The sequence below is a fragment of the Sorghum bicolor genome, chromosome 2 (genome assembly GCF_000003195.3).
Source record: "Sorghum bicolor cultivar BTx623 chromosome 2, Sorghum_bicolor_NCBIv3, whole genome shotgun sequence".
Taxonomy (NCBI): Eukaryota; Viridiplantae; Streptophyta; class Magnoliopsida; order Poales; family Poaceae; genus Sorghum; species Sorghum bicolor.
In genome coordinates, this window is record NC_012871.2 from 53620009 (window position 1) to 53692097 (window position 72089).

Here is a 72089-nt window from a genome sequence, read left to right on the forward strand (position 1 = left end):
AGCCCGTCAACTAGCTTTCGGTCAGCTGCCGATTGCACTTTGTTATGCCGATGTGATAAAACCCAGGGAAACCATCACTAGTCTTCTCGAGTGGACCAGAATAGCTCAACTGCCACCAAATGTCAATATAGATGCCGATCTACAAATTGGATCCCGACCCTCTTCATTACTCAGGCATACAAATAATGGTGGGAAGAATGGAAAGAGCATTTATTCTGCAAATCGGCTCTCACGTACCGCGGCATGATCAACCCCCAGTACAAAGTGCCCGATAATACTGTAAGTATTTCTAAACCGATGTTTTAATCCTTTCATTCTTACTTCCATCGGTAACTCACTTTATGTGTTGTATTACAGGTTGATGACATACCCCCATTGGTCAGCAGGAGTGGTAAGCCGATTGAGCTCCTTCCATCGGGTCCGGTTTCTTTGATCGGCAACAACTCTCCATCCCTGGCCACTATAATGCATCGGGGTGTACGTCTCAAGAAGGTCACCACCAAACGAACGAGAACATCCCCATCGGTGGCTGCTACTGCCCTGGCACAAGCCTTCAAGGTACATTCTCTAATTCTTTTATTCATACCGATCTCATTCTTATACCTATCACACTTGTACTTATAAACTTCTTATTGCTGTATCAGCACACCAGTACATCGGCAAAGACCAGAAGTACAACTGTCGATGCCCCCAGTCTAGTCAACCAAAAAGAAAGGGTTCCAAGAGTACCAGATTACAAGCAAAGCGTCAGAGAACAGCAACGCCTTCTCCTCCCCCAGTGTCTCCAATCCCAGTAGAATCATCTCCCTCTTCTCCAGAAATCCAAACCTAGCAGATTCCATCTCCTCCTCAGTCACAAGAAGAACCCCAAGTGGAAGAGCTCCAGCTAGAGGTACCTTAGCCAGAAGAAATATCGGCTGATGTACACGAGCAGACCACAGATCCAGCAAGCCTAATCATAGCATCGGTAGTCTCCTCGATCCAGACAAGCACTGCATCTCCTCAAGGTAATATACTTTCTATTTACTGCCGATGAACCTATTTTTCCACTTTATTAATCATTTCTATCAATCTTTCAGCTAACATAGTTTCATCGGCAATCCCAGCTGATCAGCCCGTGGTTCCATCGGCGTCATCCAGTCAGAGGTGAGAGATGGCCCTGAAATAAGTAAGTTACCCAATCTCTGTCTGTATTGTTTATCAGTACTTGATCATAGAATAACTTATTTTATTTTCCTTTTCAGGAACAGGACTCTCCTGATAGCTTGTTCTCCTTTGCCATCGACATCTCTGAGGATGAAGGCGAGGAGGCAAGTTCTTCTCGAGCTATTGGAATCTCATCGGCAGAAATCAGAGCAAAGTTAGAAGAAGTGTCGGCCTCCTTCATCAAGACACGGCCCAATTGGTCGACGACTCCGATTCAGCCAAGGCCTTGTTCAAGACTCTCAGAGGCCAAATTCCTGCCGATGCCGAGGAGATCCTCTTCAAGGCTGCTCACTTAGAAAGTTGGCAGCTTAAGGCCGCTCAACGCCTTGCCGATAGGGCTAATCATGCCCAACTCTCACAAGAGATGATAAAAGTGAAGCTCCTTGCTGATGAAAAGCACAAGAACATCGGCATCTTAAAATCCCCGGGAGATGTATTGAAGCACAAGATTTCTGACCTATCGGCAAAGAGAGAGGCCCTGTTGACAGAACTCAAGCAGGTAGAAGAAGCTTTGTCCCAAGCTCAACAAGAAGAAAGTCAGCTGCCTGAGGCGATCAAGATTCTTGAACAAGAGCGAAATGTTCAAGCCCGCAAAGCACTGCAGATGAAGAAGAAACTGAAGCCAGTGGAGGGCTCTACCGATGATGATATGAAGGAGATAGAAGAAGCCAACCAGATCCGTCTGCGCGCCATATCGACGATCCAGGCTTTGCTAAACATGTGAATTCTTCATCGGCGGCATACTTTGCTCTTTTCTTTTGGATACTCCTGATTATTTTGGTCTAGCCAATAGGACTGTTATCGGCACCTTTTTTTAAAAAAAACAAAGTCCGGCCCCAGACACAGTTTAATCCAGCCGATAGGAATGTTATCGGCACTTAAACTTTTATGCATCGACCCATATGCTCGGGTAATATTTCTTTAGATATTTGCCATTTAATGCCCTAGGAAATTCAACTCCCTCGAGAGTTTCTAAGATATAGGCATTGCCAGGAGCAGATCGATTTATCCGATAGGGACCCTCCCAATTGGGAGACCACTTCCCAAATTTTGAACTTTTAGTCCCGATCGGTAAAACTAGCTTCCATACTAAGTCTCCATCGGCAAACTCCTTAACCTTTACCTTCTTATCATACCATCTGGCGACTCTCTTCTTATTCTCTTCTATACTTATCAAAGCCCTTAGCCGATGCCCTGCTAGATCATCCAACTCGTCTGTCATCAAAGTAGTATAATCATCGGCAGCCAATTGATCTTGAAAAGATAGTCGCCTAGACCCAGTCTTAATTTCCCAAGGTAATACTGCATCATGTCCATACACCAACTGATAAGGTGAAACTTTGGTCGATCCATGACAAGCCATCCGATATGACCATAAAGCTTCATTCAACAATGTATGCCACCTCCTAGGATTTCTTCAATCTTTCGTTTAATAAGCTTGATAATTCCTTTGTTAGATGCCTCGGCCTGCCCATTAGCTTGAGCATAATAAGGAGAAGAATTTAATACTTTAATTCCCATACCGATTGCAAACTCATCAAACTCCCCTGATGTAAACATAGTACCCTGATCGGTAGTAATTGTTTGAGGAATTCCAAATCGGTAGATAATATGCTCTTTCACAAAATCAATCATATTGGCCGATGTAACTTTCTTCAAAGGAATAGCTTCAACCCATTTGGTGAAATAATCGGTGGCAACCAAGATAAACTTATGTCCTTTGCTGGATGGCGGATAAATCTGGCCGATCAAGTCAATAGCCCATCCTCGGAACGGCCAAGGTTTGATAATAGGATTCATGGCCGATGCGGGTGCTCTTTGAACATTGCCAAAATTCTGACATCCTTGACACCCTTTGAAATATTTAAAGCAATCTTCAAGTATGGTTGGCCAATAAGACCCATTCCTCCTAATCATCCACATGGATTTCTCCCATTAAACTTTTAGTCTCATCATCATCTAAGCACCTGAGAAGAATTCCATCAATGGTTGGATAATATAATTCATCTTCAAGGAGCACATACTTGGTGGCTTGAAACCGAACACGTCTCTCAACTTTCTTGGATGGATCCTTTAAATAATCAATGATCTCTTTTCTCCAATCATCGGCACTGATTGCCGATATTGCGTTTAACATGGGCTGATATCCCGAGGCATGCTGAGCCAACCGATTGGCCTCTTCATTATGCAGCCGAGGAACATGCTTTAATCGGAAATCCTTGAATTCCTTGAATAGTTGCATACTTTTTTCATAGTAAGTTATCAAGACCTCGCTCCGGCATTCATAGCTTCCAGCCAATTGATTTATAACCAGCATAGAATCTCTGAAGACTTCAACAGCGTCAACATGGACTTCTCTTAGCAATTCCAACCCCCTTATCAAAGCTTGATACTCGGCTTGATTATTCGTTGACGTGGCAACAATCGGCAAGGAGAACTCATACTTCCTTCCCCGAGGGGAAATTAACACTATACCGATCCCTGCCCCCGGTCACACGTGGATCCATCAAAGAAGAGCGTCCAAGGTATAATTTCCAAAGTCTCCACTGTACCGCAATGTTGAGTTACAAAATCGGCCATAATCTGTCCTTTAACCGCCTTAGCCGATTCGTAACGCAAATCGAATTCCGACAGTGCTAAAATCCATTTACCGATTCTGCCACTCATGATCGGCATAGATAGCATATACCGGACCACGTCATCTTTGCATATAACAGTGCATTCGGCCGATAGTAAATAGTGCCTCAATTTAATACATGAGAAATATAGGCATAAACATAACTTTTCAATGGCCGAATACCTGGTCTCAGCATCAATCAATCTCCTGCTTAAATAATAAATCACACGTTCCTTCCCTTCAAATTCTTGAATTAAAGCCGAACCGATGACCATACCATCGGTAGATAAATATAATCTGATGGGCCTTCCTTGCTGAGGTGGAATCAGAACTGGAGGATTTACCAAATAACTCTTGATTTCATCTAAAGCCAACTGTTGCTCTTTCCCCCATACAAATTCTTGATCGGCTTTCAACTTAAGTAAAGGACTGAAAGCACGAATTTTACTAGACAAGTTAGATATAAACCTCCTGATAAAATTTACCTTGCCGATCAAGGACTGGAGCTCAGTTTTGTTGGTAGGAGCAACTATTTTATTGATAGCATCAATGGATCTCCTACTAATTTCAACCCCCCTTTGATGCACCATGAAACCAAGGAATTGCCCTGCCGATACACCAAATGCACACTTATTGGGATTCATCTTTAAACCATGCTTCCTTGTGCATTCCAACACCTTTCGTAAATCGGCAAGATGCTTTGTGAAGTCTCCAGACTTGACCACCACATCATCAACATAAATTTCCACCAACTTGCCAATGAACTCATGAAAAATAAAATTCATAGCCCTTTGATAAGTAGCACCAGCATTCTTCAAGCCAAAGGTCATGACTATCCATTCAAACAACCCAACATGACCAGGACATCTAAATGCAGTCTTTGAAATATCCTCTTCAGCCATGAATATCTGATTATACCCTGCATTGCCATCCATAAAACTGATGATCCGATGCCCAGCCGCAGCATCAACTAGTAGATCGGCAACTGGCATTGGGTAGCCATCCATCGGTGTAGCTTTGTTAAGATTCCTGAAATCAATACAAACCCGAAGCTTCCCATTTTTCTTGTAAACTGGAACAACATTGGAAATCCACTCGGCATACTGACACTGCCAAATAAATTTGGCCTCGATAAGTTTAGTTATTTCGGCCTTGATATTAGGAAGAATATTAGGATTACATCGGCGAGCTGGCTGTTGATGTGGCCAAAATCCAGATTTGATAGGCAACCGATGTTCAACAATCGATCGGTCCAAACCAGGCATCTCAGTATAATCCCAAGCAAAGCAATCTTTATATTCCTTCAACAAATCTGTTAACTGCTACTTACACTCAGAATTTAACTTAGCACTAATAAAAGTATGTCTAGGTTTATCACCACTACCTATATCTACCTCTACTAAATCATCGGCCGATGTGAATCCCTGGCCTAATTTTCCATCATCGGCGAACCTATCCATTAAAACTCCTCATCAGAACCGACTGCTTGGATTGGTGGAATTTCATAATCGGCAACTTGGAGGAAATCCTTCTCCCAAATCTCTCCCGAGATACATCTAGTTCTCTCATAGGTATCTGCCTCTGCCGATGCGATGACATAAGAAGAATCTCCCGGGACAATCTCAATCTTATCACCTACCCACTGAACCAAGCATTGTGCATTGTAGACGGGATGCAACAATTGACATGAATCTAATATCTCCCTAGCAGTAAATTATAGGCACCTTTCCCACTAATCACAAAGAAAGTTGTCGGCAAGGTTTTACTGCCGATGGTCAACTTGACGCAGATTGCCCCCTTAACCGGAGACACATTTCCTTCAAAGTCTTTCAGCATCATATCAGTCTTGGTCAAATCTTGATCCCCTTTTCCAAGCTTCCGATAGACTGCATATGGCATGATGTTAATACCAGCTCCACCATCAATGAATATCTTGGTCATCGGCTGACTATCGACTCTTCCTTTAACAAACAGGGCTTTAAGATGCTGCCTTTCATTGTCGGCAGGCTTTTCAAAGATAGCTGTCATCGGATCTAGAGCCAACTAAGCTATTTGGTCGGAAAACTCCAACTCTTCATCATCACCAGACGGCGCAAGGAATTCCATCGGCAACACAAATACCATGTTGACATTTGTCGATGGCCCTTTCCCTTTAGGATCTGGTCGTTGCTGATCCCCAGACTGGCCAGAGTTCTCGCCCTTGCTTAGCTCCTCTCGTCTTTCGCGTTGCAGTCTCCTTTTTTGTGTCTTAGTCAACCCCTCTGGACACCACGGGGGAAGTGGTGACTGCCTTGCCGATGGACGACGATGTTTCTTTGACTCCATCCGATGAGTATTAGCATCCCTGCAAAATATGAACTCATCGGGAACTCGTGCATTAGCCATCTCTTCAAGCTCTTCCTGGTTCCTGGGAAAATATTCAACACTATCACCAAGCCTATCATGTACACTGAGCCTGCCCCCCAGGCGATCATGAACTGACACTCTCCCCCTAATCGGCCCATTAAATTGCCGATCATCGTCGTGATAGCGCCGATCGGATTTGTCATACCGATCATAACCATTGCACTCAGGGCAATCTCTAACAGTGGGCAACCTGATGTTCTGCTCCCAGCAATGGATAAAGAATGGGTAGTTCCAGTGATCTCTGTGCCGATTCCACTCCTGTCGGCGTCTTTCTTCTTCCCGATGATAATCATCTTGCTGACGCCAATACCGATCCTCACGTTGCTGCCAAGTCTCCCGAGGCCTTCTATGAGTTATCACAATACCAGATCGGGGAGGCCTTCCTGAGTTAGTTCCCTCTTGGATCAAGCCTTTTCCTTTTGCATCAGCAGTAGTGATCTGATGCTGAGGATCCACCGATGCACTTCTTTCAGCTGCCTCTGATGTCAAGACCTTGGCTTTCCCCTTCGCATCCACCATATTTGTTGGGAAAGGATGTTGATCAATCTTCATCGGCTTTTGAGTTTTGGAATTGTCAAACTTGATTCTCCCAGACTCTATAGCCGATTGCAACTGTTGCCTGAAAACTTTGCACTCATTGGTACTGTGAGAAGTTGCATTGTGCCACTTGCAATATTTCATCTTCTTTAACTCTTCAGCCGACGGAATCACATGATTGGGCGACAACTTGATCTGGCCTTCTTGAAGTAGAAAGTCAAATATCCTATCGGCCTTGGTAATATCAACTGCAAACTTCTCTGGCTCCTTATGCCTGAAAGGGCAAGACATCGACTTCTTATTCTTTACCCATTCTGCCAAGCCAATGACTGGTTCTTCATCAGAATCTGAGCTTGCTGCCTCATCAACAAATGACACCTTTTTATTCCAAGCTCTCTTAGGTTCAAAGGGCTTAATATCCTGGTCGGAAATCCTCTGGACCAAGTGACTCAGGCTCTCGAACTCTTGGGAAGCATATTTGTCCCTAATATGTGGCAACAAACCCTGGAAAGCCAAATCGGCCAGCTGCCGATCGTCCAAAACCAGACTATAGCATTTATTCTTGACTTCCCGCAGCCTCTGCACAAAGCTTTCAACCGATTCATCATTGCGTTGTTTCAATCTGACCAAATCGGTAATCTTCTTGTCATGGACTCCAGAAAAGAAGTATTTGTGGAACTGCTTCTCTAGATCGGCCCAAGTGATGACTGAGTTAGGAGGTAACGAAATAAACCAGGTGAAAGCCGATCCAGACAAGGATGACGAGAACAAGCGAACCCTCAATTCATCTCTATTAGCAGCCTCGCCACATTGGATGATGAACCTGTTGACATGCTCTATAGTTGATGTATCATCCTGTCCAGAAAACTTAGTAAAATCGGGTACCTTGTACCGATTTGGAAGTGGGATTAAATCATATGCAGGAGGATACGGTGTCCGATAAGAGTAAGTGTTGACTTTGGGTTTTATCCCAAATTGGTCCCTCATTACTTCAACTATATTATCGGCCCAATAAGCATCGGCGTCTGGCCGATGGGGTAGTTGTGGATCTGGCGCCTGCTGATAAACCTCCACGTGTCGCTGAGGCACACGATCTGTATGGAGCATAGGGTTGATCATCTGACCACCAAACTGTTGACCAAGATTCATCGGCTGGTTGACCATCCCTTGATTATGGAATCCAGGTTGGATCTGGCCTTGTTGAAACCCTGTAGCCTGATGATTCTGTTGGGGCATTTGTGGAAAGACTTGCTGCCCAGGCCATCCACTATTAGCATTCATCGGCATAGGTCCTGTCGATGACTGGTAATTGGATATCATCATTGAATTGACATACCCTGGCTGAGTCATAAACCTCTGTTGCGCCGGCATTGAATCTGCCGATGCATTAGGCATCTGGAACGTCGGAGCTTGAGAATTCCCAGTGTAAGGTCTCGCAGTAGTAGTTGTAGTATACTGGGGACTCTGATTCATCGGCATATTTGGAGGTGCCGATGCCATAGGAGCCTTGCCTCTCATATCAGCCGTTTGAGATGTACTAGGTGTCTTCAACATGAACTCTGGGGGCATACCAAAACCCCACCAGTTAGGAGGAACAGATCCCGACATTGCCGATGCCCATAGGTCTGTAGTGAGCTTGATCGACTCATCTGATGTTGATGGATTGGTCGGCACTGGAGTGGATTGCGCGTTAGTGACTCCTAACGTACTTGGAGGAACACCTGTTTCTGCACCCGCAGCGGCTGTAGCAGCCGATGGAGCTGTGACAACTGGTGACCCCGGCTGATGATAAGAAGGACCAACATAATTTGGTGGCAATTGTCCTTTGAAAGTTCTAGCCACGGCATTGAAAACTGTATTGAACAGCACACCAGCTTGATTGATCAAGGCACGGTTAACAACACTATCAACTATGTCTTGAAGTTTACCAGGATTGGCTTCAAAAGTAACCTGCCGAGGCATCGGCAGTGCTTCCTTCTGGATCACCTCGCCACTCCTGTTTATGCTGAAGGATTTCAAACATTGCTGCTTGTAATCCTCCATGGCTTTTGCAATAGCTTGCTTCTGCTCATCCTTGAGATTGGCTTCCGTCAGAGGGATGACGTTCTCCTGATCGAAATCGCTAGTCGCTATGTCGATCTTGATCTTGAATCTTGTCCCACTGGGTGTGCCAAAAGATGTGTTGGTGCAAAAGCGGATCTGCAAACACAAAGGGCTAATACCCGATTCGAACGTTAAGGCGTGCCAGCCGATTTGACCTTACTATCGGCAAAGGTGATAACTCAAATACTTTGGTCCCGACAACAGCGATGCGCCCGGATGTCACGGCCAAGAGGTATTCACACGGAACTCGAGAACACGCCGAGCTTAAGTCGACGAATTCCTAAGAACTCGTAGAAAAAAGGAAAATATGACGAAGTCGTCGAAAAAAAATAGATGCTAGAATGTGAGTAAAAACTTGTGTTTGATTGATTGATAGATATCTCATTACAAGGCCCCAGGGTCTACATTTATACCCTGCTCAAAGAGCTACAATCACACACGACTAGGGCTCGAATTCCAAATTAAACGAATTCCGTATACAAAACGAACTTAAATATCTATGGAAAACATAAAACTATCTTCCCGTGACAAACCGGAACACCACCATAGATCAATCGGCAACCTTCACGTTCTCCTTCCGAGTCATCGGCAGACTTCTCATCATAGCCATCGGCAAAGACTAACGCTGACCATCGGCACGAACGCGTCACCACTTCTGGACTTAGTCACATTCAGTTGTCTCTTCATCGGCAACCACCCTCATCGGCAACTCCCTTGCAGACCATTTACTGTTGCCCCATCTTGTCGATCTATACTTTACCGATCCCTGGGTACGTGTCCAAAAACGGTGTCAACAGTTACCAACTCTATTGTCTCCATTAAGCCTGGGCATTCGGGTTACCCAATTTTTTCTGGTCAGGTAATTCAAATTTCGGGTAATGAAAGTTGTTACCCGATATTAGTCTCGAAAAAACACTGCCCACAATTTTAGGTACCCGATAATTCGGGTTCAAGTTCGGATATTCCTGATTTATCTGAATTTTCAGAAAACAACACACTACACAAAATTTCAATAGCAATTTATATATAATTTAAGCAGTAATTTATATAGAATTTCAATAGCATTTTGTAGAGAATAATATATTACGGTCACTTGTTCAAACAAAGATATTCTAATAAATTGATAAGTTCTAATGTTTAACTAAGAACACATGATAAATACAAAGACATAGACAAATATTTGGGTAATTCGGATAGTTCAGGTACCGGGGGATATTACCCGAATTACCCAAACTAATTTTGGGTAATCAAAATCGCTATCCGAATTTAGGATTGAGTTCCTCTTGGGTAATTCGGGTCTGGGTCTGGGTCTGGGTAATTTAGGTACGGATAATGGGTATCGAGTAATTTGCTCAGGCTTAGTCTCCATCCAATCATAGGTTGAGGGGGAGACCTCCAAGTGCTCAGACAAGGTTACTAGATATGTCTGCCTAGACAAGTCTTGAACCACTTACATCATTCAAAGAATCAATTGAAGAAGCTCAACCTGAAGTTAAGAATGCCCCTAAAGTGGAAACTCAACCTGAAGTTGAGTAAGTCCCTAAAGGACACCATCCCTGAAGATGGAAATTCCAATGCGTCGTGCACGCACCATCGCATTGGAAGATCAGAATTCCCCAACTCAATCACTATGGGAAATCATGATAAGTAGAAAGACGATCATGAGGAAATCTCCAATAATTATGTGGAATCAGGAGAGTCATATCACAGAAAGACCATTATTGTCGACATATATTTCGCCTTAAAAATTGCTGACTCAATGGATCCGGATCCAAAGTCAAAGTCCATGATAGAGTGCCGGAAGCGTTCAGACCGGGACAAATGGAAAGCAATAATTAAGGCAAAGTTGCGCCTACTTTACCAAAGAGAGGTTTTTGGGCCTAAAGTCTCAACATCTCCAAAGGTCATCCCTATATAATGCAAATGGGTCTTCCTCTTAGAGAGAAAAAATATGGCACAAGCAAGGCTAGTGGCACGAGAGTTCATGTAGAGACCCGACATCGATTATGATAAAATTTACTCTCCTGTTATGAGTGATATAACATTTTGATATCTTATATCTATGGAAGCTAACTTAAATTTAAAAATGCAGTTGATGGATGTTGTGACCGCATATTTGTATACTCCCTCCATCTCGTATTATCTGTCGTCGGGGCGACAATAGCATGTCCCAAAATATTTATCGTTGCCTATTAAGCCACTAGGTTGTAGTTGTGCCTCTGCACCACACCAGGCAGACGACGAAGGTAGCCGGTAAACTTTATCGTCCATCACATCGAATGTTTAGACACATGCATGAAGTACTAAATATAGACTATTTACGAAACTAAAAACACAGCTAGAGGGTAATTTACGAGACAAATCTTTTAAGCCTAATTAGTCTATAATTAAACAATAATTTTCAAATAAGATAAAAATTCTACAATACCTATTAAATTTTACCAACCCCAACCAAACACCCCCTCATCCCTTCCCTTCCCTTCCCTTCCTCACCACACAAAATTGTGGCCTTAAAAAAAATATAAAAAACCCCACCCTTATCCCCATCTAGGGATGAAAACGATACGGATATTTTCCGACCGTATTCGAGACCGAATTCGTTTAGAGGGGTTTAGAGCTTTCCGTATTCGAGTCCGAATATTCAACATCCGATACCGTATCCGTATCCGAATACTTAAATCGTATATTTGTGATGTCGACATCCAATCATATCTTATCCGACATGGTTGATATTATCCGTATTCGAATCCGAATCCGACCAAAAATATGAAAACAAATATGATATCAGTGATATCCGTCCGTATCCGATCCGTTTTCATCCCTATCCCCATCGGTGGCCTCAGCCCTCATCCCATGATCCATCTTCTTCCACCGCCCGTCAGCTCCATTGACCACCCCCTACCCCATCTTCTACTGCATCTCCCTCTTCCCCTTCTCCATCCATGAAGGAACCTTCTCCATCCAGGAAGGGACAGGCCTCGCTCGCGAAGGCTGGTTCGCGACGCCACCTTTTCTGCACCCGTGGGAGCTAGGTCCAGCAGGTTAGGCGCTCCACACATGCAGGGGTGAAGCTAGCCAGCAGCAGCAGTGACGGGAGCCCCAAGCACCCAGTTAGGGTGGTGGTCATCGATGGCAAACCGGATCACGGCGGTGATGGGTGGCCCTTGTGCTGTTGTGCATCCCTGTGTTTAGGGGTGGTGGCGCATTCCCCAGATCCATGGAGAAGATTGGGGAAGGTGTCGGGAGCTCCGTTTCTGTCCCCATGCCGTGCGACAGGATTGGGGAAGGCGGTGCGACCTCTGTGCCTATCCCCAAGATGTGTGCTGGTGGTGTAAGACAGAAGGAAGCCATGAAGGTAGGGGTCAGCGGTGGTGACGGGAGCCTAGAGCACGTCATCAACATTGGCCGCAGCCGCCTGCGCGTTGACCACCGCAGCCAATTGTATGTCCTTGACTTGGAAGATGAAGGTATCGGCATGGAGGTGGGGCTTTACGTTCCTAATTCAGAGGAAGATGGAGGCAGTCATGGCTATAGGCGTCGACAGCTCTGTCGATGTGCCTGGCTAGCTGTAGCTGATGTTGGGGGCTACAAGCGTGCACATGCGGTGGTGGCATGAACAGACAGGAAGATGGGCGAGAAGATGACCATGGTCCCGAATCCGATAATGGAGGTGGCCACAGTCGTGGATCCAGCTCTAGAGGTTGTGGACATCCCTGTGGAGGCTGCCACCGCCCCTTATGAACTACATCCAGAGGTGAAGGTACAGCTTGCGTGGATGGAACCCATCTTCCATGACACCTTTCTTAGCATCCTTCAAATTTATTTGCCTGCATGCTTCCAACCATAGTGATATATGCATGTTTCTGATGATAACGTGCTGCTTTGGGGTTGATCTGTTAGTCATGTTCATATCTATGATGATGAAGTGTTGCTTTGTGGTACTACATATAGTGTGACGATGAAATGGTATGTAGGTATGCTGACGTGTATGGTTTGGTTGGAACTTGCTGGAAGAATGTTGGCTTTTGAGTAGTAATTATGCTAGTGATCTTAATATTGGCTTTGGTATGTGGTGACCAACCTTGTCGATTTATTTGTAATTATGATGGGGTTGTTTCATGCGAACTATGCTACTAAATTAGTCCTAACTAGTAACTATCTTAATCTTGACTTTAGTGTGTGTTCAACAACCTTGTTGAATTAGTTGTATTTATGATGAGTTGTATAGCGGAAGTCAGTCGACTATGGAAATTGTTATTTTCGATGTGCAGCTTTCTCATGGGAGCCAAAACCTTTGCTACGAAAGGAAGTCACGCAACCGTGGAAATTGTTTTCTTGGATGTGTAGCTTTGTCTATGAAGATGTTGTTCAAACACTTGTGAACTTGTGTGCTCCCTTTTGAAATTAGTCTTAAGGTCTTACGGTGCTGAATTTTTTTAGCGTTTGCTCACATGTTCTAATTAAGCACATAGGAGCAGTGAAGGAGTAGTATATATATACATGTTCAAGCAGAAGTTCAACAGTACATTAAAATACACTTATAAAAGTAGGGCTCCTTGATATTTTTTTACAAAAGTAGGTTTCCCTGATATTTTTAAACAGGAACACATATGTACATTTTGAAGCACTGATGGTACTAACAAAACCAACTTCAACCTTGTTTATATATACAACAGCAGTACTTGCTGAGTTGCTGAACAACACAAAAGCATCATTAGCGACATTTACATGAACATAACCATTAATTGTTCAACAACTCAAAAGCCCTTTGAACTAGCCGGCTATCACAACTTAGAGCTTCAGGGAGCATGCCTAGTGCCTCTAGCCTTTCTTTATTCATGTGAGGGATCTTGTACCTATTGCCTCCACTATCTTTCATAACTTCAATCATGCATCCTTGTAGTGTGAGGAATACCCTATTCAGAAGAACAGGATTGTAGTTTTCGTATTCATTGATCACATTCGCAATGAGATCATCCATGTTTCTAGTTGTCGTTCTATCAGTTATGGACTGAAGAGAAGCAAAAAAACCAATGTCAAGGCAGTTCATATCTGGCAAATTAGCAGGCTGGTTAGTTAGGCGTATATCGAGGCCCATTTGAGCTACTGCTAGAGCAAAATCTGCATCATCTGCTTGTACATGAGAAGGAGGATTGTCCTGTTGTATCCATATTGTCTCATGCCTTGATTCTCTAGGCCAACAAGCTTGTATAGCTGGTATTAGTTTTGTGATCATATAAGATCTGATTGTTTGTCTATCAACCTTCATGGTCTTTATGATAGGTGTGCCCCTTGGTCTGTTGCCACTTCAATTTTTTTACGACCACAATTCTTAGGTCTCAAAGAATTGACATCTACTGGTATGCCTTGTGCCAAACAATTTTTTGCTCTCTGCCATACTCGTTGTATTGTACGCACATGGACATTGTATTTTGCAGCAATAAGTGTTGTGCTGTTTCGTTGTAATGTGCCATTAGTGCTTAACTGAAGCAAATCTTGATATATGTCTTGCCTTTGCCTTTGTGTCAAATTCTTGAGCATATTTGTTGCTTCTTCTCAGGGGTTGTTGATAGTCTTCGTCATCTGAGTCGGACAACTCTTCATCAAATAGGATGTCAACAGCATGTGTGTACATGCCAAAATCGTGTATGACATCGTCCAAGGTATCTTGTTCTTCTTGCAATGCAATGTTATCATCTCCTACAAAAAAATGTAGATGGTGTTCTTCAATAAATAGATTATGAAACTTCTTGCAATGGATAATTATTGTTGCAAACATGACTGGAAATTGAGGGAAATAGTCACCTATATGCAGGTTATCTTGTTCTTCCTGTGGGTCATTTAAATCAAATGCATGGCCGGCATTGTCACCTGGTACAAAAGCAAGCTGATCATTATAAGAATGCATTGTCACCCACACATGTGAGTTATTCTCTTCCTCTCAGTACCTCATACTAGTTTAGAACAGAGAGAATAAACACTAAAATTTCCTAGATGTTGCTGGACATTTTAGTAGGGAGGAAGTAAACCAGAACATAATAATTGAGGAGATAGAGTGATGCTAGAGAGAACTGCTTCACAAAAGATTATGAATTTTTTTGACATTGACAATTATTGTTGCAAACATGACTTGAACATGAGACAAATAATCACCTGCATGCAGAATTTGTTGTTCTTCTTCTTCTTCTTCTTCCTGTGGATCATTTAAATCAAATGGATGGCCAGCATTATCACCTGGTCCAGAAGCAAGCTGATGATTACAAAATTGCATTGTGACCCACACATGTGAGTTATTGTCCCCTCTCATTTCAATTTAATTTTGAACTTGAAGCAAATATGAGCTGCATGTCTTACACAAAAAGTTAACTAATGTTGCTTCTGATTTTATGAGACAGAGACCACCAGTTGATACTAACTTCAAAACAAATAGAGGATACAAAGGAGTCCTGCTGCAAAAGAGTTTTAGGTGACAGGTATACACTAAAAAATCCCAGATGTTCCTAGTAATTTTAGCAGAGAGGAACTAAAGCGGCATTTACTAATTTAGCAGAGAGGGAGACTATAGAGAACACTTGGTACACAAGAGTTTCTGGTTAGAAAATAGTAGTAATAACTAAGTAACATGATGTTGCTTCTGATTTTAGGACTGAGAAATAAACGAGCATTCTAATTTTAGGGAGATGAACTAGTTCACTCAGTTTTGGATTCAAACAGATATGCTTACCTTGGCGAATTTCTGGTTGTTCATCATTTTGTTCAGGATGGAGACCAAAGTAGTCAGCTTCCCCAACTTCATCTGCAGCCACTACATCTTGATCCTCTTCATGTTCGACATGAATCTTGTTGAGATCAGGCCCATCCTCTCCTCCCTTTGGTAGTGTGTTTAAGTCTATTAGCATGGAAGATGGATGAGGTGAAGGTTCAAATGAAGGCAACAAGGGGGTTACCAGGCTTTTATTTCCTACATGGTCGAGAAATGGCGCTGGGGGCAATATTTTGAAGTTTCAGGTTGCTTTGGCTGTATAAAACTGTCGCTAAGTGGTGTTTGCGGTAATAGTTTGAAGTTTCAGTTTGCTTTGGCTTTGTAAAATTGGCGCTAAGTGTTTTTTGCCGCCAAGGGAATTTGGTGTCCTCTTTGATTTTTTTAAGAGAAAAATACTGTACTGCATGTTTAACTGTAAAAAGGTGATGTGAGTGCTGATTTGTTTATTGTAAGAAAAAATGATACGGTGAGTAGCACTGATGGCATGTCCATCAAATTTAGGGGTGTCAGGGTCTTTTGCTATTCTCATTGATAACTGGCTTAGATAATAAGGGACGGAGGGAGTAGGTCACTTGATTAAGAAATCTACATGAGTCCCTGAAGAGCTCAAGATCCCTGGATCGAATCAAATTCAGCGTTCGTCTGTAGTGGTTGTTGTAATTCGGGAGAATGTGGTTCAACCGATTGAGTAAGAGAGGTTTAATCAATAATGATGATTGTTTCTATATTTTTATAAAGAAATCAAAGGATGGATTTTGCATCATCTCCATCTATGTTGATGAATTAAACATCATCGAGACTACAAGGGAATTGAGAAAGCGATGGTTTACCTCAAGGTAGATGAGATGAAAGATTAGGGTAAGACCAAGTTTTGTTTCAGTCTGTAGCTCAAACACCTCCTTGAAGGAGTGTTTGTACACCAGTTCACCTATACTAAGAGGGTACTTAAAAAGTTCAATATGAGCAAGTGCCACCCTCTTAAGACTCCCATAGAAGCGGATAAGGACTCATTTAGACCCAAGGGTGATGATGAGGAAGTATTGGGACCCAAAGTATGGAACTGCACAAGACCCGATATTGTGTTTACAATAAATTTATTAGCAAGATACGGTATTGCCCCGACCAAGAGGCATTGGGTTGGCATTAAAACTATCCTAAGGTACCTGCAAGGTACCCAAGACCTTGGTTTATGGTTCTTGAAGAACCAAGCACCGACCATGGTGAGATATATAGGTTCTGGATGTATGTCTGATCCACATAATACTAGATCACCGACTGGTTTTGTCTTTCTCTGTGATGGTGCAACCATCTCTTGGTGGTCTGTGAAGTAGACTTTGGTTGCCATATTCACCAATCACTCAAAGATTAGTAAAAAGCTATCCGGTTGCCATATAGTACAAGGCTTAACACTATCCCTATTCCTCTTCTGCCCGGTATAATCGTTTAGCCCGAAGATTGTCCGTTCCCCGCTTGTCCGCTAGTCGTCCCCCGCGGAATCCGGTTGTTCGGTTGCCACGCCTGCTCACACTTCCAGCCCCCCTTCTCCGGAGGTTGAAGGCAATCCAGCCATGGCCACTGTTAGCGCTGATATAGATCGACTCCAAAGGAGGCTTGCCTCCGACGGCCAACGAATCAAGCTTCCCTCCAGCATACGGACGGATCTATCGCGCATGACAAGAGCTCTCTACAGGTTGCAAGGCATCCTGACTAATGTGGAGAAGCAACCATTTGACGGGAGCAGAGAACCCTGCTTGAGCAAGATCAAACAGAATATTTACGATGTGGAAGATATACTAGACGAGCTTGAAAATGGAAGCTTCAGGGCCCAACGGAGCAGCAGGGGTTGGAAGCTAGCCGAGGCTTCAGATCTCTGGTCACAGGTGCGTAGTATGGGGATTTTAGGCACATATATATTTTGTAGCCTTAATTTTGATCCCAAGAAATATCCATGATTATCAGAGCTCTTTTCCCGCTCTCAAGTGACTGTCTACATGTTATTTTGTCTGGAAATATTAAATCTAAAGTACTATTTTGCCAACTCAATCGTGTGTATTCAATAATTAGGCCACCTTTACCTCTGTGGTTATTGATTTGTTGGATAGATTTTTTTTACTTTCTTATCTATTTATATATAAGAAAATAAATCAACAAATATACCATTTTTATTAGAATACGTATTAAGACAAATCTGTTCTTGCGGTCTTAGTTTCTTCAAACTGAATATTTTAGAACTTACTGGTAGTCAAAGCTCTAAAAGTTTGACCTGAACCTTTTTTCCAAAATGAACTATAGAACTGAAGGGAGTAACTTGTTTGTTATCATAAAACTGTTAGCTTGAATTGCAATTTCGAGTGTTAATGTTTTTGATAAAGCATTAGCAGTTACCACAATACCTAAGGAGATTTTGAAACCACGAGCTACTTAATGATCATTTGATGGCCAAATTTCAGGTAGCATTTTCCTTCTCATCTAACCACTCAGTTCTGCATTGTCGTATGATGAATAAAATGAAGAAGATCAGAAAAAGTTTGGATCATGCATCAGAAGACTCCTTCATATTCACCTTACTGCACCACAGAGCAGATGCAGATCAATCAGATCACAATGTGTTTGATGAAAATGCAATCATTGGAAGAAATAAGGATAAGGAAAATGTAAGAGTCTTGCTCTTGAGTAACAGTGAACAAAAAATTTCTATTATTCCTATAGTTGGTCTTGGGGGATTGGGGAAAACAGCTCTTGCACAACTCATTTTCAGTGACCAAGATGAACGATATAATTTTGACCTTCGTGTATGGATCAATCTGAACATGAGTTATGATTTTAACAGTATTGCTAGTGCTATAATCTCAGAAGTTAACATAACAGAGGAAGGTACCTCACAAGTTAATGGGGGTGAATATAATCCTCAGATACTAATGAATTGTCTTCTAGAAGTACTTAATGATAAAAGATGTCTGATTGTGTTGGATGGCCTATGGAGCATAGATGAAGGGCAATTACTTCATCTCAAGAGAATGCTACAGAGCACACAGAATACCAAGATTATAGTGACTACTTGTAGTGAAAATGTTGCAAATCTGATGCATACTGTTCGTCCCTACAAATTGGATCCTTTATCTGAAGAAAATTGTTGGACAATATTTTCTCAAAGGGTATTTGGTGGTGGAGATAACTCAGACCTCACACGAATTGGGAAGCAGATCGTGAACAAGTGTGAAGGTATACCGGGAGTTATTCATTCTCTTGGTGCATTCATGCACGATAACGGAACGAGCACTTGGAATTGGAATGACAAAAATGAAGAGCTGTGGAAATTGGAGAAACAGTTTCCATTGCAGATCAACTTGTTCTCATCAGTCAAACAGATATATTACAAGATGCCATTGGCATTGAAATCGTGCCTCAGCTATTTATCGATGTTTCCTAAAGGATCCAATATTCGTATGGAAAATGTTATTACACAGTGGGCTGCACTTGGCATCCTTGGATCAACACATGGATCATTGCCTGTTTATGCCCAGGGGAGGAAGTATATCCAGGAACTGCTTTCTGTGTTCTTCCTTGAAGCACATGATAAATCCACAGTAAGTGAATAATTCGTTGCTAGCATTTGTTTAGCTCTACGATTCAATATGTAAAGAAGATCTTTTCTTATCCTCAGTATTTGACTAGCATCAGCCCCTAAGTGTATCCACTAGTTTCAGTCTAATGGGTTGGATTAGTTAGGGTTTAGCTGATAATCAAACAAGATAAACTATTATCTTGCACAGGTTATTTGTAGGGATAATACTGCACATACTGTGGCTGGTATCATGCTGTTCTTGAACAAATTTGGACGAGCTGTTCATATCAATAAAGTACACATGACTTCTGTGCGGTACTTCTATTGAACTTTGGATGGACAAATTTTGCATGATGGGTATCACCATTTTCTTTCCACAAGTAATGACATAACCAAAATCGTTGATCACTATGGGGTATTTGTTTGAGAAACCACCCCATCTATCATTAGTTATCCCATGAAATTTGGTGGAATGACTCCATTGTTTTTTTTTCTTGAACTATGCAGGGGAGAACACGTGTCATTTCATTAAGGTAGATAAAAAAGTACACGAGTCTGGCAAGAACCTTCCCAAGTACACCCCCCCCCCCCCACACACACACAACTAGATAACAGCCGCGCCAACCGCCAAGGACTAAAAAACAGACGACCAGGGCCTCTTTGGAGTTTAAACTCCAGAAGTCAGCAACCTAGCCAGGAGATCACTGAGCTTAGAAGCACCCGCCATGCACCACAAACCACATTCCGTGTTAACAGCCCTAATTACCTCCTGCACATTTTTTTTTTCTCGAACGCGCAGGAGAGGTGCGCATCAATATATTAAGAAGATAAAAAAGGGTAAAGAGCCCCAAAATGTTACAGAGTAAAGGCCCTGTAACCCACCCATATATACAAAACAAAAGATCTAACTAGCTAAAAAAGATTTGCTAAGACTTGACCAGGAAACAACAGACCCTTAATTAAGAGGCTGCTGGTGCTTGGGCAAGGAGAAAAGAAACCCCTTGAGCCCCAGCAAGCGACCACTGTAGTAACTCCTCCCTAAAGGCTGAGATGGAGGTTGGTAAGCTTGGGTTAGCTCCATCAAAAACACAGCGATTCCGATGATTCCACAAGGTCCAAGCGCCTAAGATGACCATGGAGTTCAAACCCTTCTTCCCTTGACCTGACACTCTTCTGCTTATCTTTTCCCACCAGTCTTCAAAGCTCGTCTCTTGTGCTTGTGGTGCAAGGTCGTGTAAGCCGAGTCCGTGCAAGATGGCAAACCAGAATTGTCGAGAAAAAACACAAGAAACCAATAAATGGTCAAGTGTCTCATCTAATTGGTCACACAGTGGACAAACTTCTGGATGCGGCTAACCTCCTGCACATTTGGCCTCATATTCTCAAATACACATACATTACGGTGTTTCCAGATCTCCCAAGCCACCAGGATTATCAGGGAATTGAGACCCTTCCGCAAGCCTTTTAGGGCTCATTCGTTTTGCCCTCATTCCTTCTGGATTCGTTCCAGGAGATCAAATATAGTACAAATTATCACAAGATTCCAGGTTGGAATTAATCCCAGCGTCCATTTCCCATGAAATGAACAGGCCCTTAGTTTTGTCGAGATTGCTTTCTTCCACCAACAAGAGAAACGGGACTCCGCGCCTCCAGGAGTGAAAACACATCCGACCAGCAAATGGTGAATCGACTCCTTGGCCTGATCACAGAAAGGACAAGCCTCCGGCTGGGTCAGGCCATGCTTCGCTAGGCGATCAGCCATCCAGCACCGATTGTGAAACACCAGCCACATGTAAAACTTAAAGTGTGGAGGTGCCCAGCTTTTCCAAATCCTCGCCAGGAGCCAAACTTAATGGCCCCAAGAAAGAATGCAGCATAGGATGATTTACTGCTATATAAGCCAGACTGTGTAAACTTCCATCTAAATTGATCTGGCATATCCTGCTGCAGTGTCAAACCATCCACTAAATCCTAGATCTGCAGATATTCAACAAGAACCTACACAGTAAGGGCCCCTTTGATATCCTCCAACCATTTTCGATTCAGGAGTGTTTGAGCCACTGTCGTCCTCTAGTCCTCTTAGCAGTTTGCTTATGGACTGATTTCACTAAATAAGGGGCTATCTCAGCTATGGTGTGACCATCCAACCAACGATCTTTCCAAAACAGAATTTTCTCATTTTTTCCCACAATGGCATCTACTACAACATTAAACAGAGGTTGGGCATTTTGAGGGACTTGAATTGGGAGTCTGTTGGACACAAATCACAGGATTTGGGGCTAGTTTTTCATTTCATTAGCCTTACCACAACTGTGACAGGTTGGGAATACATATATAGCTTGCTTGGTCCTTAAGAAAGGATTACAACATATTCTAGAGATGCTAAAGTAGATGCTATAAAGATAAGGTGCTGACACAGCAGCCACCAACTACTCTAGATAAATATCCTAGATAGATAAGCACTGGAACTTATGCTTTCATTCTCCCCGTAAGTCTTGTGCGGCGCCTTTTGGGGAATTTGAACCATCCCAATCCTGGCGCGAAGCTCCTGGAACATGACCCACCCAAGTGACTTGGTGAGAAGGTTGGCAAGCTGATCTTGGGTGTTGATGTAGCCGGCCTTGATGCTCCCCTCATACAAACAACTTTTGATAAAGTGATACTTGATACGGATATGTTTGCTGCGCTTATGGAAGACGGGGTTCTTCGCCAAGGCTAAGGCGGACTTGCCGTCCACCCTGAGCTCCACTGCTTCAGCGTCTCTGCCCAGGAGATCACCCAGCAGCCGAGCCAACCAAAGAGCTTGAGTTGAAGCAGTTGTGGCAGCGATGTACTCCGCTTCGCAACTGGACAGAGCCACCACTTGCTGCTTGAGTGACTGCCAGCTGATCAAACACTTGCCAAAGAAGAACAGCGTGCCGCTGGTGCTCTTGCTCGTGTCGATGTCGCTGGCCAGGTCGCTGTCGCTGTACCTGATGAAGTGTTCTACACCGGGACACCTTGGGTAGTGCAAGCCGTAGTCGGTGGTGCTCTTGACGTAGCGGAGGATCCTCTTGACAGCCTGCTGGTCGTCGGTCGCTGCATGAACTGGCTGACGTAACCAACAGCGAACGCCAAGTCCGGCCGCGTGTGGACGAGGTAGCGAAGGCTACCCACAATGCGCCGGTACTGTGTGGCATCGACCTCCTTGGCCGTGCTGTCGCAGCTCAGCTTCAGCCTCTCCTCCATAGGAGTGTAGGCTAGGTTGCAGCCGGTGAGCCGCCCAACTCGATGATGTGTTGGCATAGACGGTCTGGCAAAGGGAGATGCCGGAGCTGTCTTGGTGGACCTTGATCCCCAGATAGAAGGAGAGAAGGCCTAAGTCACTCATCTGGAAGGTCGCCTTCATCTCCTCCTTGAACGCTTGCACCTCAACCTCCTTAGTGTCGGTGATCACCAAGTCGTCGACATAGACGCCTACCAACAGGGCATTGCCGTTCTTGCCCCGCCGGTAGACAGCAGCCTCGTGAGGACTTTGCTGGAACCCCATTTGCTTGAGGATGGAGTCCAGCTTGGCGTTTCAAGCTCGGGGCGCCTGCCGCAAGCTGTAGAGGGCCTTGCGCAGGTGAAGAACCTTGTTCTCCTTGCCGAGGATGATGAATCCTGACGACTGGTGGACGTAGACCTCCTCCAGGTCACCATTGAGGAAGGCGGACTTGACGTCCATGTGATGCACATGCCAACCCTCTTGGGCCGCCAGCGCGAGGAGGAGACGAACGGACTCCATCAGTGTGACGGGCGCGAAGGCGTCGTCGAAGTCGACTCCCTCCTGCTGAACGAACCCACGCGCCACCAGACGTGCCTTGTGCTTGGTCACCGCCCTGGCCTCATCCTTCTTGAGCTTGTAGACTGACTTAAGGGTGATGGCACGGTGACCGGCAGGAAGATCCGCCAGCTCCCACGTTCGGTTCCGCTCAACCGCGTCCATCTCCTACTGCATCGCGGCGCGCCATGCTTCGTCTCCCTCTGCCTCAGCGAAGGAGTGGGGCTCGCCGTCCTCGTGTGCCAGGTGTAGCTCCGCCTCGAAGTCATGAATCACTAGTCCAGGGATGGGCTAATCACCAAAGATGTTGTCCAAGGTGCAGTAGCGCAGAGGCTCGTCGTTGTGGTACGCATCGACGTGATCCTCGTCGTCGGATCACAGACCGAAGCTGCCGGTGCCGATCTCGAAGGTGTGGGAGTGTGAGGAGCTGGTGTAGGGGAATGGGGCGTCGCCGGTGTAGGAGAGTGGGGCGTAGCCGGTGGTGGACTCGCTAGTGGTGAGGTAGTGGAGGACTCGCCAAAGCTGATGGCGAGCCGGGTGCCGTGGTGGACGAGCTCGGTGAGGATGAGCTGCTAGCTCCCTCGGCCCCCCTCAAAGTGGACGTAGTCGACGACGAAGTCGCTGAGAGTCAAAGTCAAGCCATCGTCCACCACCTTGTCCCAAGCCTAGCCTCGCCCATTGTCGAACACGACGTCTCGGGAGATGTGGACGCACTGTGTTGCTGGGTTGAGGATGCGGTAGGCCTTGACGCCCTCCGCGTAGCCGATGAAGACTCCCGGCATGCTCCTATCGTTGAGCTTGCCGATGTGGTTGAGCTCCTTGGCGAAAGTGAGGTAGCCGAACACGCGGAGGTGGCTCACCACCTGCTTATGCCCATGCCAAGCCTCATACGGCGTCTTGCCGTCAAGGGCCTTAGTGGGCGAGTGGTTGAAGAGATGGATGGCAGTCATCACCGCCTCTCTGTAGTAGATGGCCGGCATCCCTCTCTGCTTGAGGAGGGCACAGGCGGTGGCCACCACAGTCTGGTTGCGGCGCTCCACAACGCCGTTCTGCTGTGGGGTGTACGACGTGGAGAAGTGGCACTGGATCCCCTCATCGGCGCAGTACGCCTCGAACTCAGCCGCCGTGAACTCGCCACCATTGTTGTTGCGTAGCACCCGAAGCTTGCAGCCGCACTCCTCCACAACAGCTTGATGGCGTTCACAGCCGCTGCCTTGGTGTCGAGTAGGACCGCCCACATGTAGCGGGACACGTCATCTACAAGCAGCAGTAAGAAGCGCCGTCCTCCAGGTGTAGTCGGTGTCACGGGGCCACATAGTTCACCATGCACGAGCTCCAGCTTCTCCTTGGTGCGGAAGCTCGCCTAGCGGGGGAAGGGGAGCCGTCGCTGCTTGGTGAGGACGCAGGTGTCGCAGAACTGCTCCACGTGCTCGACTCGCGGCATGCCCTGCACCATCTCCTTGTTGCCGAGCTGCTTCAGGGCCTCGAAGTTGAGGTGCTCAAAGCGCTTGTGCCACCGCCACTCGTCGTCATCGCAGCGGGCTACAAGGCATGCAGGCAGTGGTGGAGCGTCGTGGAGGCGATACGGGGCCTCAGCCCCCCCTTGGTCTGAAAAGTTTTTGAACACCTGTTTGCCCGCTGCTGATCGCTGAGGAGTGCTAGGCACCTAGTTCAAAGTAGTTGTACGTACTAGTATAGTGCATCATAGCTAGAGAATACTGAGATGTAACTACTCTCATATATAGGCCTTGGTTAGTTCGTCCAAAAATCAAAAAAAATCCCATCATATCAAATCTTACGACACATGTATAGAGCATTAAATATTGACGAAAACAAAAATTAATTACATAGTTTGTCTGTAATTTGCGAGATGAATCTTTTGAGCCTAGTTAATCCATGGTTGAACAATAGTTGTCAAATAAAAACGAAATTGCTACAGTGTCAAAATCCAAAAGCTTTTTAGATCTAAAAGGCCATATTTTGAAAAATTTCTAAATCGAGTAAACTTTGCTAGATAGTTTTATTTTAAGGTGAGAACTCAACCATAATCACTACTAAGATACTACTAGCTGACACCACCGAGCCACTACGGCGAGGAGTTTCTCATCACATATTGGCTTCTTCGCTAGAGCTTTTGTGATTCGGCCCCCCCTTGATTTTGGTTCACGCTCCGCCACTGCATGCAAGCTGCGCCACCTGTACGTGGAGGATGTAGAGGCGGTTGGCGCCTCTGTTCACCTTGTGAGAAGGCGACGATGGCGATCCTAGATTCGCAGAATACCGTCCTCGATCTCCATGCGCGAGCCATTCTCATCCAGCTATCCCAAGCTGATGATGGAGTTCCTCAGCGCGGGGATGTAGTAGACACCAGTGAGCAGCCAGTGCTCATTGGTCTTGGCAGTGAAGACGACAGAGCCGACGCCCTTGAACTCCACGGCAGAGGCATCCCCAAACTTGATGGAGCCTCAAACGCCGGAGTCAAGCTTGGAGAGGAACTCCCATCGCTCGGTCATGTGGTGAGTGGCGCCGGTGTCGAGGCACCACCCGTCGATCTTGTCGCCGGACCCATTGCCTAGGAAGACGTGGGCCCGCGGCTCGTCGAGGTGGAGCGCAGCGGCGGTCAGCGCGGGACAGGAGTGCGACTCATTGCTCCCGTGTATGAAGAACAGAGCCATCTCGTCATCCTCATGCGCTTGCGCAACGTGTGCCTGATCGCCGCGCTTCGCCTGCCGGCAGTCCTTGGCCTAGTGTCCGGTCCTCCCGCAGTTGTTGCAGGTGTTGTTGTGGGTAGCCTTGTGCTCGCCGCCAGCACCGCCAGGAACGCCACCACACGCCTTATCCTGCTTGCACGGCCGACGCTTACGGCTGCTCGACTTCCCCGAAGTCGAAGAACCCAAGGCCTCCCTCTTCTTTCGCTTGCACTGGCAGGCAAGCCACTGCTCCTTGGTGAAGAGAAGCTTGCCATCAATGGTGACCGGCTCTGAGGGAGGCTCGCGACTATCGACGACCTTGAGGCAACCCGCCACCTCCTCGATCGTGAGCTCGGTGAAGTCCAATAGCGTCTTGATCGACTGAGCCACAGCTCTCTCCTCGTCGATGTTGGTGTCGCCGAACCGCGCCAACTGCTACTGCAGGGAGTTGAGGCGGAGAATGTAATCGTCGATGTCCTCACCTGGCTTGAAAGCTAGGTTCTCCCACTCCTGACTCAGGTTCTAAAGCGTGGACCTGCGGGCGCGGTTGCTGCCGATGCGTGCGGCGCGGTTGCTGCCGATGCGTGCGGAGGCGATGGCGTCCTAGGCATCCTTGGCGGTCTGCTTGTTAGTGAGGGAGGACTGCATCTCCGTCGAAACAACGGCAAGAAGAGCCGATCCTCCCCGAAGTTGACGTCGTCGTACCAGACCGCGTCCCACATGTGCCGCGCCTGCATCTTGACCTTCATCACCATGGACCACTCGGCCGTAGTTGGTCTTGGTGAGCATGGGCCATCCGCCATCGGTGTCCTTAACGATGGTCTGCACGATAGGAGGGGAGTCGGGCCGACCACGGCGACCACAGCGCCGGTCCAGGGAAGGGGAGGCGTGTCACCTGTGAGGGCTGCGCACACCAGCGTCCCGTCCGCTGTACTCTTGGTCGAAGTCCTGCTATGCCTCTAGCACCGCTGCTTGCTCCCGGAGTCGCTGGGCCTCCTGGGCGCGGTCGATCCGAGGATCACGCCATGGATCACGCTCTAGCCAGGCTTTGGCGTCGTGCCGGTCCCGTGCAGCCTGCGCACCTGCAGCTCGTGCGTCCAGGTCGTCGTAGTCGTCGTGGTTTCCTGCCTTCGTCCACTGGATCCGCCGAAGCCACGCAAGCCCGCGTCTGCGTTGAAGCCGCGTCGGTCCCCTGTGCCCCTAGGGCCGCATCCCCATTGCGGTTGCGTCCACCTCCGCCACGGTCAAGGACGCCGCGTCCACGCATGTTGAAGTCACGCCCTTCCGCGAGCCGGTCCACGTCCGCATCCGCCTACTCGCCCCGCACGCCTACGTGGACCCGCTCCCCACGCGCGTTGATGTCGCGTCCGGCGTGGTCCGAGTCCACCCGCTCTAGGTCGACCCGCTCTGCCGCCTCCTCTGCTTGCAGCAGCCGTGGCCTGCCTGGCTGCCTCAGCGGCGCGCGCGGCTTTGGCCTCTGCCGCGCGAGACGCGCCGCCCCTGTGGCTGCCTGCAGCTGCGCCTCCGCCTCCTCGCATACCGCGCGCGCTTCCCGCGCGGCCGCTCGCACCTCCCGCGCGATCTGCGCAGCAGCAGTCGCGTCGCCGTCACCCTCAGCGCTAGTCGCCGACCGCCTGCTGTTCCGTCCGCTAGAGGTGGTGGAGCCATGGGAGGAGAGTGAAGGGGAACGATTGGAACGGTTGGATATGGCTACGGATTGAGGATTGGTAAAGGGGAAAATCCCCAGGTAATGGACTAGGCTCTAGATACCAATTGTTGGACACAAATCACAGGATTTGGGGCTAGTTTCATTTCATTAGCCTTACCACAACTATGACAGGTTGGGAATACATATAGGGTAACTTGCGTGGTCCTTAAGAAAGGATTACAGCATATTCTAGAGATGTTAAAGTAGATGCTATAAGGATAAGGTGCTGACACAGCAGCCACCAAGTACTCTAGATAAATATCCTAGATAGATAAGCACTGGACTTATGCTTTCAGAGTCCTGCCCAAGGCCTATAGGGTCTATTTTATTGGCCCCTATCTGATCCTTAAAGCCCAGCCAAGGAGTTCGAGGTTATGGGTCCCAAGGCCCCCATAATCTAAAGGACGTTGCGCCTTTAGCCAAGCTACCAGGCAGTTGCCCCCAGTTGCCTCTTCATGTCCTTTCCAAAGGAAACCCCACCTTCTTTTATGAATTGCTTTGAAGAACCATTTAGGAAAGGTCCATGGCGATCAGGAGGTAAATTGGTGTAGCTCAGGGACCACTCTAACCAAAACCAGCCTCCCAGCCTTGTTCAACAGGGAAGCCTTCTATACTGGGAGATAGTCTGCCACCTTATCAAGCAAAGGCAGTAATACCTCTTTGGAGGGTTTACCAATGGTGAGCGGTATTCCAAGGTAAGTACATGGTACATGGAAAGTTTTTGATTCAACAAGATAGCAGATTCACTGTGACTGCCAATTCATGTCCGAGCAATGGATAGGAGAGACTGAACTCTTGGACAAATTGGTACAAAGTCCAGAAGCATGCCCAAACCGGTCCAGAATAAATCTTATTACATGCAGATCCAAACTAGAAGGCCTCAAGCAGATCACAGCATTATCAGCATAAAAGGAGACCCGATGACGTGCTTGTTGAATGCTCAAAGGCCATCTGTTCTCTAGTTGCATATTCAAACATTGAATTCAAAACATCCATAACAAAAGAAAAGAAGTATCCATGACAATTTTATGTACGTCCAGAACACGGTCCGTACATTTCAAAAACTAAAAGTGCCCGCCCTGTTCCTGAAGTTGGACATCCACAAGGCGTTCGACACAGTCAATTGGTCCTATCTCCTTGAAATCATGCAAGCGCTAGGTTTTGGACCAAGATGGACAGAATGGATCTCCATCCTGTTCCGCACGTCCACTTCGACGCCGCTTCTCAACGGGCAAAGATGCCCGGACTTTGGGCACCAAAGAGGAGTACGCCAGGGAGACCCCCTATCCCCCATGCTCTTCATACTTGCAATGGATCCCCTACAACGGCTCCTGGAACTGGCCACAGCACAAGGTATCCTTTCGGCGCTACCGGCGTCTACTGCTAAATGGAGAATTTCTATGTACGCGGACGACGCTGCAATCTTCACAAACCCCATCAAGAGTGACCTCGACGCCATCAAGATGATCCTTCATATTTTTGGAAGCGCGTCCGGTCTGCACATAAACATTCACAAAAGCTCGATTCACCCGATAAGATGTCAGGCTGATTTCCAAGGAGCAAGGGGCACTTTTCCATGCCGCTACCTAGGCCTACAACTCCACATCAGGAAACTGCAGAAGGTCCATATACAGCCACTCATCGAGCGCATAGGCCAAAGGTTACCGAGTTGGAAAGGAAAGTGGCTAAACCGAGCAGGCCGGCTTACTCTGATCACTTCCGTGCTCTCCGCAATGCCACCTACCATCTCACTGTCTTCCCTTTGGCGGCATGGACAAGGAAAAAAATTGACAGAATTCGAAGATCTTTCCTTTGGAAGGGGGAGGAAAACGCCAATGGGGGCCACTGTCTTGTAAATTGGCCAACCGTAGCAAGACCAAAAGAATTGGGAGGCCTGGGAGTACCAGATTTAGACAAATTCGGTAGAGCCTTGCGGCTAAGATGGCTTTGGCTGGAATGGACAGACAGCTCCAGACCATGGTCAGGCACCGACGTCCCCTGCAACAGGGAGAACCGACTGCTGTTCCAAGCATCCACGCTGATCACAATTGGAGATGGAAACAAGGCCCGTTTTTGGACCGACGCCTGGCTAGATGGAGAAGCCCCCATGAACCTCGCCCCCAACCTTTTTCTTATGGTGGCAAGAAAAGGAAGATCAGTGAGGCAGGAGCTGCAGAGTAACAACTGGGTGAACAGACTCAGGAACCGGATCAACACAGCCGAACAGGTGGAAGAATTCATCTCCCTATGGCTTAGAATCCAGACAGTTCAGCTACAAGAGGGCGTCAATGACTCTATCACTTGGAGATGGACGGCAAATGGATCCTACACTACCAGATCAGCGTACAGAATACAATTCAAGGGTGCCTACAGCGCTTTCAGCTCAAATCTGATCTGGAAAGCGGACACGGAAAATAAATGCAAAGTCTTCATGTGGATTTTGATCAAAGAAAAGATCCTGACGGCAGACAATTTGCAAAAAAGACGATGGCCCTGCCACGAACATTGCGTGCTTTGCAATGGCCCTTTGGAAACAGCTGTACATCTTTGCTTCAACTGTGGCTTCGCCAAAGCTGTTTGGAACCAAGTTTTCACTTGGGAAGGTATCAACACAGACCTACTGCAAATGTAGGATGAACCCAGTCACTTCCGCACTTGGTGGGAACAGGTTGCTCCACAAATAAACAAAGACCAAAGGAGGAAATTCAATGGCATGGTCATCTATACCTGCTGGAATTTGTGGAAGGAACGCAACCGACGTATCTTCAACAATGTGTTTCAATCACCAAGTGAAGTAGCGGCAAGAATCAAAGAGGACATCGATCAAAGGAGGAGGGCACTAAGAACTTTTGGATAGAGCGCTGTTTGGTGTCTGTGTTCATATTGCTACACCTGTAACCTTTTTCCTCCTCAGGAGGATTCTTTGTACATAACTTCCTTTTCTACCTTAATTGAAAGGCAGAGCTCCTGCCATTTTCTTTCAAAAAAAAGGATGAATAACATAGGGGAGAGTGGATCTCCCTGTCTAAGACCGTGACGATGAAGAATAGTCTCCCCTGGCTCTCCATTCACCAAAACTTGAGAACTTGAGTATAAGAAGTTGACACGATTTGGTTGAAAAAAACTCAGCCAAATCGTCCATGGGCAGAATTTCCCATTCATGTGCATCAATGTGTAAGAACTTTCTTCTCAATGGTGGTCATTTCTGTAGTCAGTGATGGAGCTCGTACACTTTTTTGGACGGATAGATGGCTTCATGGACGATGTGTTGCTGATCTCATTCCTAAGAGATAAGCTAATAGACGCACTGTCTTGGAAGGTCTCACAAACCAGACATGGATCTCGGATTTGCAGGGTGCAATTTCAGTGAATGCCATTGTGGAATTCCTTCAGCTCTGGGACACGTCTAATGTGGAACTACAGCCTGGTGTGGAGGATTCTCATATTTGGAAACTCAGCTCAAGTGGACAGTATACAACAAAATCAGCATATAGGAGTTTATTCTAGGGATCAGTGAGACTATTCTCTTGGGACAGTATCTGGAAGACTTGAGCACCAGCCAAATGTCACTTCTTCATGTGGCTTGTCGGACACAATAGATGCTGGACAGCAGATAGGCTGGCGGAGTCTTGACCATCCCTCTCGTTGCCTTCTTTGTGACCAGGACGCTGAGACTATAAATCACCTTCTGGTAGATTGTGTTTTTGCACAAGATTTTTGGTTTGGCCTGTTGCAGAAGGTTGGCATGCAAAGGATCTCACCCCAGACAGGTCAAACATCCTTTGAGGCTGGAACTCTATTGTCATTTTAGGAGCTTGGACACTCTGGAATCACAGAAATCGCTCTGCGTTCGATGGAGTTTCACCAAATCTAAATAGAGTTTTAACTCTTGCTTCTGATGAGTTGAGGTTGTGGGGGACTGCAGGTGCCAAAGGGTATATCTTACCTGACTGGCCTGCTGATTGTTTTTGTAGGTCAGGGGTCGTTGTAAACTGTTCTCTAGGCTGCTGGCTGCTATGCAACCATGCTCAGCAACGATGACTCATGGTAGTTTTGTACTCTACCACGTCACGTGGGTGGGTTAGCCTTTCGGGTGTCCTGTGTTGGCATCACGTTTGGCTACCCTTTCTTGTACATAAATGTTCATTTCGTCTTAATTGAAAAGCAGAGCTCCTGCCATTGTTTAAAAAAGAGCTTTCTCCAGGCGATTAGTTTTCTCTTAGAGTCCAAGGTGTGAGTGTGTGGTTTCTTTCCCCCTTTTATTCTTCTTAATATAATGATATGCAGTTCTCCTGTGTGTTCAATTATTTAGAAGTAGACAGGATCAGACATATTAGGTCTTGCCACCCCTGTCCAAAACCCACATCATGAAGCACCTCTAGTAAAAAGGGCCAAGACACTGAATCAAAGGCCTTAGAAATATCTAGCTTTAGAAGGATATGAGCCTCCTTTTTCCTGTACAGTGATCTCACCATTTGCTGGACAAAAATAAAGTTGCCATGAATATTTCTTCCCCTAACAAATGCATTCTTATTTGTGGAGACGAGGGAAGCAGGGGGGCCAGCCAGTTAGCCAAGACTTTTATCACCAACTTAGCAAAGCTGTGAATTAAACTTATAGGCCTGAAATCCTTCACCTCAACAGCATCCCTCTTCTTTGGCAAAAGAGTAATGAAAGCTGAGTTGAGGAGCCTAAACTTGAACACATGGCAAAAGGAATACTTTGGGTTTGTTGTCTGGGGTTTCATGCCTAGGTTTTTTCGCCGGTTTTCCTCCTAATAAATTGTGCAGCTGTAAGGTTTTTTTTGACCTAGGTTCCCTTATAAAACAAGGTCAATTCTTTCTTTGTTAAGTGAATCGCTGGAGCTCCCTGCCCTCTTTTAAGGGTTTTCTTCGGAAAACAAACTGCACACCACCTAACAGTCTTTGAACTGTCAATGATGCTATGACAGTGATAATCTAGGATTCAAACCAATAGTATTGATAGTGCATGGAGTGTTTTTGGGGAGAAGAGCTTGAGTGCTTGATCCCTGCCTTTCTTTGCCTCACTCGATGCATATTTAGAGGTTATGGAGTTATGAGCGATGGGTATCAAGAGACTCGAGAGTCGAGACATCTTTGGAGTTAGGAGTCAAACAGAGCCACAGGTGCCAAGCCAAAGGGACTTTTAGAATTATAAGTAGCTTGTCCTAAAGCCACCATCTGGCAGTAACTGGAGCACAGATGAGCAAACTCTTTATAGGCAGTTAGCATCAGCAGTAGCCTCAACTGGCTGGTTGATGGTGGTGTTGGCTTTGCCTGCAAATGGCAGTCAGAAGCTGGAGCAGGATGTGAGGTTGGTCTGCAAAAGTGCAAATGGATCACCAGGTCACACAGTGACACAGATGGATTGGCATCTCTCACCTCGTTAGTAGCTCTTGATGCATTCGGCGGTCTGGATGATGGTGCAGCTAGCTGATGCTCTCCTTTGCAGGCGGCCTTCTTTCCTCAGTACAGTTCCTTCATTTTCTTTTGAATGATTTGGGATTTTAAGACTTATGTAATCTGACTTATTACCAATTATTTGAGCTTGCTTGTGTTGCAATTTCGATTTTGATATTACTTGTGTTGGATTTTCCATATATAAGGAAATATGAATATACAATATCGACTATTATACAAAGACAATGGACTTATTTGTAATTTGTGCCTTGTAGTTTGCACCCCCACTTGACATTTTAGATCTGCCACTAGCCTTGAATAGAATGGTTGCTTTTTACTCGTAGTCAACTATTCCATATATATGATTTAAGTTTTAACTTTGTACAGGATTTTGGAATTAATCATGCTAGTGCCTCAAAAGTCTTTAAAATGCACAGTTTAGTTCATGAGTTTGCCAGATATGTTACCAGTCATGATTTATTTATTCTGGATGGTGAAAGGATGCGTAACGATAACCCAGGGAATCGTACTTCTGGATATGCACTACTGACTAGGTGCAGTGATAAATCCAAAGTTAGCAGAGGTTTCCTGAAAAGTGTAAGGGCAATATGTCTGAAGGACTGCAGGGGAACAAAGCTTATTGAGAAAATATTCTCTGCTTTAAAGCATCTACGTGTGTTGGACCTTAGTAGATGCTCATTTCTGGAGTTACCTAGTTCTATTTGCCAGTTAACCCATCTAAGGTACATTGATATTTCTTGTTCGGCTATTCAATCACTACCTGATCAAATGAGTTCTGTACAACACCTTGAAGCACTGGATCTCTCGGGGACATGTATTCAAGTCCTACCTGATTTTGTTAGAACATTTAAGAAGCTAACATATCTTAACCTACAAGAATGCTGGGAACTCCGTCACTTGCCCTCAAAGCTTGATGATATTAAGAGTTTGCAGCATCTTAACCTGTCATGCTGTCCTGCAGCTCACCAGCTAGTTGAATCAATCAGTGGATTTCAAGAACTTCGGTTTTTGGATATATCAAGTTGCACAGAACTTCAAACATTGCCAGAATCCTTCGTCAGACTAACAAATTTAGAGGACCTAATCCTGTCCAAATGCACCAGGCTCAAGAAGCTACCAGAATCATTTGGTGATAAACTCTGTTTTCTTCGGTTCTTGAACATATCATATTGCTGTGAGCTAGAAGAAGTGCCTGCATCTCTCGGAAGGCTTGCTAGTTTGGAGGTTCTTATACTTTCAGGGTGCAACAGAATTCAGAATCTCCCTCAATCATTCAGTGACATTGCATTCTTACGGATGCTAGACCTTTCAGGGTGTGCAGATCTTCACATGGACCTTGGAATGCTACCAAATAATAATTTGGAGAATCTTAATGTGGATGGATGTTGTAAGGTCTATGCTATGCCTGGGTGGACTGTGAACTTCCCTAAACTACTTCCTGAATGTCTACAAACTTGTGACCAACATGTTCGACGCTTAATTGAACACAAGCAAGCATGTCCCAATCATAGTGAATTAGAGATCAGCAATGAACTAAATGTGCTTGACGAAACTGGGGAAGCAATGGCAAGTCAATCATTTCAACATGCTGGTGACTCTGAATGTACCACCAAGGTAATTGTACGTAAGCATGCATCTATTTTTTGAAATTTTGAAATATAACCAACACAATTTCTGTCTTCTATTGATATCCTTGAAATAAAAATAAAATATGTATACTTCTACTTTTTTCAGAAAGTCATTGAGGACTCATCTGCGCATACAAGTCCTAAAATTCCTCTGCATGGCACTACCCCTACTGGTACGAAAATGTATTTTATTTATACACACTTTCTGACACCCATGCTTTCCTCAATGGGGATGATCATCAAAGAAACCTATGTTCCTTGAGGGCGAAGACAATTTGAACCATCACATTTTTTATTTTCAAATGTTCTTCAGATTCAATCAATCATGATACTGTTCCAAAGGAGCTAGAAATAATGCAAGATCTTAAAATCAGCAAACAAGTTGGAGTCAGGGGTGTTGATGATGTAAATCCTGGTGATGTTTGCAACATTAAAGAAACAGTAGTGGTTTGTGTCAAGGATCAGAGATAGTGGTATCGTCCCAGGCATGTGAGAGAGTATATAAATAAAAGAAAATAATAATGGAAAACTTTGCCAACCCTATTACAAAAGCATGCATGTTAGTAGTGATTAAGGGTTACTTTGGATTTTAGTAGTGAGAGAGTATATAAATAAAATAATAACGTCTAAGAATTTGGAACAGAGGGAGTACATAGTAGTGATTAAAGGCTACATTGAATTTTGGGATTTTCTAAAGAATTTTAGAGGATTCTAATCCTTGCCAACTTTTCCTATATTAGTCATTTGGAACAAAGGAATGGACTTGCCAAAGTCCTATGAAATTCCTATGGAGTGGTTTGTTTGATAAGAAATTTGAAATTCTAACATGAAAACAATCCACACAGAAAACATTTGCACCTCTCATTTGAGGTAAACACCTCAGCCATTAGGGGGACCTTTAATTTAATTACATAGCTATGTACAACTTGAGGTATAAGGATAGAATAAGCTTTTTGTATGGTGACTTAAGTCCTACTTGTAATAGGACTCAGTAGAGATGTTCTATTAGGACTTCTAATTCTATTATGACTTAGAGTGTATAATCCTACTAGAAATAGAACTCCTAGTTGCATGTATGGAGGCCTTGGAGAGGACTACATAGACAAGAGGTAAAGGTCATAGACATCAACCAAGCCAATACAAAAGTCGCATCCAAGTCTTGTAAGGAACAATTAGGGGTGTTCAAGAGGATTAGGCTAGAAGTTCTTATTGCACTAGATCCCTGTAGAGGGAAAGGATCAGTGGGTCCTGAAGGGTCAAGTAGTAGGGTTGTGAGAGAGCAAAAATCACTTGTACTCTTTTGGAGTTGTGCTAATAGAATTTGCACTTGGCTTTGTCAAATCCTAATCTCTTGTTATGGTTGTTTTAGCGCCCATCATCTAGTGTTTTCTACGCGATCTAACTATATTGTTCTTGATATGGTGCAAGCTTATTTCATACTCGTAGTATTCGTTCAAAGAAGTGAAGGTTGTTGTGAATAACTAAGGATATCATATTCTAACAAGTGGTATCAAAGCCAAGGTCGGATCAATTTGATTTTGTGATAAGGTTGACTGGGCTAGGAACCACAAAATTAAGACGATGTCAGGGATCTGGAGTCAATTATAGAAAATTGAGGGCAAAGGGATTTCAGTGTGTGGCAATATGTGGTAACATATGTGCTTGTGCAACAAGGATTGATTGATGTTTGAGGACACTAAGCCGGACAAGACAAATGATGAGGAATGGAAGGTGATGGAGGGAAGGGTCGGTACCATTTGATTATGTCTCTCCGATTAGGTAAAGTACTAGGTAAAAGGAGAATTCACCGACGAAATCATGGAAGAGCTTAGAAGAGTTGTATATAGCAAAGTCGATGAAATTATGAAAGAACTTAGAAGAGTTGTATATAGCAAAGTCATTGACAAATTGGTGGGTACTGAAACACTAACTATTTAGGTTACGCATGGAGGAAAGCACACAATTCGTCGACCAGGGTGCCGGACGCCGGCGCCGCCAATCCTCCAACTGGTGCCGTCGCTGCTACTCGCCTTCTCATGGCAGCGGCGGGCACGACTCCTACAGATGACGTCCAGGCCGCCGAGAATGCCGATGCCGACGCCATGGCAGCTGCTGCCTTTCCCCACCACCTCCGCCAAACTCCGCCCTCGCCACTGCCCTCGCCGCTGCCGGTGCTGCTGCTGCCGAACGCCATGCGCGCATGCGGGTGGCCGCCCTCGCTTGAGAGCGTGAGCGCGATGCGGCCGATGCCCTGGCTCGCAAGATCGACGAGGCAGAGCAACTGCTCATCCTCCTTGCCTCGCACGACGTCGGGGCGACCTCCTCCGCCATGCCTGCTGCAGTGGCTGCCGGACTGGGCATGCCACGGGCTGACGCAGCCGGACTGGGCCTGCCGCGTGCTGACACAGCCGCGGTGGTCTTCACTGCACCGCCTCCACCCAACTCCACCCTCGCCGCCGCCCTCGTCGCTGACCGGGTCGTTGCGACGGTGAGCCGGGCCTCGTCTCCTCTTGCTCCTCCCTCCGAGCCGAGCGGGGGTTGGGGGGGCCGTGGCAGCCACCGTCGCCGCCACGGTGGAGGCGGTGGGAGTCACTCAGCGCCTTTGTGGCCTCCACCTCCGGGTGCCTCGCCCGGGCCTGTCGGTTGGGACCCGGCGGCCTGGGCAACTTTCCGCCACCCGTGGTCGACCATGTGGGGCAACGGCAGGCCGGCCCCCTTCACCGCGATGTCATCGGCACCTCTATCGTCGGACACAGCGACTCTACGTGAGCGGGCCATGGCCACCGCCGCTCCGCGCATGCGTCCCCTGGCCGTCGTGCCTAGAGGAGCTGCGTCTCCTCCCCCACCGGCTTACTCATTCGTCACCACCGCCAAACCTCCGCCCGTGGCTCCTCCTGCTGCAGTGCTGCGACCAGTCAGTCCTGACTGGATCGTTGACTCGGGCGCCACCTTCCACACCACACCCGATGCGAGTCTACTCTCTTCTATCAGTACTGCCCACCCTTATTGTCCCTCTTCCATCATGGTCGCCAATGGCACCTGCATTCCTGTCTCCTCCGTAGGCACTGCCAATTCCCATGGCTCCTCTCATATCCCCGATGTTCTTGTGGCTCCCGATATGGTTCACAACCTCCTCTCTATTCGCCGCTTCACGACTGACAACTCTTGTTCGGTTGAGTTCGACCCCTCTGGCCTCACCGTGCGGGATTTGGCCCCCCAGCGTCCTCTTCTCCGTTGTGACAGCACTGGGCCTCTCTACACCCTTCGTTTCTCGGTTTCCGCTGCACCTCCTTTGCCTTCTTATTCACCCCCTTCGGCATCTGCCTTCACCACCACCACCTCCACTACGTGGCACTGTCGCCTTGGCCATCCCGGCAGCACTGCTTTGACACAGCTCAGTCGCAGTTCCGCTATGCCTTGCCCCCGCGCTCCTAATGAGCATTTGTGTCATGCATGCCAGTTGAGCCGTCATATTAGACTTTCTTGCCCCCACCTTGCTGCTATGAAGCGGCTCCTCCGGTACCTCTGTGGCACTCTCGGCTACGGGCTGCTCCTCGGCCGGTCCTCCTCTGCCGAGCTGGTTGTCTACACCGACGCTGATTGGGCGGGCTGCCCGGACACCTGCAGGTCCACCTCCGGCTACGCTGTCTTCCTGGGCGACAACCTTGTCTCGTGGTCGTGCAAGCGACAACCAGTGGTCTCACGCTCCAGTGCCCAGGCAGAGTACCGCGCCGTTGCCAACGGTGTGGCCGAGGCCGCTTGGCTCCGCTAGCTCCTGGTTGAGCTTCACCGCCCCCTCGCCAGGAGCTCGCTTGTCTACTCTGCAGCACCAGCGGACCAAGCATGTGGAGATCGACTTGCACTTTGTCGGTGACCATGTGGCCATCGGCGACGTCTGTTGCAGACATCTTCACCAAGGGCCTCCCTTCCTCGACTTTCGCCGAGTTTCGCTGGCTGCGGGGGTATTGTGTGTTCTGTGTTTTCCTTTTTGTCCAGTCTTGAACTCCGCTGCGTCGGTAGTCCAAACTGCGGGGGGTGTTGGAGTATAAGTATTAGGCCCATGAGGCCCATGTATGTGACTATATTGCTACCCTTCTAGGGTTAGCCTAAGGAATGAGAATTACCGTTTACAACAACTCTGACTGGTTGGAACTGGCTCTGGTAGTCTGGTTGCTCTGGTAGATTGTGATTGGTTGGAACTACACATGTTTTGAAAAAAAATATTAAAATATAGCCTTCATGGATCTCATTTTGATCGGTACATTGTTGTTCCAATATGTTTCAAACAGATTTGAAATCCGATATACGGTTGATGAGAAATTGCTTTTTTTTCCTAATTGGATTGTGGAAAGGTTGCATGCAAGCAACCTGGTGGGATGAAATTGAGTTGTGATGTGGCATCGTCGTCGCATGGTTAGCTGACTCCATTGATTTTGCATGAGCAATGAGGGACACAGGGTGTGCACATTTGCTGTAGGAAATACATACACACACATTGACTTGAGGTAGAGGAATACAACAAACCTTAGGTTTAAACAAGAGCTAGGCTATACATCTCTAGTAATATGAGAAATATATATTTGTATTTCCAATAGTGGTGGTTAGACAGTGGTTGTTGCTTGTGTTGGCAATAGGGATGCAAATGGACACCGAGCGAGTAGTTCTGATTCAACCATTAGTTCATTTTCTTTTGGCTTTTATTGCATTGAGATCCGGATTCATGGAAAAAATACATTCTTTTTTCTGACCCCTCAGTTTATTTTTCAGGAGTCCAGCTGAAATCAGCTGGTTCGTTTTTTGGGGCTTCTACAATTCGATTTTCGAAAATGTCTCGTTGTTTTATGTGTACAACAGACTTGAAAATGAATAGTCAAGGTGAAGGTGAAGGTGCACATTTTATATCTTCAATCAGCAGTATGATCTTTTCTTTTGTACAAAGCTTCTCCTGATACACTGTATTTCTGGCTGTGCCAGGAGAACACATGGACATGGTAAGAGTTTTTTCTTACAATGAGCTGCAAACAGCCACACATAAGTTTTCTGAGGCAAATAAGATTGGTGAAGGTTCTATTGGTTCTGTTTTCAGGGTAATTTGCATAATTGATCACTTCAATGGAGTTCTGGTATCTTTTCTACTGAATGTTCTTTCTTATAATCTGTTCTATGTGATCAGGGAAGGCTTAAAGATGGAATGGCTGTCGCAGTAAAGTTGCTCCATGATTCAAAGCAGGGCAGGCGAGAGTTTTTAGCTGAACTCACAGCAATTTCTGGCATTGTGCATGAAAACCTAATCACCTTAGTTGGATGCTGTTGTGAAAGGTCCCATAGAATCCTTGTATACAATTATCTTGAGAACAAAAGCCTTGCAGACAAACTGTTAGGTGACTCTGATTTTCTATTTTTTGTCATCCTTTTATCAAGTCGTCCTTTTAATACTAACTACTACGAGACCTGTGCCGCATGGTATTGTAGGATCAAGCAGTAGCACCATCCAACTCAGCTGGAGAGCTCGTGTAAAAATTGCTATAGGTGTTGCTCGTGGGCTTGCTTTTCTTCACGAAGAAATCCGCCCCTCCATAATTCACCGGGACATAAAAGCGAGCCATATTCTTCTTGACAAGGATTTCACCCCAAAAGTTTCTGGTTTTGGGTTAACAAGGCTCCTCCCACCAATTACAACTTCTATGGCCACTCGAGTTGCAGGAACAATGTAAGCATAATACATAATAACATTGTTTTGTGAGTTTGCAGAAATTATTGGAAATATTATATTTAGTTATATCACTCCTTTTTTCCTGGCCAGAGGATACATGGCTCCTGAATATGCAATCAGGGGACAAGTGACAAAGAAGGCGGATATCTTTAGTTTTGGTATTGTGCTACTGGAGATTGTTAGTGGCAAATGTAATCACGATAGTAGATTACCCCAGGAAGACCAATTTCTGCTTAAAAGGGTAAGCTCTGTGATACTTTAACTTTAGTCTGAGATTTCTTGATTTATTAGTTACCTTTCCAATCTTAGGTTATCATAGCAAAGTTATCCAAATGTTGCAACGGGACTATTTTTTTAATAAAAAATAGTAATGTTCCCGTGCATTGCTATGGGTAGTGTCCACCGGGTTGTCGATCTTGGAGCTGGCTTGAAGCCGGCTAGGCTTGCTACCGCGAGCTTGCACTCCACATATCCTAGGTCCACCAGAGCTAACAACATATAAGGCATTGGACCCAATTCAACACAAAAGACTAGCCTGATAGGTGAGGACTCCTCCCACATTATATGTTGTGCTCTCCCACCATCGCTACATAATATGGGACTAAACCCCAACAATCTCCTCCTTAGTCACACATCGCGGTGGTACTTGCCACTTGTGACCTTTTTGATATTGGACAGAGCTCTTGCTCCCCCGTCATCAATTACCAATGTGGGACTAAACCTAACAAAAACCATATATATTTAGAAATATCTCGGGGTATACCTTAGTTTTGGTCAATAGGTATCCAATCACATTTCATCGTTCTGATATTTGTTTCTTTACAATCTGCCACTAGTCACATTTCCTTCATATATATATCTAATCCATGTCAATTATTTTTATTAGGGAAAGTGTAATTTGAGAGATTATAATGGCATATAATATAGTACACAAATTAAAAATGAGGCACCCCAAGTACTCGTATGCTTCATGACTAATTTAGTATGGTCCTGTTTGGATCTCATAAGAAAAATGAGAATGAGGTAGAGAAGTGAGAATATGATACAAACACTTGGATTCTAGAAAGAGATTATAGAATCCAACTATCTATTTTGAATCTACTATTCGAAGATTTTCATTATTCAAATACAATAATTACTATAAGAGCGAGATTTAAATACCTCAATTTTTATCTAGAATTTAGATTCTACATTTACTTTCTAGAATCTCACTTAAAATAAGATTATGGAGGCATTATTTACAAACATGTGGGACTATTGGATAGTTATTATTTCTTCCGTCCCAAATTATAAGTCATTCTAACTTTTTTGGAGAGTTTGTATTTCAAGTTTGACCAAATTTATATAGTAAAATAATAAATTTATGATACTAAATAAGTATCATTAGATTCTTCGTTAATTATATTTTCATATAGTATACATGTCATAAATTTTTGTAGTTCTCTCTATAATTTTGGTCAAATTTAAAATGCTTTGACTCTCCAAAAAAATATTGGATGAGAGTACTACTTATTGCTTCACCGCACATGCATCGCCCTTTTCCTTTCACTGTTCCTTTTTCTTTCAATTCAATCGCTGTCGCTACCTTGTTGTTCCTCTTTTGGCTCGGTGTAGCACGTCTGATAGCATGTCTGTGCCAGGCGTGAATTCCCCCTAGATTAGAGGAGGAAATTTGGGGAATTAAGGGGGAAATAGAAGGGAAAGAATGGCAGCCCTAGGGCTGGCCGTGCCTAGCTAGAGAGAGGAAGGAGATGGCGGCAGCAGCAAGCTGCAGCCTGGCAGGGGGAGGGCATGGGTGCGGCAGTGGCAGGGCAGCAGCGGCTAGGGCAGGGCAGGGAGAGGCGGCGGTGGCATGACAGGAGGAGAGGAAGAGATCGGCAACAGAGTGGGAGAAGGGAGGGAGAGAGGTAGAGGGTATTACCTCAAACTATTCTGGCTTAAGATTGAAAGGATATATCTCCCTTCATATTTATAGGGAGGACTCGACTCGACTTGACCTACAAGCAAACCTAGCTTTCGGACTGTTCCTAAACCTAAATGCTACAGTACGCGGGTACTGTTCACACCGAGCCCTATTGACCCGACTTGGCTGCCATACTCCCATAGCCTGTCATGGCTATACTGGCCTGTTACATTACTCTGGGCTTTTCCGCACAATGCGTCCTCACACTGTATAGTTACCCAGTCATCGACGGTGTTGGTTGAAGAAGCTCCTCCTAGTGGTGGTGCCTCCTGTTGTTGAAATAGCACCATAGCGATGGGTGTCGGAGTTGGATCCGTGACACTTCTCCCGCTGTCTCGAGACAGCACGTCCTCGTGCTATGCTCTTGCGTGGTCGTTGTAGCGTCACAGTCGAGGTTGATGTTGCAGTGGTCGCCTTTTGTTTTTTTAAGTGTAGCCTGCCTTTTGGTTTTTAAGTGTTGGAGCCTGCCTGATGTTGCCAGTTGCGTAGTCATGGTGGTGGCCATGGTTGTCTCCTGAGGTAGCCCCATAGCAACAATTGAGATTGAGCTAGGTGCGTTACCTCCTTTGTGGGAGTACAGTTGTGATAATAACCTTGTAGTAGATGGCACTGCTTATGTTGAGGCCATTGAAGATGTGGGCGTCGTTGTACTTTAGTTGTGGCTGGGTGATGAGGACGTAGTTGATGGTCTTTCTGATGGTGGTGCTGACATCAAGAGCAGTGTGGTGTCGTGAGGGCTTTGTCACCCCTTCTTATGATGATGTTGTAGCCCATATGCCTCGAAGTGTATTGAGACGCAGGTGGTGCTACCTTATAGTTGGCCTGGTTACTTTTAAGAAAATTTTGAAGATGTACCTGGCCTTTTGCTATATCAACAGTAGTGTTGATGATTGGTGCTAGTTGCCTAGTTGTAGACGTTGCCAAGCCGTTGAGATTGATGTGGTCGTCACTTTTTGGTGGTGTTGCATGACCATCAATTGTAGTGGCGGTAATTGGTGTGCGATCCATGATTTGTGGCACCTGTATAGGGATGTCGAACAATCCAATGCGGATGATACATGTTGGGAGTGGTGGTGTTGCGTCGTGTCTTGGCATCCAATGTTGACGTCGATTTGGCATAGTAGCATGCTGGGGAGGTTGTAACTGTTGTCAATTCTCTTGCCATTTGAAGTTGTCGAGTAGTTGGCAGAGAAGTTTTAGAGCTTGAGTTCATATGTTGGCAAACCTAAGGATTTCCAACTGTCGAAGGGAGTCCCAGGCTGGTGCGGGTCGAAGTTTGCCATTGTAGGAGTGTCGTAAAGGCACCAAGGATTGACGCCACTAGTTGAGGTGGAGGGGGTCGATTTTGTTGGTTACCTTTTGTTGTTGAGGATGAGGCAGATGACGACGACCTTGTTATAGTGTTATTGTGTTCGTCCTTGTTGTGGGCGCCGAGGACATTTGTGTTTGATGGCGCTGGTGAACAGGACGTGATGGCAGATGATGTAGAAGCATCCGGGGTTGTTCCTAGATTTTCGCTGACCCTCCATGTAGTTGATGGCGGCGAGGATGGTTGCACCAGCTGCATCGGGTAGGTTATCACCGCTGATTTTGTTATTGCTGATTGTGCTGAACTTGGTGTAGGTGGTGCTGGCATTATGTCGATGAGGCAGGCTGTAGGTGAAGCCATTGCCGGTTGTCGTAGTTGATTTTGTGATTTTGTCGGAGGTAGCAATGGTACTGTTGTAGATGTATCTGGCGTGCAGGCTAGTCTGGGTGACATTGGTGGAGTGGCTGTTACTGATGTAGATGTAGGCGCTGAGGGCGACACGTATTTCTGTCCTTCTGGTTGGCAAAGAAAGGTTTGAACATCTTTGCGCAACGAGCGGTGATGTCACAAATGTCCTCCACAAAGTTGATCACATGTGACGGCATTTTAGATGCATCTGTAGGAAAAGAAATTGAGGCTAATTTCGGTGTTGAACCTACTGATTGTTGGTGTGATTGTCTCTCGTCGAATTGGATTTGACGGAGGAATCTGGCAACACTTTACCTCCTCGAAAAAGTGACCGGTGATATTGCGGATTTTGGTGCTGAGGTTCTCCATTGTCGTGGTTGGGGTGTTGCCCAAAGGATCGATCTGTCTCCGGATACCAGGTGTAACACGTCTGATAGCACGTCTGATGACAGGCTTGAATTCCCCTAATTAGAGGAGGAAATTTGGAGAGTTAAGGGGGAGATAGAGGAGAAGAACGACAGCCATAGGGCTGGCCGCGCCTAGATAGAGGAAGGAGATGGCAGCAGTGGCAAGCTGCAGCTGGCCTAGTAGGGGGAGGGCATATGGGCACGGCCGTGGCAGGGCAGCAGTGAGGCACTGCTGCTGCTGGGGGCGCTGCAGCGGCTAGGGCAGGGGAGGGAGAGGTGGTGACGACATGAGAGGAGGAGAGGGAGAGATGGGCAACAGTTTTCCTTTATATTTATAGTAGGGAGGACTCGACTCGACCTACAAGCAAACCTAGCTTCCGGACTCTTCCCAGACCTAACCACTACAGGAGCTGCGCTACAGTAGCCGTGTACTGTTCATGCTGGGCCCTATTGGACTGACTTGACCCCCATACTCCCATAGCCTATCTCGGCTACATTGGCCTGTTACACTCGGGCTTCACAAGGTGGCCGCCGAGGCATTGACAAGGTATACGAGCGCCAGCTTGGCAGTGAAGTTCGGAGAGATGCGGAAGAAGCCCCCGGAGGTAGACCCACTTGTGTCACGGTCAGGAGCGAAGTCAGGAATTAGACATAGAATAGACCAAACAACTCAAATACATATATATAATATAGTACAAATTTCTAATAATAAGGATCGATCGTACATTAATATGTTATTACAAACAATTTTATTAGTTATGCACGCATCAAGCCTCTATAATTAAAAATTGAGACAATTTTATAATATACAAAATCTAATGATATGTGAAGGATGATTGAAAGAACTAACATGTTCCAATTCACATTTATTCTGGGCCCAATTAATGTAAATAGCCTACCATACATGATACTGAAACAGTGAAACCGATTAACCAAAGCAGAATTAATAGATAAGAATATGTAATCAGCATGTACAACGGTACATATCTAGCTGTCTACATGAACAATTACACGGAGAGTCAACAATTAAATCACCATTGTCCCGTGTCCTGACTTCTGCCTAGGAGTGGGCTCACTCTCAAGAGACATTCCTCCTTCCCCTAAGCACCCCCGACGGGCGACTCAGGGGTGCCCACCGCCAGCGCCGTAACCCCCCTCCCCCTGGCCTTCCCTAGCCGCCCCTGGTGTGTGGCGGCGGTGGCCAGCGGCCACGCCCAAAAACGGTAGCCGCTCGTGCCTCACCCTGTCTTCCCCACCGCTCCTTCCCTCTCCACACTCCATCCACTACCCCTGCGGCTTGTCAGCGACGGCGAGCGTCTGACTGACCGGATCCCGGCACCTTGGGGCCGGATTCGCCCAATGGTGGCTCCTTGGCCCCCACCACCCCCATGCCCACCTTCCTCTAGCCGTCGGCGTTCCGGTGGCCGGTGGTGCTCCTCAACCTCCACGTCATTGATGGTGCCTGGCGTCTGGTCGGCTGGATCCATATTGGGCGCCCCTCCCTCGACATTTGATGGAGGCGGCCGGTGGTGGACGGCTGGTGACCCTGTCAGGTTGGCAGCTGCCTAGGCGGTCAACTGCTGGCGGCTGGTCGGGCCCTTGGCTGGTGGCGCCCCCTCCTGCTGCGCCCCAACCACCTCGGCGTCGGCTGCCATCCGCGCATGGCGCAAGGGGGTGTCCGCGCCCTGGGTCTGGCGTGCGGCCTGGTGGTGGTGGCCAGACTTGGTGCTTTGGGCGAAAGCCTAGCCCGACGGTGGCCGGGCGAACGACGGTGACGTCTTGGCGCCACATACCCTCCTGGGGCCGTGGTTCTCTGAGCCATGCCCTTGTGCCACCATTGTCAGATTTTGGGCGAAAACCCCATCTTAGAAGCCTCTAAGGCCAGTGGCAATGGTGCCTTGGGCATCACCTCCTTGAAGGCGTTGCTGAAGAATGCCCCACAACTCGTCGTTTGTCTCCATGTGCTCGCCGTGGTTGCTGCGCTGCATTTTTTTGTGCTTCATGTTTCCTCTTCACTTTGTTATGTCCAGTCGGTGGTGGTGTAGCCGTAATCATCGCTTAGGCCCCCTCTCATGCAGATGCTTTATTGCTGTGAGCATGTTGGCCCCATCCGCGGACGCTTTGCCGCGTTGATGGTCTTGTTGCTTAGGTGGATGCTTTATCACCGGTGTTGCTTAGGCCCCCTCGCATGCAGATTCTTTGCTGTTGCGAGCGCGTTGGCCCCATCAGCAGACGCTTTGCCGCGTCGATGGTTTTCATTACTTGGGCGGATGCTTTGTTGCCTGGAGTTTCTAGCGGATGTTTTGCCGCTGTTAGGCCCCCTTTCATGCAAATTTTCTACTTTGAGTGTGTTGGCCCCATCCGCGAACGCTTTGCCGCGTCGATGGTCTCGTTGCTTGGGCAGATGCTTTGCTGCCTGGAGTTTCTAGCGGATGATTTGACGTTGTTATCATATGTGGCTTCAATTTATTGTTGGCTACCATTGTGTTGAGTTCCTTGTATCAGGTTCAGTTTGTTGGGGTAGTGCGGTGGAGGGGCCTACCCTCTTTTTCTTGCTTTTGTTTGTGTTGAGGGTGTTTGTTGGTAATCCAGGATTACTTGTGAATCCTTTGTACTTTACATGTTTGCCATTCTTTCGGCATCCCTTCTACTTAGTGAAATACATGCATGTGAAGTCATGTTCTCAAAAAAAAAAACTTCTGCCTAGGAGCTGATGTGTGGCAATTGCTGAGCAACGCTAATACCACAACACCAATGTTCGAAATGCGACTACAACAGGGTCTGGAGGCAATAGGCGAGTAGAGCGACAAGCAACGTGTCGCTTGTATTACAACAAACATGGGTGATGACCGTGATTATAAGGATTGAAAAAAAAAACAAGGCTGCTGTTTGATTCTCCTGACTCTTAGGTCGTCCTTCATCCATTTAGGCAATAGCTGATTACACTATTCTTCTTGCGCATGAACACCAAGCAATAAAATGTATGTCCATATTTAGTATTAGAAAAAAAATAATAGAGTATTAGGATTATTTTATTGAATAAGGTTACAAACTTTAGACGGTCAACATCATGAAAGCACAAGCACACACTACCCCTAAGCAACTTTCACACGTGTCAAGGAGGACTTAGTGAGGACTTGAACCAAGCTGGCTAGGTTCCACAAGGATCTCAATACGCTTAGTTTGACAGTTTGGTATTATTGTTGTTGTTATTTGATACAGATAGCCTGCTTGGAACACAGAAATTTTAAAGGCTTTGCCACAGGACATATTGATTCTTGTAGGAATGAGGAATAATTTCTCACATGTTCCAAACCAGCTCATTTGGTACCCAATGAATTTAAATTTAACTACCATCACTGCCTATTCTGAGATAATTGCTATTATAGGACTCCAAACATATAGCTTCGCTATTATAGGATTCCTAACATCAGCTTTGCTAAAATAGGACTCCAAACATGAACACTTTGTTATACATGACATTATGTATTTTTAAAAGAATATCTCATCTTAAATACATGTATTTAGCCATGACTTGACATTTTTGCCCTTAGCTTGAAAACCCGTCGGCAGGTGCTGCTGCCCGCTGCGCTGGCCGGCTGCGGCCTGGCCTGGCTGGCCGTGGCCTTGCATGCCCCTGGCTGGGCTGGCTGGCTGCATATATGTGCATATATACTACTAACTGTTTATCTTTCGTTCTCGGTTTTCTGTGTGTTGTAGAAATAGACGGAATGTTAGGATAAATTGCTACTTGGTAGCAGTTAAGCATTGGCTCCAGCCTCCAGATGTCTGGATGGATGCTTTGCTTCAGCATCATAATTGGTGCTTAGCTCTAGACTCTGCCGGAATGTGAAGCTGCAACTCAGCGATGCTTTTTGGCGTCATGATCATTGTCGTGTGCATTTTGCAAGGCCACTACATCATTATAGATGATACACTTAGAGTATATATGCACATATATGCAGCCAGACAGCCCAGCCAGGGGCATGCAAGGCCACGGCCAGGCCAGGCCGCAGCCGGCCAGCGCAGCGGGCAGCAGTACCTGCCGACGGGTTCTGAAGCTAAGGGCAAAAATGTCAAGTCATGGCTAAATACATGTATTTGAGATGAGATATTCTTTTAAAAATACATATTGTCATGTATAACAAAGTGTTTATGTTTGGAGTCCTATTTTAGCAAAACTGATGTTAGAAATCCTATAATAGCGAAGCCATATGTTTGGAGTCCTATAATAGCAATTATCTCGCCTATTGTGACAGACACATCCATAACAACTGTTTTACTAGCACACTAAGATACTGTCATTCGTAAACATCCTGTTCAGATCAAAATCTTTTTTCTATTTAAAAACTAAATGGGCTGGCTGGCTAACACGAGCACTGGACGTTACCCAGGTATTGGGCCTGTGGAAAATAAAATAAAAAAGGGGGCTATTTTTGTGGGAAAATCTTCTGATTTGATGTAATTGTCAGTTTCGAGTTCTTGTTGCTGAAAACTCCACAGGGAAAGGGATTTCCACAGTAGAATTGAACTAAACATAGTTTTGCTGTTGTGATCTGGAGTTCATTAGCTAAGTGTTATTGACTAAACATAGCTTTGCTTGCAGACGTGGAGATCCTCTGAGGAAGGAAATCTGGTGGAAATCATAGATAAAGATTTAGGGGACGACCTCGATGTTGAGGAGGCATGCCGATTCTTGAATGTTGGTCTACTATGTACTCAAAACGAGATGGCGAGGCGTCCCAACATGAGGAACATCGTAAAGATGCTGACTGGGGAGAAAGGAGTCTCCGTGGTCAAGGTGACAAGACCAATAATGCTGTGGTCTGACTTGCTGGAATTAAAAACTTAGGCACCGAGCCGCCCGGTGCACACTCTTCCACGACAAAATCCTTTGCCACGACCTAAAAATTAACATAACTAGAAAGATTCTCCGGGCGTTGTCGTGAATATAAAGAATATATATATATATATATATATATATATATATATATATTAGAATATGTATTATTTCATTTCTCTCAAACTATAAGTCATTCCAAGAATTTTAGAGAGTAAAGGAATCTCAAGTTTGACTAAATTAATATAATAGAATAATAATATTTATGATATCAACTAAGTATCATTAGGTTCTTCATTAATTATATTTTTATAGTATATCTATTTGATGTCATAAATCTTTTTTTAAAATTTTGGTCAAACTTGATATGCTGTGACTCTCTAAAATTCTTGGAATGACTTATAATTTAGGATAGAGGGAGTATTAGCTAGACAACTTGCATATTCATAGAAATACGTGACTTCCTGACGTGGACATTATAATTGTATAAGCTAGTGAATTTTAATTGTGTGATAGTGGATTATCATCTTAAATTTTTTTATTTTTTTCATTTAGTTCATTTAATTACATTAGAGAAGAACTGTGGAAGAACTGTTTACTGCATCGTCCTTAGTTGTCAAACCACCGACCCACCCAATTGTTGCTCATGTTGGGGTGAGTGGGCCGTCATGAGCAACAATTAATGTGACTATAGCCGATGGGATGTGTAACAGCAAGTAATCGGCACGTCACACTGAGACTGCATACAGTAAGACCAGTCTTAATGCATGTTTTATGAGAGTGTCATACACATTAAATAGGGTGCCACATTAGTAAAATTACTGACTTGACAGAGTTATTAAATGAAGTTGTTTCATTAGATGAGAGAGGAGTTTCATCCCCATGAAACTCATATGGCTCGGTTACTTAGTTTATAGTCTTGGTAACGGTGCTATCAAACTATACATTGAGACGGGCCTAATAGAGATGGTATATATGACGGATTGTGCTAATAAGGTTAGTCTTAGAAAGTATTATGGTGTTGTTCACAAGACTATTATGTGTGAAACTCATATGGCTCGGTTACTTAGTTTATAGTCTTGGTAACTGTACCATCAAACTATACATTGAGACAGGCCTAATAGAGACGGTATATATGACGGATTGTGCTAATAAGGCTAGTCTTAGAAAGTATTATGGTGTTGTTCACAAGACTATTATGTGATATAGAGTGAAACAAAACATAGATGAAACTTTCACTCTTAATAGAAAGTTTAATTCTATTGACTCATACAGAGTTTATAATCATGTCAAAAAGAGTTTTATCCTAGTAAAACTCATTTCTTCTCTCTTCGTAGAAACATTGACATAAAAATTCTATACCTTAGACTATTCAATGCAAATTAAACTCTTATAAAACTTCAATATAACTGGCACAATCAGCTTTGAACCGTTTAACCTTGGGAGTCGCGCAACCCATTCTACCCACATCCCTCTATAAAGTCCTTTCGTGGGTGGGTTGTAAAAACCCTAAGAACCGAGTAAAAAATTAACCATGCACAAACCTACGAGTCCAACAGTCGTCTCTGATTTAGGGGGTGTTTGGCACTACTCCACAAACTCTACTACATAAACTTCATCATAGAGCAGCTCCACAAAAAACTAGAGTTCGTGGAGTACCTCTTTAGGTGCTCTCACAACTCCACCATTTTTTTTCGAACTGAGTGCGTGAAGCTAAAACTGTTTGGCTAAAAAACGTGGAGCGGAGCTTGAAAAACATGGAGCAGAGCAGTCCCAAAACTGATATAGTACAATCTACTACTCCTAAATTGCACAAGTGCAGGGCGACGACGCGGTAGCAAGTGAGCGAGGGAGACAGAAGTGCGTAGGGAAGGCAAATAAACAAAGATATCTTTCTTAATTAATTCCAAAATATTTACCTTTCTTAATTAATTCCAAAAGTGTCTAGGGGTAATCGAGATCCTCTAAATATGGAAATAAACAAAATATCTAAAGGATATCTTGGGCGCCTAGCCCCTAGCAGGTGGCATGGCCTAGCCACTTGATTGGCCCCGGCGTTGCTACATGATGCTGGAAACAACTTGTCCTTGAGACATTGGGGTAGAGATCCTTGAAATGCTGCAGCAGCTCCCAAGTTGCTTCATGAGTAGGCAAGCCCTGCCACTTCATGAGAACGTGTCAGGCACCACGTGAAAAGAGCCATTTTGTTTATCCGAAAAGTCATGACTCAAAGTACTGTTTACTAATTTATTGTGAGGAAAAAACACTGCTGACTGGCAGAAAACGTACGGCTTATAAGACAAGCGAACGGAGCCGGGCGCGCAACACGACAAGCGAATGGAGCCAAAGTTGCGCCGCACAACACATGTTCTGGTCTTCTGGAACAGGCAGCAAGCAAATCGTCAAAGACAGGTGGCACCGGCGGTGGAGTAGACGGAGGGTCCACTTTCAATGGCTTGAGCAACCCGACATGGAACACGTCATGGAGCCGGGTGCCCTCGGGTAGCTGGAGACGATAGGTCACCTGCCCAATGTGTGCCAGCACTTGGAATAGCCAACACAGACTGAGCTTGCCTTTGGGACGATGCTCCAGCGAGTGGGTAGGACGGTGGAGGAGGCGGAGCCACACCCAATCACACACCGCAAACTCCAGCTCACGGTGATGGTCGTTGTAGCAGCGCTTGACATATTGCTAGGCCTAGAGAAGACGCTCCTGAACCTCCATCAGGTCTAGTCATGTTGATCATCAAACACAAAATTCCAAACTAAATGGCCCATGGGTCCATTCACTCCTACAATTTGGAACACAGGGCTGCGCTCCCAGGTAGGCCACGATAGGAGAAATTTGGACCGTTTGATCTCCATCCTGTGCCTCTTGTTCCTCCCACCATCGTGCACGTGGGCTTTCCAGTGGTCTAGAAAATATCTCCTTCTAGATCCGTCGCTCCGTCTACCGACAAAAAAAGAAGAAAAACCCTTCCTCTCTCATGCTCTCTCTCCTTCTTTGTCGATGTCGCGGCGCAACGGGAGGTCACGGCGCAGCGCGGGGCCTAGGCAAGGCCGCATGCCGGCGCCTCCGCCACTCCCGCCCCTGCCCCCGCATCCACTCTCTCTCTCTCTCTCTCTCTCTCTCTCTCTCCCTCCCTCCCTCTTGACATGGCGCAGCGGGAGGTCCAACGGCGGCGACATCTGGGGTGACGGCGCCCCCGGTGTGTGCCATAGTGGCGCAAATAGGCCCCAGCATGGTGGCCTCTTCCTCTCTGGCGGCGGTGATGGCTCAGCTCGGTAGCCGGATGTCCATAGGTCACCCCTCTTTATCCCCACAGCTTTTGATTTCCTCTGCACTGCTTAGGCTTCGTGAATGTGCTTGTGCTCATGTTGTGTATGACTCGGGGGTAGGAGGGAGCATTTCTTGCCCACCCTAGGAATGGACACTGATGGGGGCTCCATTGGTCACTGATTCCCAAGATTTTCCGTACATATTTATGTCCAACAGAAATTTGGCCATGCAATATGCAAAATAGGAGATGACGACATGTAGTGTTGTGGTTGGGATTTTTAGAGTTACCTCTTTTTCAATGAGCTTGATACTTGATTCAGTCCAATGTTCATTTTGTCCTGCTTACGGAACAGATTTTAGCTTTAATTTGATAGTTCACTAAGGCCAGTCTCAGTGGAGAGTTTCATGGCGTTGTTTCCAAGACTGCCATGTCATGTGAAATGAAATGAAACTTGGATGAAACACCCACTCTCAATGGAGAGTTTCATTTCATAGTTTCATATGCATTTAATTCCAAGACTCATAGAGAGTTTGTAACTGTGTCAAGAGAGTTTCATATAGATGAAACTCATTTCTTCTCTCTCTTCTTAAATACACTGCCATGTCATCAAAAAAACCTATGTGGCAACCTATTTAATGCAAATGAAACTCAAATAAAACTCCCATTGAGACTGGCCTAATGAAAAGCAGCCACAAAAAGATATATATGAACATGGATATAACATCCTAGTTTTTTTATATTGGTACATGCTTTGCTTTTAGACATAATGATTAATGGCTCCATGTGCATCATAGGTACAGTCCTTAATTTTAGCCTCCACAAAAGATACTTGCTCCTATGTAAAACCGACGGGTTGTGGTGGCATCCATGTCCAAGCCAACATTGATGTGGTGCCCGATATCTTTGGCTGTGCCAGCTGCTCCTCAGGCCCCTCCTTCGGCGACCTCGGCTCCCGATGCGACTGTTGGGGAGTAGGGCTGGGGGCGGCGGCGTCGTGTGCGCCGATGCTGCTCTGCAGGAAGAAATGTCGGTCAGGCTCCTCCCTCCCCTTATCACCCCACTGATGACGAGGAGGGATCCAATGAGGCCCTTTGGACGAGTGATGACGATCACCCTATGACTGACGATGACCCCCGCCCGAAAGCTGCAGCGTGTCATCAATCAGTTTGTGAGCATCGTCCGGAAGGAGCTCGGCCATGCTTTTGGTCATTTCTGTGGTCACCGAGCAAAAAGATGAAGATTTGTCAGGCCCAATCGCAGCTACAATTGCTCAGTGATTCAAGTTGGAGGAGGCTCTGCTGACTCTATGCTGCTATGGGCCGTCGAGTTTCCTCCTATTCCTGCCAAGCGAGGAGACTACGGCAAGGGTCTGCAACAGTGGCAAACCAATCATCGCCCCATCCTTTCACCTGCACGTCGTATACTAGACTCGATTCCAACACTCAGCCGCGGTGACATTACCGTTTCCCATCAAGATTGAGCTGTGTGGCATCGCGATGCAGGCCTGGTGTAGGGTCGAGATGGCAAACTAGAGAAGGGTGAATAGTCCTTTCTAAAACTTATCACGTCGGGAATTAAAACTATCAGTCTAGCTAAGACTACACCCCTCTATCTAAGTTATCTAGCACCGAAGCAAACAAGGTTCTTCCTTAGCAAGAGCTCACCTAACCAATTCTAGGAGCAAGGTCACACAAACCTATGCCACTAGTACTTTGCAAACAGTGGAGCTCCTACACAACTAGTAACCAAAAGCACATAGCTCCTAAGCTCACTTAGCAAAGCTCAATAATAAGGCAACCAATGCCGAATTAGAGAGCGCAACTTACTTAGCTTATGCAAACTAAGCAATGTGACTAACAAGGTTACACAAACTAAATTAGCTATGCAAGGAAACTACTTCTAGCTACACAAGCAAGAAGGTAACTAGCAAGCTACACAAGCTAACTAATTACAAGAGCAACTACACAAGAACAAGTATATAAATGTAATTACAAGCTTGTGTCAGGGACTTGCAAACCAATAGAAAGAACAATGTTGACACGATGATTTTCTTCCAAGATTCACTTGGTTGCCACCAAGCTAAATCCCCGTTGAGACAGGCTCCAAGGTTCCCGCTGGTCCTCTTGCTAGTGGTGATCCGCAAGTCACACTCTCCCACTTGGAGTGCTTACCACAAGCTCTAGCACTTGATCCAGCCGGACCACTTGTCGCCCTTCGCGTCTCGCTCTACTAGAGTTGCTCTTTGTGATCCCCACGGGCTGAACACCATACCCCTCACAAATCCTCCTTCTGAGCACCGCACAATCTTCTCACGTGCTTCAAACAAAGTCACAATCCACCAAACCATCTAGGTGATGGCAATCATCAAGAGTAACAAGAAATCCCCAATCACAAAGATTTCCTAGTGCCGCCAAATGCAAATCCTGAATGCACACACTAGGCTCTCACTCCCTCACTCGAAATTGTTGATGCAAAAGTGGATCTGTAAACACAAAGGGCTAATACATGATTCAAACGTTAAGGCATGCCAGCCGATTTTGACCTTACTATCGGCAAAGGTGATAACTCGAATACTTTGGTCCCGACAACAGCGATGCGCCCGGATGCCACAACCAAGAGGTATTCACGCGGAACTCAAGAATACGCCGAGCTTAAGTCAACAAACTCCTAAGAACTCGTAATGAAAAGGAAAAATATGGCGAAGTCATCGTAAAAGTAGATGCTGGAATATGAGTAAAAACTTGTATTTGATTGATTGATTGATTCATAGATTACAAGGCCCTAGGGTCTACATTTATACCCTGCTCAAAGAGCTACAATCAGACACGACCAGGACTCGAATTCAAAATTAAACAGAATTCGTATACAAAACGATTTAAATAACTAAGGAAAACACAAAACCATCCCCCCGTAATCGACCAGAACACCGCCATGGATCAACCGGCAACTCCCGCAGAGCCATCGGCAATCTTCTTGCTATCATCATCGGCAAAATTGATGCTGGCCATCAGTTAGGAACGCGCCACCACTCCTTGACTTAGCCATACTCAATCGTCCCTTCATCGGCAATTTTCCTCATCGGCAACTCCCTGCAGACCAGTTACTGTTGCCTTATCTTGCCGATCTACACTTTACCAATCCTGGATACGTGTCCAAAAACGGTGTCAACACATGTCCCCCTGTTTTTGAAGTATAAAATCCTTAATGCTCCAAAATTCTCTGCATTAATGACGCCTTTCCGCAATTAATCCTCCCAATTTGGTAACCGACCGTTGAAATCGAACAACTCTGGCCCGATCCTTCCGTAGATTCCTCGAATTCCTCAACCTCCCAAACGGGACATCTCCACTTTATTCGCCCATCGGCAATATTATCGTTGGGGGAAGCTGCCGATGGACCGACCAGGAAATCCCGCACAGTGAAATATCTCCAGATCACGATCGCTTCCTGTCAAATCACCTGCACAATCCCTTGATTACCGTGCGAACAGTTACCATATCTACCTGAGCACCCTCGGGTTTCACAGATGCGGCAAAGAGATAAGTCAGATCTGCCCCTGCCCGTTCTGTCCTATAAATACTTTCTTCTCGGGTACTCCTTCTTCATCGCATCATTCCACAACCCCAACTCTGCTTTTCTGGCGGCGGTACTGTTCGATAGCTCCAGGAACTCCAACAAGAACTTCCTCCAACAACCCTCGAGTCTTCGATCTTCTTCCCTGCGAGAAAATGGCCATCAACTTCATCGTGCCTGAGGTCAGTTCCACTTCTCTCCTGTATTTTCACCGCACTCCTGTTCATCCGCAGTTCATCTTACTGAATGCCTTTTCTTTTCTTCTATTGCTTATCCCCAAAAACCTCTAGGATTTGTCCAATAGAATCATCATCCCTACCGATCAACCACACCTCCAATGTCTCGGTCCACTAGGGAATCCAGATCCTACCGATCTGATCAATGCAGAAACAAACATAATCCCCTTTAGAGCCGAGAATTTTTCTCTAGATCTATGGAAAGATGCCTTCCGTTCCTGGCCCAGTCCTACCAAGGGATGGAAGGATTGGTTCTTGAGAGTCAGCCATTCAAATGAGGTTCAGTGGGGTGAGCGAAAACTAGATCAATGTATCAGGTTGTCTCTTGCCGATATGGACAGGAATGAATCATTGCTGATTGCTGCATCGTACTTCTGGTCACACACACTTAATGCTTTCATGTTTGGCTATGGTCCTGCTTCCCCCACACTTGCCGATGTGGTTATGCTCACTGGCTTAGATGTATCTTCTGCCGATAGCACCCACCTGTTTGACACCAAACCCAGCGCTAAGGTAGAAACTCGTTCCATCGGCGGTTGGTCAGGGTACATCCAGAAATACCAATGAACAGGCCCTATCAACATAAAGGAACAGACCACCTTCCTGAACATGTGGTTGGACAAATTTGTGTTTTGTGGTCGATCGGCAGGACCAACTTCTGTCTACTTAGTAGCAGCAGAAAGATTAGCCAATGGTGCCCGATTTCCCCTCGGCCGATATTTGCTCGGTTCAGCTTACCACCTCCTTCACCAAGTAACCAGGAAACTCCTGCTCGGCCAACCCATCGGCAATTTAGGGGGTCCCTGGTGGTTCATCAACATGTGGCTTAGACTCCATATGCACAAGCGTCTTGAGTTCAACCTCTTCGCACAACGCTTCCCCAGGAACATAGCCGAGAATTATGAACTGGATGAAGAAGAATCGGCAACTCGTCCTCCTCTGAACTTTGGTGAGGCTGCGATAGTTTTGACTAGCATAGGTGGTAATAAAGACCAGGTTAGCCGATTCTTTCAGACTTTGTACGAGGGTCTGACCAGAGATCAGCGAGCATGGATGCCTTACGAAGATCCAGACACCAGATTCCCTTTGGTCTTCCATCCGTTCAATGATGCTCTCAACAAGGATCATGATGTGATGATGGCAATCATCACCCCAAGAGCCATACCAGTGAACTTTGGTGGTGGAAAAGCTTCTGTCCAGTCTTACGAATTCTACAATCCATCGGCACTAGCTCGTCAACTAGCTTTTGGTCAACTGCCGATTGCACTCTGCTACACCGATGTGATAAAGCCAAGGGAGACCATCATCAACTATCTCGAGTGGATTAGAGTAGCCCAACTCCCACCGAATGCCGATACAAATGTTGATCTATCGGCTTGGGTTCCAGCTCTCTTCATCACTCAGGCATATAAACAATGGTGGGAAGAATGGAAAGAGCACCTATTCTGTAGATCGGCTCTTACATACCGTGGCATGATTGATCCTCAATACAAAGTCCCTGACAACACTGTAAGTATTTTTACACCGATGTTTCAATCTTCTCTTTTCTATTTCCATCGGTAACTCACTTTCTGTGTCATATTACAGGTTGACGACATACCCCCATCGGTCAGCAGGAGTGGCAAGCCGATCGAGCTTTTTCCATGAGGTCCAATCTCTTCGATCGGCAACAACGCTCCCACCTTGGCTGCTATAATGCATCGGGGTGTACGTCTCAAGAAAGTCACCACCAAGCAGACAAAAGCATCTCCATCGGTAGCTGCCTCTACTTTAGCACAGGCCTTCAAGGTAAAATTTCAAACTTTTTCATCTATACCGATTTCATTCTTACATCTGTTACACTTGTACTTACAAATTTTCATTGTTGTATCAACACACTGGTGCATCGGCAAGGACCAGAAGCACAAGTGCCGATGCCCCCCAGTCCAGCCAGCCGAAGAGAAAAGGTACCAAGAGTACCAGATCACAAGCAAAGTGCCAAAGAGTAGCAACGCCTTCTCCTCCTCCAGTATCTCCGATCCCAGTAGAATCATCCCCTTCTTCTCCAGAAGCCCAGACACAGCAAGTTCCTTCTCCTCTTTAGCCACAAGGAGAACCTCAAGTGGAAAAGTCCCGACCAGAAGAACCCCAGCCAGAGGTACCTCAGCCAGAAGAAACATCGGCTGATGTGCGCGAGCAGACTGCCGATCCAGCAAGCTTAATCATAGCATCGGTAGTTTCCTCGATCCAGACAAGTACTGCTCCCCCTCAAGGTAACATACTTTCTATGAAATCATTACCGATGAACCTACCTTTCCATCTTATAATCATTTCTGTTAATCTTTCAGCTGACATAGTCCCATCGGCAATCCTAGCCGATCAACCCGTGGTTCCATCGGCGTCATCCAGTCGGAGGCGAGAGATGGCCCTGAAACAAGTAAGTTATCCAATCCCTATCTGTATTATTTATCAATGCTTGATCATAGAATAACTTATTTTATTTTCCTTTTCAGGAACAGGACTCTCCTGATAGCTTGTTCTCCTTCGCCATCGATATTTCTGAGGATGAAGGCGAGGAAGCAAGTTCTTCTCGAGCAGTCGGAATCACATTGGTAGAAATCAGGGCGAAGTTAGAAGAACTATCAGCCCTCCTCCATTAAGACACAGCCAAATTGGTCGATGACTCTGATCCGACCAAGGCCTTGTTCAAGACCCTCAGAGGCCAAATTCCTGCCGATGCCGAGGAGATCCTCTTCAAGTCTGCTTACTTAGAAAGTCGGCAGCTCCAATATCAAAAGGCCGCCCAACGTCTTGCCGATAGGGCTACTCATGCCCAGCTCTCTGAAGAGATGATAAAAGTGAAGCTCCTTGTCGATGAAAAGCACAAGAACATCGGCACCTTAAAGTCCTCGGGAGATGTATGGAAGCACAAGATCTCCGACTTATCGGCAAAGAGAGAGGCTCTGCTGACAGAACTCAAGCAGGTAGAAGAAGCCTTGCTTCAGGCTCAACAAGAAGAAAGTCAGCTGCCTGAGACGATCAAGATTCTTGAACAAGAGCGAAATGTCCAAGCCCGCAATGCACTACAGATGAAGAAGAAGCTGAAGCCGGTGGAGGGCTCTACCGATGACGACATAAAGGAGATAGAAGAAGCCAATCAGATCCGTCTGCGCGCCATATCGACGATCCAGGCTTTGTTGAACATCTGAATTCTTCATCGGCGGCGTATTTGCTCTTTTCTTTTAAATACTCTTAATATTGTGGTCTAGCCGATAGGATTGTTATGGGCATCCTTTTAGAACATTAAGTCCGTCCCCAGATACATTTTGATCCAGCCGATAGGAATGTTATCGATACTTAAACTTTTATGCATCGACCCATATGCTTGGGTAATACTTCTTTAGATATTTGCCATTTAATGCTCTGGGAAACTCAACTCCTTTGAGAGTTTCTAAAATACAGGCGTTACCAGGAGCCGATCGATTTATCCGATAGGGACCCTCCCAATTGGGAGACCACTTCCCAAATTTTGAACTTTTAGTCCCGATCGGTAAGATTAGCTTCCATACTAAGTCTCCATCGGCACTCCTTAGCTTTTACCTTCTTATCATACCATCTGGCAACTCTCTTCTTATTCTCTTCTATACTCATCAAAGCCTTTAGCCGATGCTCTGCTAGATCATCCAACTCATCTGTCATCAAAGTAGCATAATCATCGGCAGCCAATTGATCTTGAAAAGATAGTCGCCTAGATCCAGTCTTAATTTCCCAAGGTAACACTGCATCATGTCCATACACCAATTGATAAGGTGAAACTTTGGTCGACCCATGACAAGCCATCTGATATGACCATAAAGCTTCATTTAACAATGTATGCCACCTCCTAGGATTTTCTTCAATCTTCCATTTAATAAGCTTGATAATTTCTTTGTTAGATGCCTCGGCCTGCCCATTAGCTTGAGCATAATAAGGAGAAGAATTTAATACTTTAATTCCCATACAGATTGCAAATTCATCAAACTCCCCTGATGTAAACATAGTACCCTGATCTGTAGTAATTGTTTGAGGAATTCCAAATCGATAAATAATATGTTCCTTCACGAAATCAATCATATTGGCCGATGTAACTTTTTTTAAAGGAATAGCTTCAACCCACTTAGTAAAATAATCGGTGGCAACCAAGATGAATTTATGTCCTTTGCTGGATAGCGGATAAATCTGGCCGATCAAGTCAATAGCCCATCCCCGGAACGGCCAAGGCTTAATAATGGGATTCATGGCCGACGGGGGTGCTCTTTGAACATTGCCAAACTTCTGACATCCTTGACACCTCTTGAAATATTTAAAGCAATCTTCAAGTATGGTTGGCCAATAATACCCGTTTCTCCTAATCATCCACTTCATCTTAAACGCGGACTGATGTGCTCCACATACTCCTTCATGGATTTCTCCCATTAAACTTTTAGCCTCACCATCACCTAAGCATTTGAGAAGAACTCCATCCATTGTTCGATAATATAACTCATCTTCGAGGAGCACATACTTGGTGGCTTGAAACCGAATACGTCTCTCAACTTTCTTGGATGGATCCTTCAAATAATCAGCGATTTCTTTCCTCCAATCATCAGCACCAATTGCCAATATCGTATTTAACATGGGCTGGTATCCTGAGGCATGCTGAGCCAACCGATTGGCCTCTTCATTATGCAATCGAGGAACATGCTCTAATCGGAAATCCTTGAATTCCTTTAATAGCTGCATACTCCTTTCGTGATAAGTTATCAAGACTTCGCTGCGGCATTCATAGCTTCCAGCCAATTGATTTATAACCAGCATAGAATCTCCAAAGACTTCAACAGCATCAGCATGAATTTCTCTTAATAATTCCAAACCTTTTATCAAAGCTTGTGTTGACACCATTTTTGAACATGTACTCAGGATCGGTAGAGTATAGATCCGCAAGATAAGGCAATAGTAACTGGTCTGCAGAAGAGTTGCCGATGAGGGTGGTTACCGATGAAGGGATAGCTGAATGTGACTAAGTCTATGCCGATGGTCAGCATTAATCTGTGCCGATGGCTACGATGAGGGGTCTGCCGATGACTCAGAAGAAGAACCTGAAGGTTGCCGATTGGCCTGTGGTGGTGTCCCAGTTTGTCATGGGAGGATAGTTTTTATATTTTCCTTAGTTATTTAAGTCAGTTTGTATACGGATTCTGTTTAATTTGGAATTCGAGTTCTAGTTGTGTTTGATTGTAGCTCTTTGAGTGGAGTATAAATGTAGACCCTAGGGCCTTGTAATAGGGGGAATCAATCAATCAATCAAACACAAGTTTTTACTCATATTCTAGCATCTACTTTTCGACGACTTCGTCATATTTTTCCTTTTCATTACGAGTTCTTAGGAGTTTGTCGACTTAAGCTCGGCGTATTCTCGAGTTCCGCGTGAATACCTCTTGGCCGTGGCATCCTGGCGTATCGCTGTTGTCGGGACCAAAGTATTCGAGTTATCACCTTTGCCGATAGTAAGGTCAAATCGGTTGGCACGCCTTAACGTTTGAACTGGGTATTAGCCCTTTGTGTTTGCAGATCCAGCTTTTGCATCAACAGCTTGATATTCGGCTTGATTATTTGTTGATGTAGCAACAATCGGCAAGGAGAACTCATACTTCCTTCCCCGAGGGGAAATTAGCACTATGCCGATTCCTGCCCCCCGGTCACACGTGGATCCATCAAAGAAGAGTATCTAAGGTACAATTTCCAAAGTTTCCACTGCACCACAATGCCGAGTCACAAAATCGGCCATAATCTGTCCTTTAACCGCTTTAGCCGATTCGTAACGCAGATCGAATTTCGACAGTGCCAAAATCCACTTACCGATTCTACCGCTCATGATCGGCATAGATAGCATGTATCAGACCACATCATCTTTGCAAATGACTGTACATTCGACCGATAATTGATAATGCCTCAATTTAGTACATGAGAAATATAGGCACAAACACAACTTTTCAATAGCCGAATACCTAGTCTCAACATCAATCAACCTTCTGCTTAAATAATAAATTACATGCTCCTTCCCTTCAAATTCTTGAATCAAAGCTGAACCGATGACCACCCCATCGGTAGATAGATATAATCTGAAGGGCTTTCCTTGCTGAGGTGGAATCAGAATCGGAGGATTCACCAAATAACTCTTGATTTCATCTAAAGCCAACTGTTGCTCTTTTCCCATACGAATTCTTGATTGGCCTTTAATTTGAGTAAAGGACTGAAAGCACGGATTTTACCAGACAAATTAGATATAAACCTTCTGATAAAATTTACCTTGCCGATTAAGGATTGGAGCTCAGTTTTGTTGGTAGGAGCAACTATTTTGTTGATAGCATCAATGGATCTCCTGCTAATCTCAATCCCTCTCTGATGGACCACGAAACCAAGAAACTGTCCTGCCGATACACCAAATGCACACTTATTGGGATTCATCTTTAAACCAAGCTTCCTTGTGCATTCCAACACCTTTCGCAAATCGGCAAGATGTCTTGCAAAATCTCCAGATTTAACCACCACATCATCAATATAAATTTCCACCAGCTTGCCGATGAACTCGTGAAAGATAAAATTCATGGCCCTTTGATAAATAGCACCAGCATTTTTCAAGCCAAAGGTCATGACTATCCACTCAAACAGCCCAACATGACCAGGACATCTAAATGCAGTCTTCGGAATATCCTCTTCAACCATGAATATTTGATTGTATCCTGCATTGCAATCCATAAAGCTAATGATCCGATGTCCAGCTGCAGCATCAACCAGTAGATCGGCAACCGGCATTGGATAACCATCCATCGGTGTAGCTTTATTAAGATTCCTAAAATCAATGCAAACCTAAAGCTTCCCATTTTTCTTGTAAACTGGAACAACATTGGAAATCCAGTCGGCATACCGACATTGCTAAATAAATTTAGCTTCAATAAGCTTAGTTATTTCGGCCTTAATATCAGGAAGGATATTAGGATTACATCGGCGAGCTGGCTGCTGATGTGGCCGAAATCCAGACTTGATAGGCAACCGATGTTCAACAATTGATCGGTCTAAACCAGGCATCTCAGTATAATCCCAAGCAAAGCAATCTTTATATTCCTTTAACAAATCGGTTAACTGCTGCTTACACTCAGAATTTAACTTAGCACTAATAAAAGTAGGCCTAGGTTTATCACCACTACCTATATCTACTTCTACTAAATCATCGGCCGATGTGAATCCCTGGCTTAATTTTCCATCATCGGCGAACCTATCCATTAAAACTCTTTGTGAGAACCGACTGCTTGGATCGGTGGAATTTCATAATCGGCGATTTTGAGGAAATCTTTCTCCCAAATCTCTCCCGAGATACACCTAGTTCTTTCATAGGTGTCTGCCTCTGCCGATGCAATAACATAGGAAGAATCTCTCGGGACAATTTCGATCTTGTCACCTACCCACTGGACCAAGCATTGGTGCATTGTTGATGGTATGCAACAATTGGCATGAATCCAATCTCTCCCTTGCAGTAGATTATAAGCACCTTTTCCACTGATCACAAAGAAAGTTGTCGGCAAGGTCTTGCTGCCGATAGTCAATTCAACACAGATGGCTCCCTTAACCAGAGACACATTCCCTTCAAAGTCTTTGAGCATCATATCGGTCTTGGTCAAATCCTGATCTCCTTTTCCAAGCTTCCGATACACTACATATGGCATGATATTGATAGCAGCTCCACCATCAATTAAAATCTTGGTCATCGGCTGATCATCCACTCTTCCTTTGACAAACAGGGCCTTAAGATGTTGCCTTTCATCATCGGCAGGTTTTTCGAAGATGGCTGTCATCGGATCCAGAGCCAGCTGAGCTATTTGGTCGGAAAACTCCAACTCATCATCACTGAACGGCGCAAGGAATTCCATCGGCAACATAAATACCATGTTGACCTCTGCCGATGGCCTTTTCCCCTTAGGATCTGATTGTTGCTGATCCCCAGATTGGCCAGAGTTCTCACCCTTGCTCAACTCTTCTCGTCTTTCGCGTTGCAACCTCCTTTTCTGTGTCCTGGTCAACCCCTCTGGACACCATGGAGGAAGTTGCTGCTGCTTTACCGATGGGCGATGATTTTCACTTGACTCCATCCGATAAGTATTGGCATCCCTGCAAAATATGAACTCATCAGGGATTCGTGCATTAGCCATCTCCTCAAGTTTTTCTTGGTTCCTGGGAAAGTATTCAACATGTTTACCAAGCCTATCATGCACGCTGAGCCTACCCCCCAGCCGATCATGAACCGACGCTCTCCCCCTAATCGGCCCATTGAATCGCCGATTATCATCGTGATAACGCCAGTCAGACCTGTCGTACCGATCATAACCATTGCATTTAGGGCAATCTCTAACCGTGGGTAGCTTGATATTTTCTTCCCAACAATGGATGAAGAACGGACAATTCCAGTGATCTCTGTGCCGATTCCACTCTTGTCGGCGTCTTTCTTCTTCCCGATGATAATCCTCTTTCTGGCGCCGATACCGATCCTCACGCTGCTGCCAAGTTTCCCGAGGCCTTCTATGAGTTACCACAATACCGGATCGGGGAGGCCTTCCTGAGCTATTTCCCTCCTGGATCAAGCCTTTTTCTTTTGCATCGGCAGTAGTGATCCGATGCTGAGGATCCACCGATGCACTTCTTTTAGCTGCTTCTGATGTCAAGACCTTGGCCTTTCCCTTAGCATCCAGCATGTTTGTCGGAAAAGGGTGTTGATCAATCTTCATCGGCTTCTGGGCTTTGGAACTATCAAATTTTATTCTCCCAGATTCAATAGCCGATTGCAGTTGTTGCCTGAAAACTTTGCACTCATTGATGCTGTGAGAAGTTGCATTGTGCCACTTGCAATATTTCATCTTCTTCAACTCTTCAGCCGATGGGATCACATGATTTGGTGACAACTTGATTTGGCCTTCCTGAAGTAGAAAGTCAAATATCCTATCAGCTTTAGTGATATCAAATGCGAACTTCTCTGGCTCCTTATGCCCAAAAGGGCAAGACATTGGTTTCTTATTCTTTACCCACTCTGCCAAACCGATGACTGGCTCCTCATCAGAATCTGAGCTTGCTGCTTCATCCACAAATGACACCTTTTTGTTCCATGCTCTCTTGGGCTCAAAAGCTTGATATCTTGATCAGAGATTCTCTGCACCAAATGACTTAAGCTTTCGAACTCCTGAGATGCATATTTGTCCCTAATGTGTGGCAATAAACCTTGGAAAGCCAAATCGGCTAGCTGCCGATCGTCCAAAACCAGACTATAGCATTTGTTCTTGACCTCCCGTATTCTCTGCACAAAGCTTTCAACCGATTCATCATTGCGTTGCTTCAATTTGACCAAATCGGTGATCTTCTTCTCATGGACCCCAGAAAAGAAGTACTTGTGGAATTGCTTCTCTAGATCGGCCCAAGTAATCACTGAGTTGGGAGGTAATGATATGAACCAAGTGAAAGCTGATCCAGACAATGATGACGAGAACAAGTGAACCCTTAACTCGTCCCTGTTAGCAGCTTCTCCACATTGGATGATGAACCTGTTGACATGCTCCATGGTTGACGTATCATCCTGTCCAGAAAACTTAGTGAAATCTGGTACCTTGTACCGATTTGGAAGTGGAATCAAATCATACGCAGGAGGATACGGTGTCCGATAAGAGTAAGTGTTGACTTTGGGTTTTATCCTAAATTGGTCTCTCATTACTTCAGCAATCTTATCGGCCCAATAAGCATCGGCATCTTGCCGATGAGGCGGTTGCGGATCTGGCACCTACTGATAGGCTTCCACGTGTCTGTGCGGTGCGCGGTCTGCATGGAACATTGGGTTAATCATCTAGCCACCAATATGCTGACTGCCGATCTGTTGACCACCAAACTGCTGACCACCGATCTGCTGGCCGAGATTCATTGGCTGATTGACCAACCCCTGATTCTAGAACCCAGGTTAGATCTGGCATTGTTGAAACCCTGTAGTCTGATGATTCTGTTGGGGCATTTGTGGAAAGATTTGCTGCTCAGGCCATCCACCATTAGCATTCATCGGCATAGACCCTGCCGATGTTTGGTAATTGGGCATCATCATTGAATTGACATACCCTGACTGAGTCATAAACCTTTGTTGCATCGACATTGAATCTGCCGATACGTTAGGCACCTGGAACGTTGGAGCTTGAGAATTTCCAGTGTAAGGTCTTGCAGTAGGAGTTGTAGTATACTGGGGACTCTGATTCATCGGCATATTTGGAGGTGCCGATGCCATAGGAGCCTTGCCTCTCACATCAGCCGTCTGGGATGTACTAGGTGTCTTCAATGTCAGCTCTGGAGGCATACCATAACCCCACCAGTTAGGAGGAGGGACCGATCCCGACATCGCCGATGCCAATAGATCTATAGCAAGCTTGATCTGTCCATCTGAAGTCGATGGATTGGTTGTCATCGGCGTAGATTGCGCGTTAGTGACTCCTAGCATGCTTGAAGGAACGGTAGTTTCTGTACCCGCAGCGGCTGTAACAGCCGATGGAGCTGTGACCACCGGTGATCCTGGCTGATGATGAGAAGGGCCCACATAATTCGGTGGCAACTGTCCTTCTTTGAAAGTTCTAGCCACGGCATTGAAAACCGTATTGGACAACACACCAGCTTGATTGATCAAGGCACGGTTAATAGCACTGTCAACCATGTCTCGAAGTTTACCAGGATTGGCTTCAAAAGTAACCTGCCGAGGCATCGGCAGTGCTTCCTTCTGGATCACCTCGCCACTCCTGTTTATGCTGAAGGATCTCAAACATTGCTGCTTGTAATCCTCCATGGCTTTTGCAATAGCTTGCTTCTGCTCATTTTTGAGATTGGCTTCCGTCACAGGGATGACGTTCTCCTGATCGAACTCAGTAGTCGACATGTTGATCTTGATCTTGAATCTTGTCCCACTGGGCGTGCCAAAAGATGTGTTGATGCAAAAGTGGATCTGCAAACACAAAGGGCTAATACCCGATTCAAACGTTAAGGTGTGCCAGCCGATTTGACCTTACTATCGGCAAAGGTGATAACTCGAATACTTTGGTTCCGACAACAGCGATGCGCCCGGATGCCACGGCCAAGAGGTATTCACGTGGAACTCAAGAATATGCCAAGCTTAAGTCGACGAACTCCTAGGAACTCGTAATGAAAAGGAAAAATATGTCGAAGTCGTCGTAAAAGTAGATGTTGGAATATGAGTAAAAACTTGTATTTGATTGATTGATTGATTTATAGATTACAAGGCCCTAGGGTCTACATTTATACCCTGCTCAAAGAGCTACAATCAGACACGACCAGGACTCGAATTCCAAATTAAACAGAATCCATATACAAAACGATTTAAATAACTAAGGAAAACACAAAACCATCCCCCCCGTAATCGACTAGAACACCGCCATGGATCAATCGACAACTCCCGCAGAGCCATCAGCAATCTTCCTGCTATCATGATCGGCAAACACTGATGCTGGCCATCGGTTAGGAACGTGCCACCACTCCTTGACTTAGCCATACTCAATCATCCCTTCATCGGCAATTTTCCTCATCGGCAACTCCCCTGCAGACCAGTTACTGTTGCCTTATCTTGCCGATCTACACTCTACCGATCCTGGATACGTGTCCAAAAACAGTGTCAACAGAAATAGCACCAAGCATGAGAGGGAGAGGAAGGAGAAATGGTGGATCTTCAACCTCTGATCTATATCCATAAAAGAGCTCTCAATCTCTCTAAGAAATTTCAGCTCAAATCCATGAGAGAGAGAGGAGAGTAGGAACCCTAACTTGCTTGCTCTCCAAAAGTGAGAAAAAATCGGGAGAACACACAGTTCTATTCGGCTCCTTGGTCAGAAATGAGGAAAATGAGTATTTATAGTATGGCGCCAGAAGTTCCAGTGCCTAGGATCAGAACTTCCGGTCCAAGCAGATCTAACCATTGGAGGCTCGGTCCAAGCAGATCTGACCATTGTGGAGGCTCGGTCCAAGCAGATCTGACCGTTGTGGATGCTCGGTCCCATCGGAACTTCCGGTCAGAGACCGTAAGTGAATCCTAACATGTGACGGCATGCTCAAAAGTTCCTGTGTGGACTTCTGGTCATGGACCAGAACTTCCGGTTAGAGACCGGAAGTGTTCTCTAAAACGCGGGCGCACCTCTCTCAACTCAACCGGGACCGAAACTTCCTGTGAGGCTGACTGGAACTTGCTATCAGGCTGACTGGAACTTCCGGTCCTGTAGTCTCAGCACCATTTCAAGACTTTTTAGGCTGCTAACTTCACCAGAAAGTAACCCAAAACAAATTGGACATAAGCTAGCTTTTCACAAATATATTTATAAGCTTTCTCATGCAACTCACCATGTCACTAAGCGCTAGGTATAGCAAATGAGACTCACACTTAGTGGCACTAGATAACCATTGTAACTAAAGATTTTCTCTCTTTATAGTATGGTTATCTATCCTAAATCTGGTCAAGCACTTCTCTACTCAACTTAGACTGGTGAAATGAAATGCCCTAGGTTATACCTTTGCCTTTTGCTTTCTATTCTATCTCCTCCAAAGTTGATGCAACACATGCGCCAACCAATCTCTAAATGATATGATCCACTTCATATCATCACATGACCGTATTGGTTCATTGATCTTGACCTCACTTGCTATTCACCATTGCCTTGGTCCATCGGTGCCAAGTCTTGCTCAAGCTTCACCGTCACATGTGGTCCCTCGCTTCAAAGCCTCCGACTTGCCCTTCACACTTAAACCATTCTATCGAGTCAAGCCTCATCTTGATCTTCACCTTGGTCACATGACTCCATGTCATATCTCATTTTCAATGAGCTCCTCCATCATCACATATTCACCTGTGGACTACTCTCCTATGTATCTCACATAAACACTTTAGTTTACCTAAGTTGCCACTCAGTTACCAAAACCAAACATGTAGGACCTTTCAATCTCCCCCTTTTTGGTAATTGATGACATCTCTACAAAGATACGGAAATTAAGCTTTTTCAAGCTAGCACTTCACACAAGTGTAAATTGCTAACTTGATTTGGATTTTGTGCTACTTATCCAACATTTAAGCTTTGTGTCAAGATTTGGATAAGCACCATAAAAACCGGCTAAGTGCTAAGGTGTATAGAATAAACCTTTGTATCTCGATACCACTTTTGATATCATTTGAAGTAGCCAATGTACACCTTCCTTAGCACCATGAGTATCTAGACAACAAAAACACTAGAAACCCCGTTAGATCAACATTATAAGCAAGGGTCTAGTTTTTTCTTAAAAAACACAAATCTAGCTACCAACTTATACATACTAGCTATCATGTCATCATTCAAGTTCTATAACTAGCATACACCACACAAGCATGCATATGGAATTTAAAAACTTATGCAATGCTAGCAAGCACATGAATATGCACAAATCAAATGCAAACAGTCAATGTTCATGAGCTTGCTCCCCCTACTTGTGTGCTTCTCTTTGTCCAAGAATTGTGATCCATCTATTTTCCTTAATGTTGCTCCCTTATCCATGTCCATCTTTGATCTTTCCCCCTTGAAACATATCTTTTGTTTTCCAACTTCAACTTCTCCAACTTCTCCCATAATCATATCTTTGTTCCAACTTCTCCCCCTTTGTCATCAATTTCCATGAAAGGTGTGATACCAATTAAAGGGTGTGCATCTCATTGTGACAAAGGATTTCATATGGGGTAGATGGTTGAGGCTTGAATCTTGCATTTTTTATGGATAATTGAAAGGTCCTAATATGGCTAGAGGGGGGTGAATAGCCTATTTAAAAATTCTACAAACTCACTAGAGCAAGAGGTTAGTAAATAACAAAGCAAAGCTTTTTGCTCTAGCTCTAATGGGGTATTTGCAAGCCACCTATCCAACAATTCTAGTTGATATGATCACTAGGCACACAAGAGCTATGTCACTACAAGCTACACTAGTGAACTTAAGCTACACAAGACAAAGTAAGTAACTAAACTAATTACAGTACTTTGCGGTAAGTAAGGGAGAGGATGAGATAATTATACCGCCATGTAGGGGATGAACCAATCACCAATATATGAACAATCAAGCACCGGAAGAATGCCAATCAAACACAATTAAGATAACGATTTTTCTTCCGAGGTCACCTTTGCCGGAAACGAAGTGCACCGGACACTCAGGTGCAGCATCCGGTGCCTCTGAGGCCAGCGTCTAGTTTTCTAGTGAAAAACACTCCCGCTACTTCTCTAGGCTTTCCATTGGCGCAATAGAAAATATGCATTTCATTTTCTCAAAAGCGTTGAATCCCGCCTCGCAAGCTCGGTGGGAGGGAGAGAGGAACCCAAACCCCTCTCTACCCTTCAACCTCCACCTCCTTCTCAAAGTGTGCCAACACCACCATGTGTGTACCAACATGTGCAAGTATGTTAGCATTTTCACAATCATTTTCTTCGAATGGGTTCAGTTAGCTCACTAGGTTCTAAATGCATGCACATGAACAATGACACCTAGTGGCACTTGATAACCGCTTAGCCAAGGAATTCCCCTGTTTATAGTACGACTATCTATACTAAATGTGATCACACCCTCTATGGTGTCTTGATCACCAAAACTAAAACTCTAAGCAATACCTTTGCCTTGATCTCCATAGGGTTTTGTTTTTATCTTTCTTCTTTTCCAAGTTGAGCACTTGATCATCTTGTGGTCATTACCATCATCACCATGATAATCACTTGCTCTATCACTTGGCATGTACCAACCTCATTAAGTCTACACACACTTTGTATAAAGGTTAGTACTAGGGTTTCATCAATTACCCAAAACCAAGCTAGGGCTTTCAACAATACCATGTGTTGTAATGACACTACTTGTATTTCTCTTTGAGATTTCACATATGATCTTTGACCTTGATACCAATCGGTGGGGCACCTCCCCCTATGTCATAGCATGGGTCATCCACTTGATAATCTTGTTGGTGAGGGAAGTTTTCTTCTTTTGATGATCACTTAAAGTTGAGGATCACTTGTGGAACCACCTTCTTGTATGAGATATACCACATGTAGAGATGTGATACTATTTGGAAGATCTTGTTTGATACCAATTGAAAATCTTCTACCAATTGAAGGTCTTATAGTATGGAACCACTTGTTTGCTATCTTGAACATTTGTTATCATGAGTACCATTTGTAGGATATCACTTGAAGAATCATTTGAGTTTAGATATCCATTTGCATTGTTGTCTTGTTCTTGTACTCTTATCATTATGAGCTTCAAATTGTTGACTTGAACTAAATTGATTTTCCTAAGCTTCCAAGTCTAGTTTAAACCAATGACAAACTTTTTTACACCTCACATTAAGGGTTATCTTGCCAATGTTGTACTTGTCACTTGTTAACAATCCAAAATAGATCAAGTACTTGGGTTCACTAGCTCATGGACAAACTCATATACCTTGCCAATGTTGTACTTGTCACTTGTTAACAATCCAAAATAGATCAAGTACTTGGGTTCACTAGCTCATGGACAAACTCATATACATACCACTAGATCAATTAACCATTCAAGCAATAGTGGTAGGCTATGAATTTAAAATTTTTCATTCGTCATGCATGATCCTACTAAGCATGTACTATATGAACTAACCGCATACTAGTAAAGGATGAAATGATCATGCACATTACAATGATACCTTTGCTATCTTGGAGTATAGTCAATTAGATTCCAATTGAGCTCCAAATAGCAATGTGAAGTCCACTTTATAAGCTTGGTGAAGACCAATCATAGATACCAATATAGATCAAATATTCACCCATATGAATTTGAGAACCACTTATG

At 45.4% G+C, this 72089-nt stretch overlaps 1 protein-coding gene across 5 annotated transcripts; it reads left to right on the forward strand.

Annotated features, from left to right (window-relative positions):
* On the forward strand, positions 17008-49200 carry LOC8067274 (putative disease resistance protein RGA3). Of its 5 annotated transcripts, none has more exons than XM_021452919.1 (10): positions 17008-17512; positions 18083-19219; positions 33205-34452; positions 34573-34639; positions 39234-39353; positions 39441-39457; positions 39640-39847; positions 39939-40176; positions 40270-40420; positions 48873-49200. In XM_021452919.1, exons 1-10 carry the CDS (start codon positions 17201-17203, stop codon positions 49116-49118), a joined length of 3744 nt encoding a protein of 1247 aa, XP_021308594.1. In that variant the 5' UTR covers positions 17008-17200; the 3' UTR covers positions 49119-49200. The 5 variants fall into 5 exon arrangements, with proteins under 5 accessions (XP_021308594.1, XP_021308595.1, XP_021308591.1 ...); XM_021452920.1 differs by having other exon boundaries at positions 39234-39341; XM_021452916.1 differs by having other exon boundaries at positions 17009-17512; positions 39441-39553.

Bases quoted from the DNA above. Each gene is read 5' to 3' on its own strand.
- LOC8067274 (XM_021452916.1), top strand. From the start codon at position 17,201: ATGGCCACTGTTAGCGCTGATATAGATCGACTCCAAAGGAGGCTTGCC. The intron at 34,453-34,572 runs GTAATTGTACGT...TACTTTTTTCAG, and splicing joins ACTCTGAATGTACCACCAAG to AAAGTCATTGAGGACTCATC. The intron at 39,848-39,938 runs GTGACTCTGATT...ATGGTATTGTAG, and splicing joins CCTTGCAGACAAACTGTTAG to GATCAAGCAGTAGCACCATC.